The 72,089-nt window shown below is 39.6% G+C and overlaps 3 protein-coding genes across 4 annotated transcripts; 2 read left to right on the top strand and 1 right to left on the bottom strand.

Moving 5' to 3' along the window:
- The first annotated feature begins 1,813 nt into the window (after positions 1-1,813).
- LOC137257897 (olfactory receptor 51E2-like) lies at positions 1,814-10,901 on the top strand. 2 transcript variants are annotated; one of them, XM_067795398.1, is made up of 2 exons: positions 1,814-1,929; positions 9,401-10,901. In XM_067795398.1, the coding sequence occupies exon 2, from the start codon at positions 9,421-9,423 to the stop codon at positions 10,573-10,575; it is 1,155 nt and encodes a 384-aa protein (XP_067651499.1). In that variant the 5' UTR covers positions 1,814-1,929; positions 9,401-9,420; the 3' UTR covers positions 10,576-10,901. The 2 variants fall into 2 exon arrangements, with proteins under 2 accessions (XP_067651499.1, XP_067651500.1); XM_067795399.1 differs by lacking the exon at positions 1,814-1,929 and adding an exon at positions 4,299-4,335 and having other exon boundaries at positions 9,401-10,895.
- A 6,834-nt stretch (positions 10,902-17,735) lies between these two features.
- Positions 17,736-23,673, top strand: LOC137257665 (neuropeptide S receptor-like). Its single transcript, XM_067795025.1, has 3 exons — positions 17,736-18,117; positions 19,709-19,836; positions 21,976-23,673. The coding sequence occupies exon 3, from the start codon at positions 21,994-21,996 to the stop codon at positions 23,038-23,040; it is 1,047 nt and encodes a 348-aa protein (XP_067651126.1). The 5' UTR covers positions 17,736-18,117; positions 19,709-19,836; positions 21,976-21,993; the 3' UTR covers positions 23,041-23,673.
- A 517-nt stretch (positions 23,674-24,190) lies between these two features.
- Positions 24,191-38,618, bottom strand: LOC137258535 (probable methyltransferase-like protein 24). The gene is made up of 5 exons (XM_067796244.1): positions 38,507-38,618; positions 28,761-28,877; positions 27,806-27,877; positions 27,041-27,212; positions 24,191-24,975 (listed from the first exon to the last, which is right to left on the bottom strand). The coding sequence occupies exons 2-5, from the start codon at positions 28,859-28,861 to the stop codon at positions 24,682-24,684; spliced, it is 639 nt and encodes a 212-aa protein (XP_067652345.1). The 5' UTR covers positions 28,862-28,877; positions 38,507-38,618; the 3' UTR covers positions 24,191-24,681.
- Positions 38,619-72,089: the final 33,471 nt, after the last annotated feature.

Here is a 72,089-nt window from a genome sequence, read left to right as displayed (position 1 = left end):
TCACGGATGTGCATGTCGCTTAATATTTTTTATGCAGGGAGCATGTCGATACATATTGCTTTATCAGAAGACCTTATGTTAATTCATGTATATATATATATTTTTTAATATAAATCATTCATGGCTAAAGATTCATTGTATTGATATCTTATGTCTTTTATGAGGTAAATAGTTTAACAGTGTAACAGGAACAAGTGACTGAGATTTGCAACAGTCGTTTAACGCCACATTTTGTTAATTAATAAGTCGAGGCGCCCTTGTGCCCATTACGACATATACCACGGAAAGTCTCATTGAAATCGCGTGAATCCGGCTGTATTTCCACGGGGTTGTCTTTATGAACTTATAGATTCTCCCTTTGGAGACATTCAGCATTGTAACACTACGAACCCTGCGTGAGCTTGCGTTGTGATCCTGAAACATAAAACGATGCGTACGCCCATTTTGATGCGTATGTTGATGCGTATATACCACTACATGTGCCTCTAAAATATTGCCACGTCCGTGAATAACGTGTAATGGTTTTCTGTCGGTCACAGTGACTCCCTCACTCACTCAGAGTTTCTAGGACTTCCGTCCTTCCCCACAACGATGCTCATGACACATTGGGTATTCTCTTTAGGCAAGTGAGTTTGTCCAAATTGTCTCTGTTCACCCAGAAGAAAATGGGTACCCGGCGGGATAAGTCATGTAACCACTAAACTTCTAGGGTTAACCCTAGGCAGCTAGGGTTAATCGGGATAATAATAATCAGATTGTCTGGGCGCTCAGAGCATGCATTGTGATGAAAACTAATGATCTTGATCTTGACTCATCACCAAGGAGACCCGTTTTGGTTCGGGTCCCGATTTGGGAACATCGTATGAACTTTGGTCTTCTCAGAAGATATGTTACCGAGGACTTTCAAAACCGGCTTAAAATGAGGAAACCCAGCAAATTGTTTGTGTGAGTCTGAGTGGCCTTGGCAATGTACCAGATTTATGAATACGATAGTCACTTTTGTTTCTATATCTGTCACAAAACCGACATTTCTTTTCCCTATCTCCATCAACAATCTTGTGCAGGGTTTCCCTTAACTGAAATCAGAAATACTGGTTGAAGACCCATCCAGCAGGAGTTGGCTGAATGGTTGGCTGGTCGGTTTGTTGTTTTATGCAACACTGAGCAATATTTGAGCTACACGGCGGCGGTCTGAAAAACAATCGAATCTGGACCAGACTATCCAGTGATCAACCATTCCACAAGAGGGGGTGAGTTATGAATAAACTTATCAGCTCAGATTATTGTAACTGTTGAGAGACACCGGATATAATCTTACTAGCTAACAATCTTAGATAGGTCGGATGGGGAGTCGAAGATCAAATCCTTGTTCTACTAGGAAGATACAACTCTGCAGAAAACAGCTATTCCTTTAGACTGACCATGGCAATGATCCATCCCAAAAAAACCACAAAAAACCAACAAAACAACAACAACAACAACAACAACAAAAAAATACAAAAGTGCATTTAGGGTCAAAGTCAAGCATACCACGATAAATGATGCTGTGTTAGGTTGTGCGGGGAAAAAGAGCATTCACCCATCTATCTTATCTGTGGACAAATCAGATTCATGAGTTGTCGCTTGTAATCATTTAATGGTTTCGGAAAATTTATATATAAAAAAGTAATCAAAGAAAGAAAAATAAGGCAAGTTGACAGCAGTTATACATAAACGAATAAAAGTCAACATCGCATCAGGTCGTGTCTAGGGAACAAAGGGAGCTTGTGGAGGAAGATATTTAAATGGATTGGTCACCTCTACCAGGAACTTTGTTATCTAAACTACACATACATCCGCTCAGAAAGCCACATCAGCATGATCCGGTTTTCACGAGCCATTGTCCCGCATAAGAGATATCTACGTTCCCGACTTCAGGTCGTCTTTACAGTAAGTATATATCTATACTAAGTTTCCGATGTTGTATTTGCACGTTGTTAGAGTTGTAATCTTATCGCTAACGCTGCAATACTCATTATACCGCATAGAAAGTTGAAAATGTACATACCATCTTGTGGGTTAGTAATACATTCGCGTTGCAATGCATGAAATTAGCTCCGTCAGCGTGGCTGTGTTTGACAGCTGATTGACGAAGAAATAATTTGTTGATTTTTTAGGTCTATATACTATATATGTGTGTAAATATATCAATTAGTTTGTTTATTCAGCATGTGTGGCCTCATGCAGATGATACGGCAGCAGGTTGGAACTTGAATTTACAAAATTTGACTTCTCAGACGTAGCGCATGATAAAAAACATAAGTTATAGCGTAAAGATAACGTTTGTATCATTCGATGCGATTTAGTTGATGAAAATAGATTTTATGTTATGTGATGAACAGCCAGGCTGTAGGTATTCAGATCTTAGGCTTTCTATCAGCCGGACATGTCATTACAAAATGAAATCTCCCATCATATGTAACTAAACACTTAACGCAGTTCTTATTACTTTATATTGTCGCCCAAGCTCAACTTGCAATCAGGCCATACCAATACTCAATTTTGTCATGTCGCAACGATATTAGAAACGGTCACCATGCCTTAAATACAATTAAATTAAATTTAAATGAAGAATAAGTGTCATATATACTGCTACAATAAAACTAAATTTCCATTCCTGAGTTAAGATATCAGTAACGCGGTGCTTAAATTCTGCCTTAATATACATGGGTCAGGCACAAATACATTCGTGTGTGTGTGCGTGCGTGCGTGTGTGTGTGTTTGTGTGTGTGCGACTGCGTGTATGCATGAGAGAACATGGAGAGGAAACTCTTTTCTCTTTAAGTTAAATTAAATGTCAAGAAAACTCTTTTCAATGAAAGTCATTGTGTGTTCAATGGAACTCTTGTTGGAACTTGTCAATTTCAGTGAATTCTCGGTCCCATAAAATGTTTTCTGCTACACTAAACATCATACCTGATGAATGTATCCCTAAGTCCTCTGCTGTCCCTCACATATGGAAACCACAGGTACGGGGATATTTTACGGTGTTGGGTATGTACATCCTTACACACATTTGCAAGAAGTGAAGTTCCTTGGGTAAGTATATCTTTGTAATATGCATCATACTAAATCATGTAAATCTTTACTTCTGTTTCTTACATACACCAGACTGTATGCCAGCATGTAGATCGGTGGTTTCTAAGAACCAGACGAAATAACTACTGATCATGTGTTCGGTGAGTTTGCAAACGCAGGATTTTGAAATTCAAGGATAGTTATGGTCACATCCAGATTAGCATTTGGAACAATTATAGCATCACGCAATGAAGAAGAATTTCCCACAGACGTCCAAACACTTATAAACATGTATACAATGGTTTCTAACCACGATTCTGTAAGTGCTTCAACAGTTGTGTGTTGTCAGTTCCTGCAGCAGTAGCTTGAGGATGTCTAAGAGCTTCATGAAGGCCAGGAGTAGAAAACGTTTCACTCTAATCTTCCACAGCAGAGAACGTAGGGGTGTATTCATCAACTATGATGTTTAGTTCGCCGAACTGGCAGGGGACTTGACTTGCCTCTGGAAGTGGACTTACTTTCAGATCTTCAACTCTTCAAGTAATGTGAATATTTCAACCACTAAACAATTTATTCACTTCATTCATAAACTGCACGGTTCTATCCTCAACAATAGGAGAGTTATGCTTTAATGGAGTACCCGTCCAACAAATGGGACGACATGCGTAAATGGGTTGACAGAAACCAATAGTACTCAGATAACCGACAGGCAGCCCTTGTTTATCAGGAAGGTAATACATCATAGGTAGTACAAACTCAACCCGTGGAGTTACTGTGCAAGTATGTGGTAGTTTAGAGGTTTAGGAAGTCATATGAGCCTCTGCAGGGCGGTAGGGGTAGCCTAGTGGTTACAGCGTTCGCTCGTCACGCGGGAGACCGGGGTTCGATTCGCCACATAGGTACAATGTTTGAAGCCCATTTCTGGTTTCCACCGACGTGATATTGCTGGAATATTGCGAGAAGAGATGCAAAACCATACTCAATCTTTGCATTGGTTTATAGAGTGGGGTATTATCCCTATACATTATATGATTGCATTTATACAGGCTTGAAAATGACAGTAAAGAAACGATTTATAAAACTGAATTCTCTGCCTCTCTTGACACCAATGCAGGGGTGTAGCTACCATTATGAAAACAGGAAGAAACTTGAGCGTGCACATGATTGTTGCTCAAAGTTTTGGGTCATGCCGTCAATACTATTGAAGCTTTGCAACATGTCGGGCTTACACGGAAAAATGGCTTGCTACGCTCCTGCAATGTGACAGAGAAGATTCGGGTAAAAATCATAGCAAATATGTTGCCCTTTCCTCCGAAATGTAATGCTTACACTCTAAGCATTAAGTTGTGTAAACAATCCGTATGTACTGTTATACTTTGACAAGCCTTTTGTGTGGTAGTTTCTCCTTTTATCCCTGTTGTACGTGGACGTGAGGTATCGAGCGAACATTTCTACGCGTTATAATATAACATTGTTATTAATTTCAGCCCAAATAATTACGTTGTTGCGAGGAAGAAATACTTACTCGCATTCACAGGTTTAATTTCAATTCTTTTTCGGTGTTGCAGCTTTTGCAGATAATGTCATGCTTGCATAGAACATATCAGCAGGCAGGCCGCGGCTTTAAACAATATTTAATCACTCCAGCTGGAGCAAATATTGCTAATTGCTGTTATAATCATGCGGCAGATAGAGTAAACAGTATTTCCAGCAATTCGTAGTATGGAGTAAACAGTACTTCCAGCAATTCGTAGTATGGAGTAAACAGTATATCCAGCAATTCGTAATATAGAGTAAACAGTATATCCAGCAATTCGTAGTATGGAGTAAACAGTATATCCAGCAATTCGTAATATAGAGTAAACAGTATTTCCAGCAATTCGTAATATAGAGTAAACAGTATTTCCAGCAATTCGTAAATTTTACAAGGTCAATAATATTAAATCCGTGTAAACTGAAATGATTCACTCCATGTATTTGGTGTAAACTCACTTCCGAATCATTGTCAGTGTGTCATCGGAGAGCCAGGCTGTAGGAACACGAGCAGGAAAACCTACTTGTGGGTCAGTGAATGCCGTTAGTTTCACTTGTCTGTCGGGACGAAGTGTCATGGAACACAATTTGCACAACAGCGAAACCCCTGAAATCCGGACCTTCTTTGTGCGGACCTCGTTAGTCACAAACCAGTTAAACAAGCGTTGGGCACGTAGAATGGAGGACCTTGTTTGGCAGCTTGAAACTTGAGAGTTTCTTGAACACCAGTCCTGCCCCACAATGAAGCACCATCACCTTAGGCAAGTCAGTTAGTTCAAAATTGTATCTGTTCACACAGCAGAAACAGGCAGCTCAAGTAATCAAACCGAAACATGAGTCTCATTAACCTATCTGACAATGACCTTATTAACCTATCTTTTCAGGCGATCCGAATTTTCTCGTGTGAATGTGAAAACAGACACCACAGACAACGCTGGATACACAGAATTCCAATATCCTGTTTTATAAGAAAATGATATTTACAAAATTTAATGAATTTTAATTTAAACCTTAATAACATCGTATTTCTATATTTTTTTGGCGAGGTTTAGCCAGCATACCTTAACTAGAACATCCTTGTTTGATGAGGTCGTAAAATGATTCACAATACATCTGGCTAAATGGTTATGCCTCATCTTTTTTGCTGTTATTTAGTGAAGTTAAGTTAATGTCTGTTCCGTTAAAGACAGTTAAACTTTTCTAGCGGCTGTACCTCGTTTTAATCTTTCCACAATTTCAAGGTTTCCGTTTGTCCAAGCTCGCTATACGACGTGTTTGCAAGGATTAGAAGGAGCGTAGTGTTGCAACATACACGTGCTTAGATGTATAAGATCATACTGAATTAGTCTTAAAATTCTGGACTGGTTATTGCACGAAGTTGCGCAATAGGGCAGAGCCCAGTCAACAGGAAAAGAGACTATTGTGTAATCAATGTTTTGACTTGTTGAGCTGTGTTAGCACAATGATGGAGTTTAGTGTGATATGAATGCTCTTATTATTAGTTAATGGTTAGATTAGCTTATTAATATTAGTTAAATTCCATATTTTTCACGTTTTTATTGAGAATACTTTACATGTAAACTGTCTGAGAAAGGGAAGTGTGCACTTGCGACTTGGGAAGTTGCTACAGACGTTATCAACATGTTAGAGTCACCGACACGCAGTAAAGTCCAAAATACACACAGAAGCACACATTCGAATAACCGTTTCCACTTGTGTCGATTTTTAAAGCCAACTTCAAGTTTTGATGCATACTTTCGTTTACACCAGTAAACAATTGCAAGTAAACAGATTTGGAGAAAATATGAATTAAGTCTCGCTGAATCTTCCGTACCTTTTGGCACTGAAGCGGTTGGCAAGTCTCAAGTAGATTACATGGCGAATATGCGGGCATGTCATCGTTGCGTGCCAGTTATCAAAGTTTCCGAATAAAGTCTAAGTATTTTTTTACTCAAAAAGAATTGCTAAACACAATTGGCTTCCTCACAGCTTCTATCAATCCACGTTTTGCACTTATTTACTCCAGTTGCGATTCCAAGAGAAATACGTAAGGGGTGAAAGGATCGCCTTGACGACTACCTCGATGTATTTGACAGAATAATTAAGAAAAACTATTCTCCAAAATGCCCGATTCAGGATTAGGTTAATGGATTTTCCCCCATGATTTAAAGAAAGTAGCGCCGCGCGTGTACTTAAACAAATTCAGTACAAGAAATATAATAATTCAAAATGTATACATCTGTGACATTTTAAGTCACTGATAAAGATATCTAACGGTAAGGACTATTGCTAGTCAATTAAACTATGTTTACAACAAACTCTAACTATCATACGCTATTTTGTATAAATATGTATTGATATCATGTACATTACAAATGTAACCATTAACTAATATATGCGTAGGGTCTTAGATTTTCATCAGGTCCGGGGTAGAATAGACCTTCAGCAACCCATGCTTGCCATAAAAGGCGACTATGCTTGTCGTAAGAGGCGACTAACGGGATCGGGTGAACAGGCTCGCTGACTTGGTTGACACATGTCATCGGTTCCTAATTGCGCAGATCGATGCTCATGTGGTTGGTTACTGGATTGTCTGGTCCAGACTCGATTATTTACAGACCCCCGCCATATAGCTGGAATATTGCTGAGTGCGGCATAAAACTAAACGCACTCACTCACTCACTCATTCACGTCTATGCAAGTTTCTATCTTCTTGAAGTACCCGCCCCCAACAATGTGACGACATGCATAATGGGTGAACATTAACCAAGGCACTCAGATATTCCCATCTCACAGACAGAAGCCCGTTTTTATCAGGAAGCTTTATCATATTAGGTAATACAAACTTAACTCGTGGAGCTATGGCAGCATGTGCAAGTATGCGTTAGTTTTGAGATTTAGGAAGTAACATGAGCCTCTGCGGGGCGTTTGAGGTAGCCTAGTAGGTTCCATTGTTTGCGATACTTTCATTTAACAACTGGCCATCAGGGCCTCCTGTTACCTGCAGGCTTTAAAATCTACATGCCCTGATTGAAATCTACAATTCCCATTTGGTTAAAGGCAAACCAATGAAAACAAAACAGACTACATTGTACACAGTTTCAAACCGATTCTACTAAATCATGCTTAGCCTATGGCACACTGTGGAGTCTTCTTTTGTTTGACTGTTGTTGACATCCCTACGCCAAAGCGCACACAGCTGTAACTGTTTTAGAGCTTTATGACATTCAAGGTATAGTCAGCAGGTCGATAGTTTTCTTGGGAGATATATTTAGCTTTAGCAAAATCATCTGAAACAATATTCTAACGAGTGTGATCAGGAATGACATTACAAACTCTACAAAGTATCGTTTCGTTTGATAATCGACCTTGATTCAACTTTCAAAATACGTAAATTCTGAGGCTGAAAAATGACAAATTCTGCAGATGTTCCCCTTGTTTTCCACTGACCAGGATCAAAATTTAATTTCCATGATATGTTCTGCAACTGTGGAATTGCGGAATCCAGGAGCGGATGGCGGAACTCTCCCCTCAAGAAGCCATTGCCACAGGAGCTCTGCCCACCACAATTTTAACAGAGGAGGAGTTTGACCAACTATGTGCACTGTCGTGAATCAAAAACTCTTTTCCCTCAAAATGGGTCCACTTTTCATGAAGCTGAAGGTCACGATGATGGGCAGAGTTCCTTGACGGCAAAGTTGCTGTGGGCAAAGTTCCTGTTGTCAAGGTTCCTGTGGGCAATGTTCTTGTGAGCAAAGTTCCTATGAGTAAGGTTTCTATGAGCAAAGTTCCGTGGGAGCAAAGTTCCTGTTGGACAAAGTTCATTAATGCCTCTTGTTTCCCGCAGAACAGGAGTTAACCCCATTGTCAAGGACTTAGTGCCATCACTGATTTTCAGTGGTCTATGCATACCTTTTCACCTCTGTTTTTGCGAATAGTGGAATCAGTTCCCTCAAATAATAGAAACGTGCCATTTGCTGATGTTCTATATGTTCAGAAAAATGTATTTTTATTTGAAGGTTTATGTGATTGGGGATGTTCACCCTCGAAATCTCACCTTTCCACATCTGATAGTACGTTTAGTTAGTATTTTAAGTGTAAATAATTCTTTAGGGCGGTGGGGTAGCCTTGTGGTTAAAGCGGTCGGTCATAACGCCGAAGGCAAGGCTTTAATTCTCCTCATGGGTACAATGTGTGAAGCCCATTCCTGGTGTCTCCCGTCGTGATATTCTGGAATATTGCTAGAAGAGGCGTACAACCATCTTTCAGCCAAACCTTCAGTGATTTAGGTTAATATTGCTGACTGATGCGAAGCAACCTAATTAAATATGGGTGCTATTTAAGTTGTGTTTGAGCTTGGACTGGAATTGAATAGGATCACTTTGTATCAGCATGATACGTTATGCTCTACAATACTACACATGCACGTGTGTGTTGCTGAAAACAAATGTCAAAGATCCATCAAATGATAAACTGTTGCGTAGTGGATCAGGAGTTTGAATCCTGGTTATTCCTAAACGTAGCTAGGGACTTGTCAGAACCAATTCCGTGCTCACAAACTTCACCAAAGATACAAACTTGAGATTACTTCCTTGATAGGATCACTTGCTTGATAACGATGTTAGTACCTACACCGAAACGTCGCCCTCTTCTCAACAAAGAAGCTGACTATCCATAGAACTTGGTTTTCCGAAGATCTGTGTCATTTTACACATAAAAATGACACACAATGCTGTGACTAAAACAGTGTTCAGTGTTAGCTCTTGAATTAAATGTAAACTGTTGTTTTAATTGTCACTTTGACTTTCAGAATTAAAGGCGCCCGTGGACATGAACTTGATGCAGTCCGAAACCGCCATCAGCAACATGACATCCCCTGAGTCTAACATATCATCAACAACATGGACCAGCGAGAAGCCCGGCTATGCGATCTCGTCTATCAACACGACATTACAGACAGCTGCATCATCGGAATATATGTTTGAAAGACACGGTGCAGAGATAATATTTCTATTATCCATGTTCTTCTTTGCCATATTTGGTAACATCATGGTCATCTACATTTACCACTTCCGGTGGAGGCGTTCGAACTTCAGTCTGTTTATCGAGGTGCTCGCATTTCTGGACCTCATCAACGCAAGCATTACCATCCCATTGTTCCTGGTGATCACATTTGACGAGAGTCGGGACGATTTCGCTCAGCTGTGTCAAGGGGGATCCTTTGTCGCAATTACGACAGCTATGGGATCAGGTGTGATTCTTGTTATCATTGCTTTTGACAGAAATCGTAAGATATGCGAACCTCTGAAGAGAGAAATCAGCCTTAGTCTTACTCGCAAAAGTTGTCTCTTTGCCGTTTGCGTGGGTATCGTATTGGCAATACCATCCATCTTTATATACGGGGAGAAAGACCTGCCTTCTGAGGTTAATGGAGTTAAACTAAATATCACACAGTGCTACTTTACAGAAAGCAGTGGCCCCCTTTTTTGGTCATTTATGTCTATTCTTGGCTTTGTGTTCACGGGAGTCATGTTGGCTTTGGCTGTATTGTACCTGTCGATGTACAGGGCACTGAGGGTGCATCTAGCTCGGCGTGAATCTCTTGGGAGTTCCAGACGCCCGTCCACCACCAGCTGTAAGCCGAACTCCATGAGATCGCAGAAAACTTCGGCGAAAATTTTCTTCGCGGTGACAGTTGCTTTTTTCAGCAGTTACTTCCCTTTCTTCATCGCAGTGACAGTGTTCCTCTTCGGCTACCATGGCAGCGATTTGTCACCTGCCGTGAAGGCTGTCGCAGACATCGCAAAGTTATCTCCCTTAATGAGTAATGTTATCAACCCCATTATCTACAGTGTGTCTTCTCGTCGTTTCCGAAAGGAGTTGGTTGATGTCTTCCGGTGTGCAGCTCTGAAGCGGACGCCATCGCAACGTGCACGACAGAAGGTGCATGTAAAGACACACACGTCATCAACAGGAGATTTGTAAGCAATCAAAACAACTTGTGTGATGTGCTACTTTGACTATAGCTTGGACAACTGCTTCATCCTGGGTCTCATTGCACAAAGCGGTCAGAACGCTTATACCGTCTGTTAGAGTATCTGAGTTACGATCATCGTTGCACTAAGCTGACTTTGTGCAAGAGGGTCCAGATCACCAAATAAACTTTCAGGACAAAGTGGGATGAGCGTCCCTGCAAACAGTCCTCCATTTCCCCATCCCAGAACCTGTGTCTTTGTAAATAGTAATTTTAATAACAGTTCAAAATGAAATGTTGAGGACTGAATAAATAAAATTGATGCTTTTCAGATGGATTTTACCTCAAATTATGTTTTGAACTCAAAGCTTTAACTTGGCTTTCTCACCTGCATTATATAAGGGGCCATTTGGTTGGCCTAAGGGTTGAAACGTTGGCCCACTACACCAAACGCAGTTCTGGTGTCATCGCATCGTGATTTGACTACACTAGCGGGATCGACACGCAATACCAACTCAATTCATTGAAAGGCTACTCACTAATTTAAAATATCTTGTTTCTAAAATGTGACCTGTGGTAAAAGCGTTCGCTCATGACTCTCAAGACAGAGGTTTCATTCCCAAGATGGGTACAACATGTGGAGACCATTTCTAGTATCAAAGCATTTATGAACTATGAAATTCACCGAAGACCTGGGTTCGATTCCCCACGTGGGCACAGTGTGTGAAGCCCATTTCCAGTGTCCCCCGCCGTGATACTGCTTGCATATTGCTAAAAGCGGCGTATACAACTAAACTTCCACCCATCCACTCACACAGACGAGCGTCGTGCACATTTTCGGTTTCTCAGAATGCAGTGTTTCCTAAGCACTTACTGGCGTGGCCTTAACGCCCTGCGCCTATGACATAGCGGATATGGTATGAGAAATGACTTCCGCATTGGGCTTAAATGCTGGGGCTAACTCTTGATACACAATACTGTATTTTGCTTCTGTGAACCTTTGAATGCTCTCAATAAACGACAAATACAAGTGAATCATGTTTGAGGCTGCCTGTATGAACAGCATTTCAGTGAAGTCATCTGAGACCTTTACCGTCATAGATAGAGCCTGGGGATGTTTGAAGGGTATGCTGCCATAAATCTAGACTCTCCTAACTGTTCCATCTGTAACAACGAACACTTGTGGAAAACGTATTTTCCAGTTTGCGGCTTCCACTGTTGTAGTGAGTGAATGAGAGAGTTTAGTTTTGTCCCACACTCAGCAATATTACAGCTATATGGCGGGGGTCTGTAAATAATCGAGCCTGGACCAGACAATCCAGTGATCAACAACATGAGCATCGATCTGTGCATTTGGGAACCGATGACGTGTCAACCAAGTCAGCTAGCCTGACCACACGATCCCGTTAGTCGCCTCATAAGACAAGCATAGTCGCCTTGTATGGCAAGCATGGGTTGCTGAAAGTCTATTCTACCCCGGGTAGACCTTTACGGGTCGCCGAACGTTTAACATTGTCTTTTTGAGTTTTCCACGATTTCCAGGTTTCCGTTTGTCCGAGCTCGCTGTACGAAGGATTAGAAGGAGCGTAGTGTTGCAATATACTCGCGCTTAGATGCATCAAATCATACTGATTAATATTTATGCTTCCAGTTAAATGAATTAGTCTAAATATGCTGGACTGCGCTAAGTGCGCAATAGGATGGAACCCAGTCAACAGGCAACGAGACTGTTGTGTAATCAATGTTTTGACTCGGTCCATTATGTGCATGCGCTTAGAGCATGCTCAGTGTAGTGGGGAGTTCAGCATCTTATAAGTGTCATTATAATTATCTGAAACTTACAATGGATATGAACTCTAAGTCTTACTATGAATCTAAGACCGTCTATATATCAGAATCATGCCTTAAGTGAATGAATGTGTTTGGTTTTACACCACTGTTAGTAACATTAGCAATATCACTGATGAGGACAAGAGAAATGGGCTCCACATATGGGGATTCGAACCCAGATCTTGGCCCTGGCAAGCGAATTCTTTTACCACTAGCCTACCCAAACGCCCCAAATTACGCCACAACCCTGTCACACATCGTAGATTGATAGCTTTTGTTTTGTTTTGGTTGTTATTTAACGCTGCGTGTTTAAGGCAATATTCCAGCTATATGGCGATGTACTGTGAATAATATCAATCGAGTCTTGAACAGACAATCCAGTGATTGACAGCATCAGCATCGATAGTAGGACCAGCCAAATGGTCATTTGCTTTATCGGTGACGAAGCGGGCGTCACTTCCTGGAATTGTCATTGAGTAGATAAATAATCTGTGGATAATTTCAGCAACTGGACCAACGAAAAGACGCACAACCCGCTCTCCAACCAATTCTCCACTCGTCATCGGTTTTCATTTGCCCAGATCGGTGCTCATGTTGTTGATCACTGGTATGTCTGGTCCAGACTCGTGGGGTGGCGTAGGGATTGGAGGGTAGAGAGAGAAGGGTGCACCAGAAATGGGCTTCACGCATTGTATCCATGTGGGGAATTGAAGCCGGAACTGATGCCTAACTCAGCGATACCTCACATTGACGAGTCCCACTGGACAACGTAAGACATTACAAGAACCTCACATGGCACTGAAATTTACAAAACTAGTAAATCGCCCTCGTACAGGAGCCAAACAGTCAAACAAATGTACGTCAGGTCGGTAACAGGCGGAAGCGCTTCCCGGGAGAAAGGAAGGGCGAAGCAGAGATAGGGGCGTGCCCTATTGACTGAACTGTGCTTTGTTTTGGACCAATAAGGTTCACTCCCAAAGGCAGGCTACAGGCTTCCCAAAAGTGAAAAGCAAACGTAAATATCTTGCTGTGACAATACAACATCTCCAACACGGACAGACTGCGGACAGTTTGTAAAAACAAATTTCAGTACATATTAAGCCTAGTACATATTCATATCTTTTTCTAAACAACGATTAAAAGGTAACTGTATAATATCTTAGGTGAAGGAAGTGTACGGACAAGGGTTCTAGTATACATCCACAAAATAATGATTTAATAAAAACATGCCTTCCGAGTGTTCATTCTGCTATACAGGTAAGTAAAGCATGTGTGGTATATGCCATTAATAGGTGGTGCATGTCATTAACAAGCAAATATGTCATTCATGGCTGTGTTAATCATCAATGTGCGAAACATGCGTTAATGGGCAGTACATTTCATTAGCAAGCAGTGCATGTTATTAATGTGTCGTATATATCATCAACGTGTACATGTGATATACTGTATCAACAAGGACTATATTCATTAAAATGTGGTATATATCATTAATGTGCGAAACATGTCATTAATTATCAGTATACTTAATTAACAAGCAGTGTATGTTATTAATGAGTGAGTGAGTGAGTTTAGTTTTACGCCGCACTCAGCAATATTACAGCTATATGGCGGCGGTCTGTAAATAATCGAGTCTGGACCAGACAATCCAGTGATCAACAACATGAGCATCGATCTGCGCAATTGGGAACCGATGACATGTGTCAACCAAGTCAGCGAGCCTGACCACCCGATCCCGTCAGTCGCCTCTTACGACAAGCTGAGTCGCCTTTTATGGCAAGCATAGGTTGCTGAAGGCCTATTCTACCCCGGGACCTTCACGGGTCTGTTATTAATGTGTCATATATATCATCAATGTGCGAATATGCCCTTAACGTGAGATATACTGCAATAATAATGACTATATGTCATTAAAATGCGGTATGTGTTATTAATGTGCGAAATATGTCATTAATGTGTAGAATACATCATTAACAAGAAGTATATATCCTCTAATTGATAATGTGCCATTATAGCTAATGAGCGAAATAGGAAATTCGTGGTATCATGATCTAATACATTAAATTTTAATGATCTAATAGAACAAATGTTATTTAAAGTACATCTTTGTAAATTGCTGTTGGTGTCATCTGTATATGTATTGGTCTGAGTTCAAACATGCTGAATAAACAGACTGAAATTTAATTGCGTGGTATACTTCATTAACAGACGCATATATCATTAATATGCGAAATATCTCATTAACGGGGGGTGTATGTCATTACCGCGTGGTATTCGTCATGAGCGTCACTGCGTCATTGCGTCACTGTGTCACTCATAACTCGAACTGCCATGAGGTGAAAACAATCAAGTATTGAACGTAAAGGGTAATAGGGGTAGGACATCCGAGCGTGCTGTTCACTACAGCTCGACGTCGTTGACTGGAACTAAGCGTGCAATTTGTACTGCATGGGACCTGGCGTTTTCAGTTGAGATAAGATACCACATACACCAGCTCATGAACACATGTACGCACACAAAAATATATTATCTACCCCATCTTACGCCTTCGACGGAGAACACACCAAAATGGGCTTATTCATTGTTTCCAACTCGAAACCGGGTCTTCGGTTCAACGTTCGAACACTTTAATCACCACACTACCCCACCGAACCTATCACATTATGACTGTTGATCAGATGAGGGTGTACGGGTGAATTTATATTTGGTTCGTCTATGTACATATGTTTTATTGACGTGAGGGGAAGATATTCATATATCAAAGGGTAATTGCTATAATGTGTTCAATGATCTGCCGTCGTTTGAAAAATACCTCCTATTAAATGTACACGTCTCTCGGCCCACCGTGTCATTTCGGACATGGAACCACTATTTACCAATACATACTGACCGCTGGAAAGATATACTAATAATAAACAGAAATTGTTATCTTTGTAGACGAATTCCAATATCTTAGACTATTTAAAAGTTGTTGTTTTTTAACATAAGATTTCATTTCATATATCCCTGGTTACAGTCCGTGGCCGAATCTCGCAAAAACTTTTTACTTTAAATGATTATTCACTTCTTAAGAATATTTCAAGATTTATACTATCAATAACTTTATGAAAAGATAAACACACTAATATATTCACTGTTACCAAGTGATCATACCAATCTATCATTTATGTAATAACTCTTTTTGTACTGTTCCTGTACCACCAATGGTGGTTTGTCGGATTAAGTATTGAACTAATATGAATTGACAGCATCAACGTAACTACATCAAGTACTGAGGTAAAGGAAGGACTTTCATCACTGATCTAGGTCAAACATTGATGATATCCCGTTATGATATCCTGCCAGAAGCCACGTGCAAATAAGATCCGTGCAGTCAACAGGATGCACCACGTGACACATATAGACAACAATGAAAGTTCACAAAACATTAGGTTTCCAAGAAGATATACGTGTGTATGTTTTGATTTTTGAGAATACCATTCCAAAATTGATGACAGTATTTTTCATTCGGGTAAATGTATTACACACACATTTTAACTAATGGTTTGATGATTAAAGTATCTTCGTAAAGAGAGACACTCTAATAAAGTCATACAGATAGCAAAACTAATAGCTCGAAAGCTGACATCAATGCCAGAAATAGACTGACACTAGAAAAGAAAGTACACACATTGTGTGTGGGGATCATTTTCCACAAATGACAGACATAATTATATAGTGAAGTGTCCCACACATTGTCTTAGTCACGTGATGCAGTTAACATTGTAAATTGCGAATTTGTTAGACGCGCACTTTAAAGGGGCCCAAGATCGTGCATGTTTTAGACTGCTGGTAAATGTTACAATGTCTTTGGATGATTCTAAAAAGGTAAAAACAAAGGAAATTGGGCAAATTGTATGGGTAAACAGTTGGATATAAGCATGTAGCTTATTGATACCTTCCAGGGTTTCCTAATTCTTTTGAGCTAAAACACCGTTACACTTGAGGAGGAATAAACCGGAATGGTATCGGAATGAAAATTCCTGGAGATTCCTGGAAATTCAAAATGCATTCTAAACCTACTTAGTGCATTCCGAACACATATTCCATGTTCAAAACTTTCGAGGTATATTCGAAAAAACGTTTATTTTGACATTATCTCCCGGATGAATGTTGGAAATATATTTTCCTAGCTGATTCTCCTCGATTCCTGTCAGTTCGATATAAGTGTAAGCTAAGAAGACTTAGGTTTCTAATATACCATCTCAGAATTGGTTTATAGCCTGTGCACGGAATGAAAAGTGATGTCACAGATTTGCTGAAATTCCAACATGGATGGGTAACCAGCAAATATACATTCCAAGTATTGGGCAGTAACGACAACGTTAAACAATTCAATAATTTCGATTAAAACAGGATGTTTAAAGTCATGATCTACGGAATTGGGATACGTAGTTTGTGGCCTCTTACAACAAACACGGATACTGAAGGCCAATTTAAGTCTGTTCGTTGTGTTGTGTCTAAGTGAAATTTCATGCAATTTCCAACGCAAAGGACGAAACTCCGATGGAAGTCGTCACAAGTAACCCTGATACCCTTATAGTTGCCTTGGGACACGAGACTGAAGCTGTGAAGAAGGGGTTCAAATAGCTGCGCTGACAGACAAGAAATAGATACTTGAATATTCGCAGAAAACTTAGCATGAATAATTAAAGGACAGAATAAATGACGTGCACGTGGGGAAGAATGCGCTGGTTTTGGACTTCTGCAGCTGGTGAAGGGAAAGAAAGGATCGGATATCGATCGCAGTGTTGTACGTAACCTTGTTGATGACACACGTGAAATCGACAACCCTTCAACCACCTGTAAACTTGTCAGTCAGGTGATCCGCGACGGCCTGAAATTGACAGATGTCTGTGCAACACATTCCATCAGAAAGTCCCCCAGTTGTAAGAACAATCTCAGTGATACACCTGTAATTACCAATTCTTCCCATAAACAGCATCATAAGAGTAAGTGTGGCCCTGATTTTATGAAGGCCGCGGAAGCATTAGAGTCTATTAATGATACGATTGTGAAGACCGAAACCGGTTTGTCTACCCAGAATGATGTAAACGGCGCATAGGGAGATTGTGTGTCTTGTATGTACACCGAACTTGACAAGAAAGCTGGGTTTGTAAGCAATAGGAAGGAGGGTAATAGGAACAATTCGTTTCATAAACCTGACTGATGTGAGGAGCTCCAGAACAGAAGAGGTTGCAGGATAAAGGAATTTGGAAGGCTATTGTGAAATACGCGCCGGGAGTGAAAAGCTTGGTCATATCCCATGGGAGGTAACTCGTCATGGTACTTCTCTTACCGAAAGGAATATTGTTTGGGACGTATGGAATGAGGATCATCAGTCATTGTACAATCTCGATAGATTGATAATGATGGTTTATGTGAGATTTCAGAGTTTGTTGCTTGCAGTGAAGCTGGTTCCGGGGGAACGATACTTCTACCCTGAGTGTTCCTATATCGCGTGACGAAGTTACCCTGGGTATCAATCGTGCCAAGTGTGGCAATGCTGTTGGTTTTGACTTATACCCGCAGAATGACTTACGAATGATGCTATAGTGAGAGGCTTTTCTCAACATTTTCAATTTTTCTTTTGAAAACATGTGTAACCGGATATTTTACAACTATGGGAACTGCCACGTCAGCGAGCAGAGCACTGGGTATAATTAGTAAGTTTAATGCAGTTTGAGGTAAGTCCTTTGATGTTTATAACTCTTTGTATAATAGCTTTGTGCAACCTATTTTACCTTATGGTTCAGGTATTTGGGGGACCAAAGAATTCAGGTGCATTAACATCGTTTCAAACAGGGATGTACGTTTCTTTCTTGGTGTTGGAAATAAGACTGCAAATCTTGCAGTTAGGGGTGAAATGGAGAAGCTCTCTTGTATTTCAAAACAACAAATAGAAATAGTCCAATTTTGGAGAAAGTTAAATATGGTTGAACCATCAAGATTCACCTTACGTTAGTTCAGTCTCAGACCCCTCTGAGCGAAATTTCTTGCAAAATTGCAAAAATCTCGAAAACTGAGCGCTATGTTTATGCGCAAAAACTACTTTAATAATGTAACAATTTCAACAAATTAATATCCGTGACTATTGTGCTCATACGTCTCTTATGTGATATATTTTAATTATGTTTTGGTGTAATAACTGGTACGCAGCGATACTGATCGCTAGCCAGTAGCGTTACAAGGGCGTGTTCCTATGTTCCAAACTCACTGATGTTACGCATTGTGTATAAGCGAGTTAAGCTACCCATCTGCAGTATTCCAGCCATATCGTGACTAAAGTGAGTAACGTTAGTTTTACGCCGCACTAAGCAGTATTCCAGATATTTTGCGGCTCTCTGCAAATAATCGACTGTGGACCACCAGGCAGTCTAGTGATCAACAAGATGAGCATCCATCTACGCTGGGATACGATGACATGTGATAACCAGGTCAGCGATCCCGTTAATCACGTCTTATGACAAGCATTGGTAACCGAAGATCATTTCTAACTCCGATCTTCACGGGTTAAAACAAGTTATAAGTCGCAATAAATAAATTTGAATGATTAAAACCGGTCAACGAAGGACAGTAAAACAAACTAGATCAAGGTATACAAATATAGACATAACAGTAGTAAAAAAATCTAAAAATTGTTTGATGATAATAGACAATCCAAAATAAACACAGGCCATTGATTGCTAACAATCAAAGGTGGGTTATATGAACTGATAGACTTTAAGTACATTTGCATCCTGAGTGAGTGAGTGAGTGAGTTTGGTTTTACGCCGCTTTTAGCAATATTCCAGCGATATCACGGCTGGGGACACCAGAAAATGGGCCTCACACATTGTACCCATGTGGGGAATCGAACTCGGGTCATCGGCGTGAAGAGCGAACGCTTTAACCACTACGCTACCTCACCGCCCCGCATTTGCTTCCTGTGTGGATCGTAAATGGATCTACAATTTAGACAAATCTAGCCATTAGTTGAAAGAACATACATTCTACGATAAAAAAAGTAGTAGGATTAAACATACTTTGAATGTGTATTGACTTATCTTCTCTGTAGGACAATGAACCCCATTACAGCAAAATTGACCCCTTGAAAAGATATAAGATGACGTTAGATTGTGATCATTGAACACACCCTTCACTTCCATGTAGCTGTTTGTATGCGTGTGTACTTCATCTATATGACAGCAGTATTGACATGAAGTGTCAATCTTCCCCAGACAGTACGTATAGAATCAGTTAAAACGTTAAGTGGAAACATCCCTCCATCTGCTGAAGGAATCCGGTCCAGTGGCAATCCACGTTGCACGATCTTGACATAAACATCCAAAGACGTCAGACACTGTTGGAGACTATATACTGCGATATCAGCTACGACTCCGCAATATCTCTCGTCTCATCTGCAGGTAGGATAAACATATTGTTATTGTAAAACTTTTGTTAGTGTGTGAATGCTTTGGATCACTAATAATCGGAAAGTTGCATTGTGTTTGTTATTTAATGTAATTCTGAGGAAAATGCCAGATATGATCAGACAATCCAGTGATTGATGTTACGAGTGAGTGAATTAACTTTAACGCCGCTTTCCATATACCAGCGGGGGTACCAGAAATTGGCTTCACACTGTGTACCCATGCTGGGAATCGAACCCGGGTCCTCGGCTTGACGCTTTAACCGCTGGGCTACCCCCACCACCCCTTATGTTAAGAAGTACTTGGGGATATCATGACTCGCAAAAATGTCAGTCACAAGACAAGATTACGGAATGATGTATACTATCAAAAAAAAAAAATGAATTGAATGTTGACTATTCAATCCATTCAGACGCCGACAGCTCGATTCATTCAGAAGCCATCTACGTCTAGCATATATATTGGACTTGCTCCTTATCCAGAACCCACGCAATGACTGTATACACATTACATGCATGTATTTCACATTCGAATATAGTTATAATAGTATAAAGACGAGTGAATGATTAAAATCTCTTAGAGGAAAAACTAATTCAGGTCTCAAAAAGTGTTTTTAGTTTAGATAACTATTGGAATATATTTCACAAAACTCCGTCAAGATGACATATACATGTACAAAAATGTTTGGAATCATATCTGGCCAAATGTAACAGCAGAACCATTTCATTTTTAAATGAAATATTAAAGTTACAGATATATGAAACTATATCATGACAGGGACCATAAAGTTGCCTCTGCTTTTGATCTAATTTAAAATTATCCTCATTTTTTTATTTGTTCATAAATAATTGCCATGGTCTTTTAAATTTACTACAAGGGCCTACGTCATGAATCTTCTGGCTTGAGATCAAACTAACATAAATATCGGGATATACTTCAAATGAGTGTGAGTGTGAGTGTGAGTGTGAGTGTGAGTGTGTATAGTTTTACGCCGCACTCAGCAATATCACAGTTATATGGCGGCGGTCTGTAAATAATCGAGTCTGGACCAGACAATCCAGTGATCAACAACATGAGCATCGATCTGCGCAACTGGCAACCGATGACATGTGTCAACCAAGTCAGCGAGCCTGACCACCCGATCCCGTTAGTCGCCTCTTACGACAAGCATAATCGCCCTTTATGGCAAGCATAGGTTGCTGAAGGCCTATTCTACCACGGGACCTTCACGGGTCTCTTCAAATGTTGCATAGTCCAGCATATATTATTATGAATATATGTTCATCGATCACAAATCAACATTCGTGGAGATCAGTTGGGATTCCGATCCCAGTCAACCACTAAGGCGACTTATGTATCAGGCAGACTTATGTATACTCAGCTGCACACATCGAACCTGATGACATTAATTGGTGAAGCGTAAGGTCTACGTTAGGTGTCCTTATGGGCTTGATCGTACTCTCTGGCTTCTGTCGTGGATCATTGATAATGTACTTTATCACTGGATTGTCTGGTGCAATGTGTGAATGAGTGTTTATAGTTTTACGCCACATTTTAGCAACGTTCCAGCAATATCACAGCGGCGTGCACCGAAAATAGGCTTTACCCGTTGCAGCCACGTGGGGAATCAAACTCGGGTCTTCGACGTGAAGAGTGAATGCTTTAACCACTTGACTACCACCGCTCCTTGTCTGGTGCAATATCGAATATGCATGTTACAATGAATTGCATCAAATAGCTGTCATATTGTTCAATACGGCTTTAACACGCCCTTGTAACAAGACTGGCTAGCAAACAGTAATAGCTGCGTGACAGTTATCACCAACATCTGGCTGTAGTCTATCGCTTTTGTGATGTGTCAATGTGTGAAATACTAAGGAAGTATAATTCAAGCTGTCTGTGGAAGAGGTTCTGACAGATCTTGGCGATAACTTGTAAGACGCGATACCTGGGCCCTTATTCTCGAAACGTTCGTAGCCCTAAGAATTCTTAACTTTGATCGTAGCCAATGTGTTCAATATGGGCTTAAGAAGTTCGTAAGGCTATTCTTTCGAGAATAGCTAGCCTGGTTGCTAGCCAGTAGTTCTTAATAGAACAAATATATAACTCAACGTGTGCTTCTTTCCATTGCAGAGCAGTGCAGGCCAAAATATGCTACCAAACGCAACCACTGACCACGTAGCCATAAATAGCGCTTCTTATATATGGAAATGGCACGGTGCAGAGGTCATATTTCTTTGTCTCATGTTAGTCTTCGCAATCCTTGGCAACATGCTCGTCATCTACATTTACCACTTCCGGTGGCGTCGTTCCAACTTCAGTCTGTTCATTGAGGTCCTTGCCGTCCTGGATCTGACTAATGCCAGCATCACCATCCCACTCTTCCTTGTCATCACACTGAACGACCGTCATCCAAAGTTCGCAGCCTTATGTCAAACCAGTTCCTTCGTCGCTATAACTACAGTTATAGCTTCTGCCGTTGTGCTGGTCGTTATTGCTTTTGACCGAAACAGGAACATCTGCAATCCTTTGAAGAAGAAGATCAGTGTGAAGGCAGCTCGGATATATTGTTTTCTGGCTGTATGTCTTGGCATTGTTGTCTCCATTCCCGGGATATTTGTGAACGGAAGGAGGGAGCTTATGTTCGAAGACAACGGAATGCGGATAAACATTACTCAGTGTTATTTCACGGAGGAGTTTGACGGGACGGCATTGTTCTGGGTTTTCATGAGCATCCTGAGCATGGTGTTTCTTGCTGTAATGGTCATCTTGGCTGTCCTGTACGTGTCTATATACCGTGCATTGAAGATACACACAGCCAGACGACCTTCAACAACAATATGCGAAAAAAAGAATAGAATGTTTCGGTCTCATAAGACATCAGCGAAAATATTTTTTGCTGTAACGGTTGCGTTTTTCTGCAGCTACTTTCCGTATTTCATCGCAGTCATAGTGTTTTTGTTTGACGGGCAATTGAACGTGTTATCTCCAGGCGTGAAAGCTGTAGCGGACATTGCCAAGTTGTCTCCTTTGATGAGTAATGCTGTTAACCCTCTCATATATAGTGTGTCGTCCAAGCGATTCCGGAAGGAAGTGTTCGACGTCTTCCGGTGCAGAGCTTTCAAACAGACACGTTCGGAGCGCGATCGAACGATGGTACAGGGCACGGCGTCCTCCACCGCTGACGCTGACACATAGACTCAACGACGTCCTAAATAAGTATTAAACATGTACGTCCATGACTCTATATGCACATTTACCACATATTGTTTTTGTGTCATATTACCTTTATATTACCTTTTGTAAAGATATTATATTCATACACGTGTGCCAATGTATGTTCTGTTCATGTACCAGATCACGACCGAGTTCGGTCCCCAACTTGGGTACAATGTGTGAAGCCCATTTCTGATGTCCCCTCAGTGACATTGCTGGAATACTGTTAAAACCGGCGTAAAACTGAACTCACTCACTCACACATGTACCAGTGGGGCGGTGGGGTAGCCTAATGGTTAAAGGGTCCGCTGGTCATGCTGAAGACCCGGGTTCGATTCCTCACATGGGTACAATGCGTGAAGCCCATCTCGTGTGTCCCGCGCAATGACTTTGCTGGAAGTTTGTTAAAGGCGCCTTAAAACAGTATTCATTCACTCATGCTGTATAACACATATGCAGCGGCGCCCTAATAGTTAACCCAATGTCACAGCAAGGGAATACAATAAGGTCGAGTAATGGGTAGTTCGAATGAAGTGGAGTATCGGCATTATTTCTCCACTCAAGCTTATACAGTATGTTGTAAAATGAATATTTAATAAAAATATGATTCATGAACTGTTGGATTTGGTTGCTATTTGTGATTATGTTATCACACTTGATTCCGGTTTTAATGTGTCCCTAATTCGTTGACTGATGTTACTAATAGTAGAAACTCACGTTTACAATTTGGAATACAGTTCAAGTATTCAATCCTCTGCAAAGAATGTTGATGAACGAATTTCTTTGCGAAATAGTTGGGACAATGTAGGCCCGTCCGGCCGTTCTAGACAGTCTGCATTTCTGACTGACAGTCTAAATTTAAAGATAGCCAGCCCGATGGTCTGGTAAACATTTTAGATCTTCTATACATTAAAGTAAATTCAACATATCTTGGTGTCTAGTTTGGTTAAATCCATTTTGTGCTGGTAGCATGTTTGGTGCCAGCCCTTATTTCTGGCTGGTTTTCTTACGTATTTCATACACAGACAGAGATGGGAGTGCAGTTAAGATCCCTAACGGATGATCTTGTTCCTTCAAACGTATTTGCAGTGATTGCAATGTTCAAGAATCATACCAGGGAAACAAATATTCGAACCGTTGTTATCCGTTTTATTTCTAAGAAAAATTAATAGTTGAATTTCCCTCCTGACAGACCGTGTCACATACGTTGCTACACCTACATACAAATTCTACATCAGAAAAGAATATTGCTTTTCATCTTTAAATAGTATAATATAGATACACACAGACAGACACAGAGAGAGAGACAGAGAGACAGAGAGACAGAGATATGACTAAACTTCTAAGAATCATTTACAAGCTGGAAAATGTATATACGTGGTATGTTTGGCAAGTACAAACGCACGCAAGCACGCGCACACACAGACACATCCAGATATATCCACAGGAAACTTTACGAGACAAGACCGACAAAGGATTATCACACAGCCTCGCTAGAGTGAGGAATATATTCTTTGATATATACCTACCTACATACACTCTTCAACTTTCGAGGCCAACATGGTCGAACAAACAAACAAACCGTAATGTATCTTGTGACTTCTTGCATTCAACGTGTATGGGTTATTTCCCTTTATACGCCGTGTTGACGTAATCGACGTCAGCTTGCAAAAGCACATTATTTTTATGTACAAAGTTGTGATGGAAATCTACCCTGAAAATGGAGAATCCTTGGTTCTTCAGACTGATATAGGTTTTGTACAACCCAACATATTTATCCGTTTTGGGGTAGTCCAAGAATAGGTGCCATTCTATCAGCAGCTGTCTGACACTTGAGAGCACACCCGACGCAACTAAATCCTTCGCTGATGGCCACTCGCTTGTTTCCACGTCAATCTTGAGAACATCGATTGTTTTCTGAAGATAAACACCATACAAAGTCTTTGAAGTGGCTGAATTTAAACTTAACATCGGCTGTAAATCAACCATACCGTGTCTGCAAAATATACACCTATAACAAATACATGTAGCGTTGTTTCGCTCTCCTCTGTGCCATGGCAGTAGCGTGCTAAAAGGACGCTATTTAGTTTAATTGCAGCGGAGGGCTAATATTCGAGTGTCTCTAGATTGGGGGATAACAATTAAACAGTATTTTTTCACAAGTGGTCAGCGTAATATAATGGAATCACACGTTTCTTTGCGAACAGATGGAAAACACGATGGAAAACACGGTACTATTCATACCCTAATCATGTTTGCTTGCATGATTATTTTTACCGTTCAGGGCACCATACATTGGTTTTAAATACTAGTGTGTACGAGTCAGAATTAAAGACGGGCATATTATTACGCGTTCTCGTCCTTCAGTAAATATCTATACTAAACAAAAAATGGTAAAGACCACACCAGTTATCAATATTACAAAATTTAATAGTTCAAATGACGACACACGTGATACTTAAATTTTGAATATCGGGGTAGTCCTTAACTTTCCCTGTTGAGTATAGATTACGTAACCTTTTGTTACAGCTAGATAACTGTAATTGATTTCGTTGCTAAAATCAAAAATGACATCTGCTCAAAGATGGCAGGTTACTGATATGCGGGATGCTGTCGTGTCGTTGGGGGCCATACTGTTTGTCAGTCAGCCTTTTGGCCAGATAAAACAAACAAACACCAAAATAACAACTTTAAGGACCGTAAGCGTTCAAGTCAACCACGATTCCTACGGAGGACGCAAACCTGGAATCACAAGGGGACACCCGCTCATGTCAAAATTGTATCCGAAATCTTCTAAAATATAGGAACCTTCTAAAATTTAGGAAACAGATCAGACCTCCGATTATCACCAAATCAGCACGGCTAACTTTGTGTCAAGTTCGGAGTCACTGGGATTTGACGTCATGGGGAAGGGTTAATCTATCCGACAAAAGTCGATTTCATATGTGCATAACTCATGGCTGAGCTCGAGTTTAGTCCTCGGGTGCATAACGGAATATCGTGGAGCTAGTGTCCTTTGACTGGGGCCTTGACCACTGACGGACTGCCACGTGATTGTAAACTTGGCTTATTGACAATCAGACAAAATCTGAATAGACATCGGTACATCACATGCATCCTTGACTAGAGTGTTGTACCACACTTAAAGACCTCAGAATACACAGCAAGTTTTCATCGTGCACGTACCTTCGGAGATTGTTTATATCAAGAGGCGTTGTACAGCAACTCTGTCTACCCGCCAGAAGAGTCTTTGTCCTTACAACACTTGTTTTGACATTTGGCATCTCAAAATCATGATACATAGGAACAAGCTGTACATCAAGAAGTAGACGCGAGGACCTCAAACGATCACAGCTACCAGAGATAAAAAATGAGTCATTGTTTTGTCGATTGCTTTTCTGAATGAACTCATTTTTAAAAATCTTTTTTGCAGTAATATTTGCTATTATATTTTTCATTGAGGGTAATTTTATCCAGATAGCGAGGTTAGACGTGGATAAATTCCTTTACTATGGTTAATGATATCATTTTGATATGAAAATAAATACGGACTGTTGAGATACGCTTTTTTTATGAGCAAATATCGGCGCTTTACACATGTCTAATTTAACAATAGTACATTTATAATTACCACTATGAAATAAGTTTATTTAAGCTGCAAATCCAGAATAATGAAATTCAGTGTATAAACTGGGTGACTTGAGTAAGATAAAATACAAGATCATTTGGATGAGGAGCATCCCCAGCGATACCGATATTACCTCGAGTTGGAATATTTCTTTATGAGAAAAAGATGGAAACTTCAAACATCAAAGCCATAAATACACGCTGTTAATACCCTCCATCTAGTTCCATGAGGGAAAATGACCCCTAAAGATTCCAAAAGGAAACAGCGAGTTTCTTCTACTTCTTGGGTAGGTACACATAATTATTTACATTCACAAATCCATTCGAAAACGGATAAAAAGTCTTTTGTACTTACATTTGCATGTCCAAGCAGTTTCTTGATAGACTCGACGCGTCTCATTTTCCATATTTGTCTGTTGTGCACGTAAACATCCTTTCTCGCCATAAAGTTGTCGTTGTCGGTGTCTCCGATGCCGAGGTTGTGGAAATGGATGTTCTTGCTTCTGTTAAAGTCTTGTTTTCCTATACTGAGAGAGGGCGTTAATATAATGCATTCATACTGACGATATTTCTCATGTATAATACATTTAGTATAAGTGATGTCTCTCTCAGCTCATACGATAATAAGTTGTACGATACTAGTTGTGAAAAACGCAGAAATACCGTTATCAATTGTTTTAGAGAAATCTTTGTGACCAGATGAGAAAGTTAAGAGGAGAAACAAGAAGGTCAAGTAGTATTTAAAGAACAGGTAGTATTCAAAGAATAGTCAAGAACTGTTAAAATATATTTTGTTTATTTCTTTTTCGTTTAACGCTTCACTGTATATATTTCATCTATGTGGCGTCAGTCTGTAAATACTCGACTCGGAACAAGACAATCTAGTGATCAACATAATGAGCATAAGTATATGAAATTGGGATAAAGTTACATGCGAGTAGTAAAAGTAAATATATAAAAGCAGTTCTGGATTTGTCTCTCTTTTTGGGGTGTGGGGTGTGTGGTGGTGGTGGGTGGGTTGGGGGGAGTGTTTTTCATAAAAATGGCAAGCACAAGGAGAGGATCATTAGTCATTGGTTTCTGTGTGTTTGTTGACGTATTGCCCACAAAAGATTCATACCTTGGATCAAAACTGTGGACCTCACATCCGAGTTTCCCCATTGCATCGTCGAAGGACCAGTCATTATTGATTCTGTCAAAGACAAATGTTGGCTATTTATGTCATACAAAACGAACTACAGAACTTGCATTTCAGAAAGTCAGATGCACATGTCTTTTTTCACGAACGGATGATTTCAATATCTTTTAGACAAAATATATAAGATGTTTAGTAAGACATACTGGACAAAATTTTTAGGGATATTTGCAAATTTTGAAGTAATGAATAATGATGTATTTATTCACTGACACACTGATAAAATACCATAAATTTGTTAATATCCTTAACTTATTTTGTCCAGTATTTTAAGTGCCACTATTCTTCGGGGCATAAAACAAACACGTCAACTGACGGATTTCAGTCGCCTCTGAGAATCAAACAAACATCTCCGAGAATCAATCCAAAATATCACACCCGAGACTGTATTTTGTACGTAGGGAAACGTATCTGTTTCTTTTGTTGTTTAGGGCCGCGCTCAGCAATATTACAGCTATATTGTGGCATGTTAATATTCTAGGCTGTATCACACAATCCGGTGATCAAAATCATGAGCTATGATCTGATACCATGACAAGCATGGGTTGATGAAGACCAATATTAACACGGATCGTTATGGTTACATCAGACACGGTGAGTGAGTTAGTTTAGTTTTACGCCGCACACAGCAATATTCCAAGTATATGTCGGCGGTCTGTAAGTAATCGAGTCTGGACCAGACAATCCAGTGATCAACAACATGATCATCGATCTGCGGAATTTGGGAACAGATGACATGTTTCTACAAAGTCAGCGAACCTGACCACCCGAACCCTTTAGTCGCCTCTTACGATAAGGATGGGTTGTTGAAGACCAATTGTACCCTGATCTTCGCGGGTATATCAGACAGAAAAAGTGCTACATGAAAAGGTATACATACCCGAAGGAGTACACTAAACAAGGTGGTTTGATCGCATACGGCTTGTCCATACACACATGCCAGTTTCCCATGGCAACAATTTTCTTGCAGCTGAATTCCATCGGTTTCTGCCACTCCCTGGAACATTATAATAGCAACTGTTGCCATAAAATTGATGATGAACAGTTGACCATCTGATCCCACGCCAAAAAAGTGTCCCCGTAAGCAAAGAGGTTAGCAGTCAGTGTCACATACCAAAGTAACCACAACAGAAGAATAGTTTGTTTTGCAAAACTTTATTCCTCCCCTTAAGATATAAGTAACCCCAATACCTATACTAAACTAATTCTACAGGTGCAAATACAACTAACTAATCTAATTACCTAACCTAGCTACATATACAGTTCTGTCTACCACTTATATTGCTAAAGTTCTAATAATACTACTACTACTACTAACTACACTAAAATCCTAATACCCTCACTAATATAGATAATGATTACATATAATCCCAATCAGAAACTAAACAATTGAACTAAATAACAATAAAGGAATTAGCCACTCAGAGAGAACACTTTCTCTTTACAATGTAATCAGAATGTCAGTGCACTTTGGTTCCACTTGGTGACGTCATGGTATTTGTGTGGTATCCCTCACACCCAGGCGATGGTTTCCCTCACGGAGTTTAAGGGGCCTGTGTAATGGTTGATGGCTGTGCCATCCACATCTCACATTACTAGGAGATACATGCTCCTTGTACAACAGGGAAGACTCTTGTCTGTCTCCTTACAGGCGGAGATAATACCCCTCTCCTTACTTTAAGGATAACCGGCCAGTTCCGGGACACTACAATACAATATAAGTAACTACAGTTACTCAGTAAGACATGTGTCAATGTCTTATACTTTATGCATGTACTTTACTCCGATTTACATATTTGAAAGTGGAACAGTTTTTGTGGAACGATAACATTCAAATTTTGAATGGCTTTGTGGCTATATAGTGTTACAATATGCACATATATCTAGAAATACTACATCAGTAAAACAATTTCTTGCTACATCTACTCAATCAATAAATACAAAAGTAATAATGATAATAAAAACTTACGCCAGCCAGCGTGAGATGCAATCCCATACAAAAGTTGAACCCATACAGGTGAACACAGTGGTGATTCTGGCTGACTGTGCAGATTACTACCCTTCCTCACTATTTATATTGACCTCCCATACCCAAGCTACTCAACACCTCTCTATTGTTTACAAATTAACACCCCAGCTCTCTGGCCATACCTGGTCACGCTTCCCTGAACATAACCCTGTTCCCATAGTATTACCGAACATAATCTAACAACAACTCCCAACAATATATAACACACTCTAACAATACCATACTACATCTATTTACAGTACCATAAACTAATTATATAAACGAAATCATCTGTGATCTTGACAGTCAGCAGTCTAATAAGGTCTGTTTGTTGGTAAACGCCACATTCAGCAAAATTAAAGCTATATGATGTAGGGAGATAAATAATCGAGTCCGGACCAGACAATCCAGGGACTGAAACGAAGAGCATAGATTTAGGTGATAAACGTTCTTTGTTTGGAAAATAGATGAATGTTTGACCGAAATGACAGTCTCAAAATTCCATTTGAAACCGAACGCAGAGCCCACGAATAATTGAGTCTGGACCTGACAATCCAGAGACTGAAACGAAGAGCATAGATTTAGGAGATAAGCCTGCTGTGTGTGGAATTTAGATGAATGTTAGACCGAATTGACAGTCTCTGAATTTCAAATGAGGTTTCAAATGACTGATTGACATGAAACAAATAGATCGTTGATCAAGTAATCAAATGTTTCTTAGCGTCTTGCTGTGACTTTTGTATTAACAAGGATGCATTTTCACAAGGTTTTTTTTTATTTATAAGTTAGATATTGTTTATATGTTTTGGGAACTGTACATTGTAATTGAGTTTGAATTTTTTTGTATTAAAAGGTAATATGATCGTGAGGTTCCTTAATAGCTTTGGAGGAAATATCATATTTACGTACTTTCCGAGTACTTTTCCATCACGTCCGTTGTGTTGACATGAGCCGTCATGTTGGTGGTTAAGTTAAAGTAGTGCGGCGGTGAAGCGGTCATGAAATCAGACGCAGTTTCAATTCAAATTGAAAGTGTTTCATTTTATAGAGTGTCCAATCACATTCGAGTATTTCATGTAGTCATGGTAGCCCACGCGATCCCGTTATAATTGTCATTTGCTACGACACACTTGGGCTGCTGCAATCCTGGAACTTGCATGTTGAAACACTGCATAACATACTTCCAGTCAAAGTGAGTGAGTATGGTTTTACGCCACTTTTAGCAATATTCCAGCAATGTAATGACGAGGCACTCCAGATATTGGCTTCTTACATTGTATCCATGTCGGGAGTCGAACAATCTGAGGCGTGGCGGGCGAACGTTCCGTCAACAGAAAACACAAGAGGCATGGTATTCAGACTAATTGTGGAAGTATTTTATATATAAATGCTCAGCCCCACATTGTAGGCAAATGTATCAGCCATAAAACGCCCAAATCTCTTGGGGATCGAACCCATACCTTTCGATCAGACGTCGGATGTCAAGCCTTCTTGTTCATGTGATTTTCATTGTGACAGTGAGGAACGGAATGGTAATTGCGGTCCAAGGGAAGCTACTCTGCGGAAATATACATACGTACTTTTTTTCGGGAACACTCACCTCTATCTTCGTTTACCAGTCCGCCATTTCACTATATCGTGTCTAAAAACACAGGACTACATGGGTATTACGTCACTATTTAATTTAATGAATAATAAGATCATGTAAATACGATATCGACTGTAAGTCTCTAAGGGTCATTAAGCTAAACAATAACGTCCTATTCTTGAAAGCGGACGTAAAATATCGCCACCCCCACAACAACATAATTTAGAAGCGCACGTAAAATAACGCAAACGCATGATACATAAGCACATTTTGGTTTAGTTTATTTGTTGTTGAAGGCCGTCCTCAGCAATCTACAGCCCTCTGTATAAAGTCGAGACTAAACATGACAATCCAGTGGTTAACACTATGAGCATCGACCACCCGTTTGTCGCCTCTCACAAGTTCAGGTTGTTGGTCACACACCATTCAAACTGCAACTATCAAATCAAACAGAAGTTGTAACAAATGTTACTTTGTTTTCCTACGTGGAATCTGGGGCCATATTTAGTGTTAAGTACATCCTTGTTGGAATATTGCGTCAATTCGTTCTTTACAAACACCTCCTTAACCTACAGAGACGAATGACCGACATACACGTCGTAGCGTCGGCTTATGGACCCAGGAACTCCATATTCGTTGTTTTAACTGAATTTTGTATAATTCGCAAACGTCAGTACCAGAAACAAGGAAAAAGTATATAATCTTGATGTGCACGTTTAACAGACGATAACCCGTCGAAGCAATGACACGTGGGTCACTATTATTTTTTTTTATTCGGATAAGGATGGATGACTTTATGGATGAAGAACTTCTATATTCGGATGATGCGACGTCTCGATCCAGATTCTTGTACCGTTGTCACGAAATGTATATTCCACGATACAAAACTGTTGCACATTATGGATACTGCTTGGAAAAAAATCACTTGTACTGCATTGCAGGTGATAAGTTGAACACCTTTTAAGTAAAGTTCACTATGAGCGCAGCCCGCATTCCCATCGTGTAACTGCAATATGCTTAAATTGTCATGCCTTGGAAACATGATAAATTATTCACAACTTACGTGACACGCTGGGGGTGTTCACAGATGTTAAAAAAAGGTATTTAGTTTGTCCTCTGTTTGTCACCATGACAACGCCTCAGTGGCAGACATACACAGGTCCTCGTGTCATTGCCAGGATGAAGATGTTTTTTGTAAAAAATATAAAAATTTTGAGATGATAGAAGGACCATAAGGAGGCATAAAGTTGGTGTGATCAAAGCAAGCCGTCTCTTGCTATCGTCCGCCATTTGTGTCAAGATCCTTTAGTTGAAGGTCAAAATCGGTTTCAATCGACTTGTAGAAATAATAATAATAAAGAACTGGCAGGTGTCATGAGTGGTGATTGATAGGCCAATCACCCATGACTATGTTTAGATGAAGTTTTAATCGATTGCATGCGATGGTAGCGTCGCGATCGGCATAGCAGGCGGGTGGGGTACACCGAAGTGTCCAGCCTTGTCTGGATATATTGTACTGTGTAGCGTTTCAACTCTTGGGTCATCTCAAACTGTTTATATATATATATATATATTTTTTAAAATCTTTAATTCTCGCAATGACACGAGGGCCTGAGCAGGCATATTGGCACTAGGGCAGTAGGGTAACGCGGGTTCGATTCTCCACATGGGTGCAATGTGTGAAGCTCATTTCTGGCGTCGATCGTCGTGATATATTGCTAGAGTATTGCTAAAAGCGTTGTAAAAGTAAACCAGTTATCGCGGGAGGTTTTGTTCGAGTGCTTGCAGAAATAAGATCATAAATATGAAGTCCAAATCTTTTTCGAAATTTCCATTACAATCCTGAATCATTTAAAATGCCATGTTTTTATCTATTGCAGTTTAGAGGTACTTTTTAAAATAGTCCATTTTCTGGTGTCCCTCCGTTGTGATATTGCGGGAATATTGCTAAAAGCGGCGTAAAACTAAACTCACTCACTCATTACGTTTTAAACTAAGTAGATCAGAACCTATGCTTCCAAAACAAGCAAGCCATATTTTGTTTGTTTATTGTTTTCATTATTTCTTTTGCGTGAAATACGCAGGTCTAAGCATAAAGGACTTTGGAAGCAAGTACAAAAAGCATTACGCCGAAGCTGGTCTGCATAGATGCATGCTTAGAGTTCGGTGACAAAGCCTCATGCTTCAGAGGCTAATTTCACTAACCTGGCCCCGATTTCTCGAAACAAACTTGGAAGTTTTTACTCAATTTCAAACTGAGTTTGACAATTTGAAACTGCGTTATTTTTAACTCAATTGCATTTTTAAAATAGAAAATGCTCAAACTGCTTAAGCAGTATATTCACAAAACTCAAACTGGCTATTGTTTTGTGTTTAAAGTCAATTTCAATACATTCTGGGAAATGTATTTTCTCAAATTTGAGTAAAAACTCGAACTTACGTCAAACCTCAGACCTAAGTTTGTTTCGAGAAATTGTGGCCAGGTATGCATGTCTCACTTAGTCATTTAACAAGACCCTTGGGGTTACACTCTGGGTAAGTGAGACTGAACCGACGTTCGATATAACCACAAATGATATGACCAGGGATAAGTCTGCGATTTTACTTCGACACAAGCGTACGTTCACATCAAAGGTCGACACATCAGTGTTTGCATCTGCGGATTGTCAGCATTAACATATCCGGCGTGTAGTTCGGCTCTGTGCGTGGACTATTCATAAGTCTCATTCCGCCTGACCTTACACAATGCTTCTCTCGATTTATAATGGGTACTATGTGTGACAAGCATTTCTAGTGTCCCTCGCTGCGGTTTTTCTGGAATTGTGATAAAAGCAGCGTAAAAACTCACTCGTTTCATGACGAGTCACGAGCCAATGAACATTTTGTATTTGTCACTCTTAGCAAGGAATGTAGTCAGTTCCATGATTTTTATTTTAGGTGCATATGTACTAAGGTGACCTACTTGAAAACGTAGCTTTCAGAAGTCTGCTTCTGTATCAAAATCGACTTCTTTAAGGATAAGCTACATAAATAAAAATTATAATGACAGTTAGTCCCCCAAGGTTGTAGTGAACACACTATCTACCCGTAAAACTATACTCACTCCTTCCAATATATTAGTGCCACCACTGTTTTGTCTTTGTCCATTCGCGACCAATGCAGTTTCGGGGCATTGTCTATCATCCCATGGCCTTGGCGGTTAATTTCCCTGCCTACATAATTTTAAGATATAGGGCTTTAAATTTTAAATTCTCCAAACAAGGACACTCCGCACGGACAGATCCAGAGAAAGTGGGGTGTGGGGTGTGTGTGTGTGGGTGGGGGGTGGGTGGGGTGGGGTGGGGGTGGGGGTGTGTGGGTTGGGGTGTGTGTGGGGTGTGTGTGTGGGTGTGTGTGTGTGTGTGGAGTGGAGGTGAGTGCCTGAGTGGGGGGAAGGGAGGGGGAGTTTGGGGGGAGAGAAAGAATGAGAACATTAACACGAACATGACTAAAGACCATGCTAATGCACTGATCACTGGTTTGTCTGTTCTAGACGCAATTATTTACATACTGTCGCCACTAAAAATTTAAAATTTAAAAAAATATATATAATTTAAAATATTTAGTATGTAAAAGACCATAGTCATAGCAGTGATGACGTTGCCACGCATTTCCATTTTCCAGTTCAACCCATCACCATATATTTAGGCCTTCTTCGTGAATCGCATGCAATGAAATTAGAGAATCTTTAATCTCATGTAAAAGAGAACGCATTACCGTGACCATATAAGGCCCGAATTACCACGTCAGCTAATCATAATTTGAATACGCAGTTAAACTCACTTTAATTTCACTGTCTAGGTGCTGACTGTATGTTTTAATTTCTGTTTTAATATGTACACGTGGAACTTAATTTAGTACCCCCTAATATATTTCATCTTACTGGTGTAGTGATCAATGCTGCTGCTGCTGCTGCAAATGTTGTTGTTGTTGTTGTTGTTGTTGTTGTTGATGATGATGATGATGATGATATACATACTTTAAGGTATCTTCCCATAAGACAGACCTCCCATAAAATGGACCGCTTAAAATAACACATAGGAATTGTGACATTCCAGTCATACCCACAGCGTGGAGACTGATGTGTCAAAATCATGCTCAAAAATTCTGTATCATATGCATGTGTCCACCATTGGCGTTCATGCAGGCTTGGCAACGTCGACGAATAGCTGGTCTCATCCGTGTACCGCAAGTCTGGAATCGATTCAGGTGAATCAGTCCAGTGTGGTTGTTTTGCTGCTAACCGTAACGTCACGCCTGGATGACCGACCCCGGACAAATCTCGCGTGTTGAAATCATGTTGAAAACGTTTCCATAGAGATGACATCGTGTTTCGATGGACACCAAAATGTCGGGCCTCTTCACTTTGGACTATTCTCCAGTATACCCACGTAGCGGAGACGGTGATTCTTTGTTAGCCGTCGCATGACGTACGTGCAGTTGACGTTGAGATCGATTTTCCACAACGTTGAGTGGCTAGAGAATAATATCCCGTTCTTCAATAACAACCCTCTCTTCCATATTCAATATCGATGTATGAACAAACCGTGACGAAGTTCACTGTGCACGCGAGGTACGTGACATGAAGGTGTTTGCTTCAAGTTGATAAAAAGTTAATTTTATTACTTTCAAGTAATTTGTATTTTATCCTTATCCTTTGCCACGTGCCATGTGTTTTGATCTGCGCAATAGAGTGTTATTTTCAGCGCGCTATTTCATAATGGTCCCGGGGTAGATTAGGCCTTCTGCAACCCATGCTTGCCATAAAATTCGACTCTGCTTGTCGTAAGAGGCGACTAACGGGATCGGGTGGTCAGGCTGGCTGACTTGGTTGACATATGACATCGGTCCCCAATTGCGCAGATCGATGCTCATGTTGTTGATCACTGGATTGTCTGGTCCAGACTCGATTATTTACAGACCGACGCAATGTAGCTGGAATATTGCTGAGTGCGTCGTAGAACTAAACTCACTCACCCATTTCATAATATCAATACGCCCATGGCTGAGGGGCAGGATCCAAAATGTATGTACATGTGTGAGGACCTTGTGTATCTGTGAGGCATTTTTCCTACAACACTGGTTCCCATTACAGATTGAAAACGATAAAGTACGAAACTGATACATGAGTCCACATTGTTGGCACAATCGAAGGGGCAGTTGTCGGGGGGCAGTTGAATGGGGGCAGTTGTCCGGGGAGCAGGTAGCCTAGACCCATCTTAGTACAATAGTGTCATTGTTTCCTTTAGTGCTATCATACCCAGGGTGTACGATTCAGGCAACCACGGTATCATGCTATGTGTCAAAGGATGTTACCAGCCACATGCTATACACATTCATAAAGAAGTAAATGCAATATTTGCTGTGTTTGACAAAAGTATGTTTTCCACTGTAAACGACAGAATATGGACATGTAACCAGAAAGATCACACTGGTATCCTTCACATATCTATTCAAATGATGGTATTGATATTCTTTTCATTGAATGAGTGAGTGAATGAGCTTAATTGTACACCGCACCCATCGAGTCTGGACCAGAGAATCTACTGATCAACAGCACGAGCATCGACCTGCGCAAATGCGAAATATTCATTGTGATATTTGTCGATGATATGATGTTTATCTCAGTCAGTAATTGGTCTAAAGACGCAAATCAATGCTTTAGAAACCTACTGCAATAAATAGGCCTTAAATGTTAACCTTGACAAAACTAAAATTATTTATTATCATTAATATTTTTTTTAAAAAAGGGATATAAAATCAGGACTGGGAGGACTGGGGGCTAGGGAAATGGTGCCAAAATGGACACATATTATATCAACTACGCTTGAAGTTGTTACCTCCTACGGGTATTTTCGCGAATCATTTGATGGAACTCCAAGTTGGCCCAAAAGCATAGAAAGTTTTTGTGCCTGATATAAAATGCCCTTGTGGCTTTAAAAACGTTTACGTGTCATATGATACTCTAGATCTACTTCACAATATTCCACTATAAGATACCAGTTATACTATTTCACAAAAAAGAAAAGCCTTTAAGTTATCACACTTTCGTTCCGTTTATGATTTAAGATGTTGTAAGGTCACCTGCATAAGAAATATTCAGTTTGCAAATACTGTTAATTGAATGTGTTGGAAAATGAATACCATGTTTACTAATTTATGATTACTATAGACACATCAGATAAAAAATATAATGTATACCCAATTATTTTACGAACCTATCGTCAAAACATAGTTTTCCCCTCTATTATCAACCACTAACCGTATAATGATTGAAAATTTTGCTTTGTTTACCTGCTATGCTATTTTGAAGAGAAGTCCACTCTGATGTTGAACTTTGCATGTACTTGTTCAATGGACCTGTTCTGAATAACGACAGATTCACCGACTAACCTTCGGCTGGACAAGTAGTTTGGAATATGACGTGCCATGGTCAAGACAGTTAATTCCCCTCATCAGTTACAGATGCCTGTGAGGACGTGACTGCCATTAGGACATTCATCAAAAATAACACTGTGGGAAAGACCTTGAATGAATTAATCAGTGTGCCTTTGTAGTCTTTTGTTTAGAAAATGAAAACTATTACTTGGATTGCTCTGAAACGTCGGGGTGGGTAGGTGTGTTTGGTGGTGGCGGTGGCGGTGGTATGGTAGTGTGTGTGTGTGTGTGTGTGTGTGCGTGTGTGTGTGTGTGTGTGTGTGTGTGTGTGTTAGAGAGAGAGAGAGAGGGGGTCGCTGTTTCTCCTTATCGTTTTCTCATGCAAGCATCTGTTTTGATGCTTCAAGTTATCTTGAATTATCACAAATTCTATCAAACCAAGAAACCGCGCTGAGTCTACGTGCAATTAACACGCTGACCTTATAATGTCTGTCAAGCCAAAATGCTACGTTGACCGATGCTCATGATGTCAATCACTCTCAAGTCTGGTCCAGGCATGAATATTTGCAGACTGCCGTCATATACATGGGAGCAAACAAACAAACAAACTTACCAGCGAAAGAGAGCCGACGCTTGCCACCATTTTGTCAACTTGATATAATCTTCACGTTGATTTGGTCCAGATACAGATTTTGGTGGAGATATAGGTTGCGGTTTTGGATTCCCAGTTACTGAAAAGTATGGTTGAACAAGCATTACCGACATAACCATTTTCATATTCGTTTATAACATGCAAAACTGGCGGCTACATCTTTTGAGTGATTTGTATAATTCCATGATTACATATTCCTTAAGACAGTGAATGAGTGAGTAAGTTTAGTTTTACGCCGCACGCGGCATTATTCCACCTACATGTTGGTGGTCTGTAAATAATCAGACTAGATCATCCATTGATCAAGAGCATGACCATCGGTCTAGGCCACTGGGATACGATGATATGAGTAAGCGAAATCAGTCTGACCACCCGATCCAGTTAGCTGCCGCTTACAATAAGCATGGGTTACTGAAGATCAGTGCTCACCCGGATCTTCATGAGTCTGTCAGTGCTCCAGATGATTTCAAGCAACTGTGTATTTACTCCCATGTGTGTGTATGTATGAGTAATTGCATGTTTGAGGAGTAACTAGCATTTTATGTATTCCCACTAGTTAAGAATTGAGTACTTTTACACAGAGTTTCTTATCCTAAATGGGTACTTAACTTTTCAAAATATGTAAGTGTAAAATTTAATGCATCTGAGTGGACAAAACGTTTTAGTAATTGTCACATTGCCATTTCTAAATACTCGACATAGAAGTCACGTGACTTGTAGAGTAAACCCCGGACAGTGGCTACGGTTATAATACTATTTATATATATAGGCATCGCCATCTATTAGCTAATGATGTCGTAGAGTTTCGGAGAGAGAGAGAAAGAGAGAGAGAGAGGAGAGAGAGAGAGAGAGAGAGAGAGAGAGAGAGAGAGAGAGAGAGAGAGAGAATATTCAACGTCACATCAGCAATATCTCAGCTATACACAGAGACGCTTTACTTATGATAATGTGACAGGAAGGCAAATACAGGTTCATGTCGTGTAAACATTTAGAAGTTCCTATAGATGACCAAGATCTTTTATGGATAAATCGTCTTCAGTCTTTGCAGACAACGTGACCGGGTCATTTAAGATCAGGTGAACTGTCAGCTGATATTATGACGTCGACCATATGACGTCATAATGCATATGACATCATAACCACATGGAAGAGTACAGTACAAGTGCAGTTGATAACTGTTGCTAAGTCTTATATAACGACGATGAATTTATGCTAGATCGGAAATGACTCCCGAAACACTGTGTGTAAAAGATTAAAGAAGATTTATCCATAAAAAACGTTCTTGGTCAAATACAGAAAGTCAGTACACTCAAACCCTCTCTGAAATTGGAAATACAATGGTCTGACGTTTAAAATAACATCTTGAATAGATCTAGGCGGTGTGTAGTTTTAGTAGACGGAGAATCTGTAACGCTCAATGCATCATTTGCACGAGTTAGCGTAACCCAATGAGAAAATACCCTGTCACTCAATGGCCTCAGCGACTTGTTTGTTTGGTCAAGTTATTAAATGGAGACATAAACTTAAACACTTAATTTTGTAATATTACAGTTTTCGGCCTTGGTCGCGCATCCCAGGGCCTCCTCCGATTCTCGTCCCACAAGTGCTCTATCGGATTTAAGTCTGCATTGAGGACAGGCCATTGAACAGTTTGTATGCCATGTTTGATGTCTGTAGTTGCTCTAGCAGTATGGGCACGCGCATTGACGTGGTTTCCATGACGACCAAAATGTGGTACGACGAAGGGTCCCAGCGCTGATCGTCGGAAAAAGAATACAGTTCGGCACTCCCGGTGACGCCTATTCCGATGATGGGTGCCCCAATGGAGACGAGCACGATGTCGAACAATGAGGATCGAACCCCGACATCTGACGTTTCTCTGCCTCAAACGTCTCAGAACTGTGTCTGCGCTGATTTGTCTCTGTGGATTACCAATGGTTGCCCGTGCAGTTTCCGTAGCCCTAGCGAAATGGTTTTGCAGGTGATGACGGACATCCTGCCGATTTTGCCTCAACGTTGTCGGTCGGCTGAGAGGACGGTCGGCTGTGGTTCCAGTGGCGTGGACTCGTTGCTGTAGGCGGTATATTATTCGAATGTGAACAGAAAAATGATTTGCAACACGTCTTTCAGTCTGGAGAGCATTCAGTCTTCCTAATGGTTGGTCCCTCTGTTCCCGTGATAATCGTGGCATGTCGCTATTGTGGAACAATGAATGGTCCGGTGCATGTTCGGTGACTCTTGACACGAATAACACTTTGGGATGTTTTTGTGCATTGTTATTTTCATGAAATAAACTTAAAACCCTCGTCCCATCATTACTTTAGTGACTGTGTTTTGACATGTCTTTTTTCGTATCAAACACAGAATCTGAAACCAAATTTTCTTAAAACTAGCTACGAACCAGGTCTAGCTAACATATAAAACGTGAAACAATAATTAAAATTAAAATTGAACAGATCTGGCAAAATGTTTGGTAGGGTGACTTTCTTTTGCGGTTCAGTATATTATGGATGAGGTTCATGAGAGGCTTTAAGAATTTGGTATTCAAGTAAAAGGCGTGGTGGTACTGACAGAAGTAAAGGAGTGGTAGTGGCATAAGCGATTTCTTTTTTAATTCAACTGAAATTTTCTGATGATGATGATAATGAGAGTACTCACAAGGAGCAATACTCCACACCATAAAGGGGAATGCTCATAGAGAGCACACAAACAGGACAACATTATTATTCCGGATACCTCAAATCCTCTGTTAGACGGTTACAATTACATGACATACCATGTCATGAGTCACATTTACCAGTTGCCGGCTCATAATGAACCGTTTGCAGAACCACCTTGACTATCACAATCTTGCCGGCTCATGATGAACCGCCTGCAGAGCCAACCTTTGGTATCACAATCTTGCCGGCTCATGATGAACCGTTTGCAGAGCCAACCTTTGGTATCACAAACTTGCCGGCTCATGATGAACTGTTTGCAGAACCACCTTGACTATCACAATCTTGCCGTCTCATAATGAACCGCCTGCAGAACCACCTTGACTATCACAATCTTGTCGGCTCATAATGAACCGCCTGCAGAGCCAACCTGTTCTATCTCAAAGTATCCTATCGCACAGTGACCCGTTAGCAGAGCGAACCGTGCTATCACTTTGTTTCTGCCAAATCAAGCGGGAACAATGACAAAAAATAACATGTACTAACACAATGACATGTATATCAATGTCTGCGGTTGTCTTGGCGGGTCTGCCTGGGAACGGCCACAAATAGTCGTGTGTCAATTCCTTTTGCATTGATTATTTATTAACGTTTAAAGTTCATCAATATAAAGGTATATACAGTCCATGGTCAAGGCACTTGAGTGTTCCCTTGACGATGTCTTTGTTTTGACATTGCTTTAAATAGGTGAACTTGGTGGGGTTATTGAACTCGTGCAGCCGGTTAAGCGCAACGAGGCACGACACAGACTCATCCTCTGAAAATGGTTCATAAAAAATTGATACAACAAGAGATGTGACTATTTCCAGTCGTGCACTAATTGTAGCCTGCCATTCACGCCATCAGTCTTTACATTCTTTACTTGTCAGTTGGTAATGCAACTCGTCACAAGTTGACTAATTCTAAGTTGGAATTTTACATCACAATGCGAATATTTTAATATTGCAACCACAATGCGAAAGAGAATCGATTAATTTCGTCCAAGTCCAACCTGTTTAAACCGTCACCCCGCGGGACCGAAATAAAAAGCCGTTGAGACAGGTTGCCGACTTCGACAGTGACGATCATTTTCCAACATGGCTGACATTGACGCTCGTCAATTTCTTTATCTGTATAATCCCTTTGAACTTTGCAAGTGTGCAACAAATCAAAATAATGTTGATGACAGATGCATTCGATTAAGGGACCTGGATTTGCCTCCAAATGCTCATGCTGGTTTAGACCGTGTTGATTTAAACTAAAACTTTGCTGGATCGGACCGGAAAGTCGTACCGGATTGGACAATGTTTTAATGATCATAACATCGTTGTAAACTGGCAGGACCAAAAATTTATTCTGGTTATGGCGGATTAGAAATGTACCAGTGTTGGCAGGTTTCATATATATGTTTGCCATAAAATGTAGGCAAAACAGTAAGTATCACAGTTAGATGAAACAAACCATTTCAGTTTACATATTCTACTCAGAACATACAAAGCATCCTGGTTAAATACCATGCTGAATATAATGTCATGTGCATGACAGAACGGAGTTCCTACCTGTATAATACCCTGGTTATAATGCCAAACTGGATATAATGCCATATGCCAATGTTTTTTTTAACAAAAAGTAATTTTACCCTGGTTGTAATTCCAATTTCACTGGCTGCATGTAGTATGCATACAAAAATCAGTTAATTGACATGTTTCAAATTAACTGACCAAACTCATTCATGCCAGATCATCCAGTCATTCAAGTCTTATCACACGAGACATCAGCTCAGTCGCCTTGTTGATTGCATAGGACCTTGAAATGTCATAGCTGGTTATAATGCCACCCTGGATGTAACGCCATATTTTCTCCTGGAACTGGTGGCAAAAACCAACGTATAGTACGCCAACAGAACATTTAATCCTGTTGAAACACGTGCTACAGACAAACAACACTGACGTGTATCCAACAACGTACCTCACTCAAATTAGGACCGATGTTACAACAGGACGTGAATTCAAATGCTGTATTTTTAGTATTGGATAGAATGGTATGTTTGGACTAAATTCTCTGAAAATGACCTTGGACCATGAGCAGACATAATGGACCTTTTGATACTGGTTGCAAAGGGAAATGCCAACAGAGTGCAGATAGCTATTTTCTTTAAATAACTAATTGTATTCCTAAAGTGCCACAATGGGCACAATAAAACTAATGCTTCGCAGATGGCAACATTATCAGCTTTCAAAAGGCACCATACATCATGTGCTATGTATCTAAGCATTGCGTGTATTTGCATACACTGATACGACAAGTAGGACATTAGTGTTTTTGTTTCTATCTTTCATCATTCTATTTAAACTAGGGGCGTTACTACCATCATGTAAAAGCCCGTTCTTGCTTAAAGTTAATGCTAAAACGGTTGGGCAAGCCCTCATTTCTATATACATTTAAAATTTTGCAACCAACATTTATATCGGGGTTTAGATGAAGAATATAGCTTGCGTGCAGTTTCTAGATTGTCAGGGAGACCGATCTATTGATTGTTATATAAGATCAATAATTATATTAAAAAATCAATCAACTATACCTGTCTGAGGAAACACATCGGCGATGTTGCTCCATGAAATTTCGGGCTTTTGTGAAAAATAGAAAAGTATTAGCATAAGTAGTAAAGCACAACAGACAGCTACCCAGTAGGTCATCCGCATCATGGTGGTCGTCAGTGACTCGCTGGTTGTCGACTTGTAAATATGCGCATGCGTGAACAGGAATCCATGGTCGGATAGGCGGTTTCTTCATTCATTCAATCAATGATAGCCTAGTCTGGGGTGTCCTTTTCAAAGGACTTGCAAACATTGCGCAGGCTTTTGTGTTAAATTATGTCTACTATCAGTGAGGCCAGGGGAGGAAAGAATAACAAAAACCTAAATCTGGATGATAAAGGCGCATGACCCATAGCTCTCTATAGGGTAACCAAGAGAGAGCAAGCGTTTTAACTGCATTAGCAATAACAATTAAACCTCCGATGGATCACCGCCGAGAGGACCAAAAGATACTGTTAGCATGATATATGCCACGTAACCCAGCCGGGTTCACCTCCAAAAGGTTTGCGAGGATAGGCATCAGCAAAGCAAAACCACCCAAAAATCCGCCACCAAATTTACACCTTTAAATTTGCCCCCACCATTAAACAAACCTTACCGAGTCGGGATCTCGTAGAAAGAATTCAAGAGAATTGATGAATATGTCCCAACCAATATCTGAGACGTGAGTGCCGTCCTGGAAATACAGATCCGGATCCTTATAGCAGATCTCATGTGGTATGGTCTTAAAACACATAGCAGCCACCCCAGCACGCAGTGCCCTGTTAACCCTTTTCCTGTTTTTTTTCTATAGCTACCCACGTGTTGGCTCCGGGACACTTCCCGTGTTACAAGCCGGTAGTCCCCAGACTGCGCCCTGGGCGTGGTGTATCGTTTATTCTTTCATTCATTCACATATATTTCTCGCTCTTAATTCTTATTTAGATCCATTCATTCATTGTACAATTCGGACTGATACAATAAACTGGCTGAAGTACTGTTAAACACAACCGATGTTGCGCTGAGAACGAGCCAAGTCACTGTGTGCGTTGGAGCATGACGAGGCACACGTTAATTAGTACAAATGGTAAAGAAAGCAAGTGACCTGTCCCTGTTGTAGAGTATCCCTGCTCTAACTCATTTTCAAATGTTTGGGGGTTTTTTTGTTCAGTGTCCGTATTCTTTCTTTGTTGTGGGCCTTCATTACTTGAGAACCTAAAGAGATAATCACGTGTGATGCATTTGGATGGCTGGTTCCACCTCAGTGCAGCGCTAACTGAAACATGAAGCAATTCAGACAAAGACTTACTTTTCAGGCGACCCGACTTCTCTTGTGTGAAATTGAAAAGAGACACTACAAACAACTACGGTTACACGAAATTTCAAGTCTTAGTTTCATAAGAAAACGGTAGTTACAAATGAAAAATAATTACTTTATTTTTTTTTAAAAATTGTATTTCTATAATTTATGACGTGGTTTAGGCAGCATGACCTTACCTAAGACGTAATAGACTGTCCCTGTTTTTAAGTAAGGATTCACGATTCATCGGGATGACTGGTTCCACCTGTTATGTGTTCTTTGCGCTCATTAAAGAACCACTGATCCGGAGTGATTAATGTTAAAAGAATATTTTTTGTTTAAGTGTCAGAGGGGGGAAAGAGCCAGATTATACATCTGATGCTGAAAATGGGTAGGGCGTGAGAAATTATTTATCTTAATAATACAGACTGAAGTTTCCTCCTCTTATATAAACCTGAAGTGTTCTTCTCACTGTATATCAGGCCACCTCTCGTTTTCCCAAAATAACCTCATTTGAGGTTTTTGTTTTGCAGGGACAGGTGTCACCTTTCCCTAGAAAGCACAGGTGTTACTTTTCGCTTGAAAGACCTCTTCCCTGGTTTTACTTTTCGTAAGTAACGCCTCTTCCCTGGTTTTACTTTTCTTTAGTAACACCTCTTCCCAGGTTTTTCTTTCTACAATCATCTGCTCTATATAAGCATCAACATTCAAATTATATGTGAGTGTTTGAAATCAATGGACAAAAATATCGTTCAAGAATATCCTCAAAGTGCAAATGTTTTCCCTAGCCACATTGGAACAACAACTCTCTGACTAATGGACAGACGTCTAGCGCACGGCCACTGGGCCGATGAAAGACACCGGGGTCGAATTATTTATTTATAGTTACTGTTATGTTATTGTTATGTAGCTTCATTAATCGATCATATACATTGTAATTACCCATTATTGATGGTATATAAGTTAGAGAAAACACTTCTCCTCGGTTTTGGTAGACAATGTAAAACCATGGGGGTCTGGAAGTCCCTCCCCCTCTGGCTTTACATGGTCTACCAAAACCTCGGAGGCGTGTTTTCTCCTATACACATAAACCTGACGCGTGCTTCTCACTATATATTAGGTCATCTCTTGTTTTCCCAGAATAACCGCATTTGAGGTTTTTGTTTTGGATGGACAAGTTTTACTTTTCGCTAGAAAGACCCCTTCCCAGGTTTTACTTTTCGTTAGTAAGACCGCTTTCCGGGTTTTACCTTTCCTAACGTTATATGAACATCAACATTCAAATGATACATGAGTGTTTGAAATCAACTGAAAATATCGTCCTAGATTAAGTCCAAAGTACAGTTGTTCTTCCTAGCGGGAATGGAACTACAAACTTCAGCCTCGTAGCTAGACTCTCTACCACAGGGTCACCGGTGGCGGGGTTAGATTATCTACTTAAATTACTGTCGTTAAATTGATTTTACGTGCGCTTCAATTATTGCCATGTAGCTTCATTAAATAACCATCTACACTGTAATTATCCATCACTGACGGTATATATGTTACAGTAAACGTTTCTCCTCGGTGTTTGTTGACAATGTAAAACATGCATGAAACTACATGTAATACAGTGTTCTTTGGAAATTTTGCTGCAGGCCTTGGTATCAGTTAGGGAAGCCAACTGAAGCAATTCGTAGCGTAAATCGAAATAAAATTCACACCCAGTCAAGAAGTGTATCTCATCTTCAACGCGATGGCTCTGACAAAACTTTCATGCACCCAGATGGAGCGGGGTCTGAGGACGCTAATAGCTCCCTCCAAAGGGAGGGACCTTCAACGTAATTTGGACAGAGTACTACTGTGCCGCCGATCTGAAACGGCGCGGGCTTAAAACGATGTATATAAACCTGTCTATATAAAAGCCTACGTGTTCTCAGTTGATTTCCATTAATATGACCTGTGTAGCCAGTTTACTTTCAGTTAGGCGAAAGCCATTTAATGAATAATTAAATAAATCCAATGATGGATACTGTAACGAGATAAAACTTTCGAGAATGGCATTTTCCCACGATTTCTGAAAATTGACAAGTTTCCGCTTTTCGTTACAATCCTAGAACTAGACATAGAGTTTAATTTTCTTTAAAATCGAAAGATTTCTATTTTTTGTTTGGTAACCTCTGATAACCACCCCATTTCTCCACGAACTGTCAGCTGTGGGGTTTGTTCGCTAACGCCAAGAAGAAAACGCCACGCCCTGTTTGATCAGCATTCATGCAACTGAATTCACAAGCGCTCGTGTCAGTGCGAAGTTTAGATTTTTGTTTAAGATATAAAAAAATTGAGATGACCCCGATCTTTTTCACTGTGAAGCGTTTCAAGTTTGGGGGGTCATCTAAAAATTTTATATTTTCAACAAAAAAATCTTTAATCCTCGCAATGACGCGAGGACCTGTGGTTGAATTCCGGATTTCAGAGGATAATGGAACCATAAGATAAAATCGGTTGCACCAGATTCTCATAGAGAGAATTATATACCTCATATGGCATTCCACCAAATCCTTTGAATTTGCTAATTTTGACACCAAGGCTCTACTCGCCGATATACAATTTCCTTATCAGTATAATTAAACTTTAGTCTAAGTAAACTTAGTCCCAGTGCTTTTCGTTACACTCCACCGTTGAGACTCTTATAAATTTTTAATCGAAGTTCAAAAGATTCACTAATTTCACCCTAACAGTTTTGCTGGGAAGTAAACTCAAGTACAAAATATTGCACTTTTGATTTGCGAATGACACCCTTATAATTTTGTTTGTTTTATTTCACAATCAGCAATGTATATTATATATGCCATGAATAAGTTATAACTGTTTTTTTTAATTATGTTTGATTTTTAGTTACACGTGATCTTTAAAAAAAGATAATGCAGTTAGCCAATCAGTGAACGTATTGACGGTTAATCCTTTGAAGGAAGGGCGTTGTTTTAAAACAGGTACTATACAACAGGGTGTGTTCAGTTTAGATACTACATAAATACTACCCTTTGACAAATCCGTTTCTCAAGATTAATTAATCATTCAGCATGTTGTCGGTTAATGTCTTGATTGTTGTTTGTTTTTCTACCTCAGTTGATAATTCCTCTTGCTGTACTTCCATGCGCATATTAAACAGGCATGGTTTTCAGTAAGTGACATGTACAGCTGGGCGATGGTTGCTCGAGCTGGTTAAAGCGTCAGGCTAGTCATCCAGCGAGACTGAGGTGACGGGATCGAGTCCACCTGTGACCGGGTGTAAAAACCTTGGAGTCAACTTTGTGTGCAGACTCGTTCAGTGTTGTCACAACTCCTAGTGTACAGTAAACAACTCTGTGAACTTAAAAGAACCCACGAATCCGTTGGTATATGACCAGATGGTGGCCACATGAATACGTGCATACACCTAGTTGCGGGTACAGCAACGTGTTGTAAACTTGACCAAGTACTGCCCAGTCCAACCAGCTGTGAATTGGGTACCTCTTTAGGATGAGAGTGCCACAAGAAACCTCGGTGCGCCTAGTGGCAGCAAGAGTTGTATACTCCCGAGGGAGTTGAGATTGATAATACGATGTGACGTTGAAACTGATATCCAATGATCGAGGGAACCATACGTATCTTTGAGCAAGCAGTAGATGCATGGATATGTACGCTATATAAATAACCTGTTATAACAGCTGACTTTAGGTAAGTAGTATCAGGGAGTATCCCTCTGTGGTATGTGGGAACGTCACGTAGAATTAACCTTTCTTTACCTCTGCATTGTGTATTTTTACACACTTGTGCGTTCTGGTTGACTTGTTCTCTACTCAAAACTCAGTGACCAGTTCGTGAATCAGGGATAAAGCCTACCAGGAAAATACAGACACAAGATAAACAATGATTATAATTTATGTCGCTGGATGGAGTTCATGCTGTCGGATCGTGGTTAATATTAATAAGACAAAAGTTGTATATTACCGTCCTTGTTCTGTTAAACGCTCACAGTTAGTATTTTCATTGGGGGTCATTAGTTTCTGTTTTGCTGACAAATACTTCGCTCTGTGGCTACACGAGAATATTAAAATCTTAAATTCACTGCAAATTTTCTCTGGATAAATGGTTCCTTTTGGGTCCACTCTATGTTGGCATTTAGGAGATAAACATCGTGTGTTGGTCAATTCCGGGTGTTATCGAGTATTTGAAGCACGAGGATTCATTGGGAACCGACGACGTTAGCAACAATAAATTGAACTTTTCAATACTTAGAAAAACCTGTTTCCCTCTGTTTCAAATGGAATGTTCTGGAGGGCGTTCCCATATATGGAAACTGGGGTCATTTGTCAGGTCGTGGCTCATCTAATACTTGTCAAGCAGTAAAATGCTTCTACTAACTTAGACAGCTTTGCCAAAATTATAAAATAAAAAGTGTTAACTTTCTTTTCCTCATGTATTTATTTGCTACATAACCGACGCATCTCTGCTCCGATTTGCACAGACGTAAACCTCATACAGCTGTAGTTAACTTCACATATTTAAATTCACAGTTGAATTTACCCGATCACATATAAAAACTCCCATAAATGCCAAAACACTCATTTTAGGTTTAGTATTTTGAAAATGGAACGTCCTAGGTCCCACACTCGTTCACTTATACCCGTTCACTTGTAACAAAGTAAAGGGATTCACAAAGTTGACAAACACCCCCATCTTGTTTTTGACCAAATCCGGGTTGGGACAGTATGGTATACACAGCTGGGATTCATTCAGAATTAAATCCATATATATTTCAACATCGGATCACTGTTAATTTGACCGAGTAACTTTGGACTAGTGCATGCTCAATACGCTGGTATTTTTCCCTCGATCACTGGATGCCAATCACAGCAGCACATCGTATTTCAATCTCAACTCCCTGGGAAGTATACAACTCTTGCTGCCACTAGGCGCACCGAGTTTATTGAGGCTGTCTCATCCTAACGAGGTACCCATTCACAGCTGGTTGAACTGGGACACATAGTCACAGTAATGTATTTATGTGGCCACCATCTGGTCATACACCAACGGATTCGTGGGTTCTTTTAAGTTCACAGGGTTGGGTACTGTACACTTGGGACACACTTGCTCACATTCGCCAGCAATTCGACGCTTAATAGATGATTGCATTGCATCAATAAAGACATCATACTGAGTCTGTCGCTGGATCGTTGAATTGTGGATGTGTTCAGAAATACTGAGAAAAGATTAATATCCTCACCAGTCGAAGTGAACCCTGCACCCCCACTCTCCTCAGGATCCGCTTATGGATGCGTGGTGGTGGTTGGTTACATGTAGCGGTTAAAACGTTCCAAACAACGGAATATTTATCCAGTAAGCACGACTTCTTGTGAGCGCGTAGGACGAGCTCTATCTAAGGCACCATGCTAGCGAGCTCGAGTTGCCGGGATCGAGTCCACCGTGACCGGATGTAAAAACGCCAATGCAGACTCTTTCAGTGTTGTCACAACCCCTAGTGTACAGTACACAACCCTGTTCACCTAAAAGAACCCACGAATCCGTTGGTAGATGGTGGCCACATGAATACGTGCAAACACCTAGTTGCTGGTACATCAACGTGCAGCAAACGTGGACTGCTGTCACTATGTGTTCCAGTCCACTCAGCTGTGAATGGATACTTCGTAAAGATGGTAAAGCCACATTAACTCGGTGCGCCCAGTAGCCTCCAGAATTGTATGATTCCCAGGGACTTTGATAACTCAGCCGCTTGAGACTGACAACCATTGATCGAGGCGGAAACAAAGCTCCTTTTTGCTTGTGATCTGGATATTGGCGCTATATAAATATATGTAACTAAACTAAACTGTATAACTAAACTATACAAAACTTCCTCGACAGCGATGCAAATCACATTTTCTTGTACGACATTTGCCATGGCAGTCTGAGTTCGTAAATCGTCACTTTGACAGACACTCATGGCACACGTCAATACGGCACGCTCGCTGCATTGGCCACAAGCAGATTCACTGTGCAGTTCCATAACTTCGTTTAAAAGTGGATGTGCACAAGTCATCATACTCATATAATCAGAAGTCTGAAGGTACGAAAGAGAATTAGAAAATGTCGTAAGCTGGTTTTGTTACATGTACACTGACATTTACTCCGCAATGTAAGGTCTGGAGGCTCACATAACACTCAACTGAGACATACAAACACAGCACGATTACTCGACGAAAACACAATCTAAATAATCGAATCACCAGTCACAGTCCTATATAACTCAGGGGAACCAACAGATGATCTGCTCGGGGATCATGCATGAAATTGCTAAAAATATGGTGCATGTCAACAGCTGTGTTGGGTTTAGATTTTTCTTTAGAATTCGGGAATTCATACTGATTTGTATATTTTATTGAACTCGTGACAGTAATCTCTTCGGAGTTACGAATCTGTTCTACAATACATCACTTCATGTGTAAACAGTGCCTTTAAGCGGTATGGAATACCTTAGGAAAAATGAGTACAGAACAGTGGCCTGAAGTAAGTGGTAATTCTTACTCAAGTGAGTCGAAACTTTTGATGGGAAGTATAAGTCTGGATGGCAGTTGCCTTGTTCCACTGACAGCTGAGCTGGTTGTGACGTCACCATAGCGAACCAGTACAGAATCAGTGTCATAAGTCACGTACCTTCACCTGTCCTTTCAAATAACCAAACAGTTGGGGTGCCAGCTATTCCATGTGGGTCCAGGGCAAAGAAAAACAACAGTAGTAGGCAGAATAAGAATAACATTTGTCGTTTGACGTTACACGCAGTCTCGTTCATCATGGTATTGACAGGAGCGATGTGCGCAGGACCGGCGCACTGGTCCGACCAATTGTTCAAGTCGTACAGGAAATACATAATGTATACATGTACATGAACATTGAAGTGTTAAATCTACCCCTATCTACAAAAACACGTCACAATTTAATTCTGGACTCACAAAAGTCCAGAAACTCTCAGCACTGTGGCCACTCTCTCACAAGGGATTTCGCAAAATTAAACAGGCAGCTGTTATGTATATGTGCTAAGGATGAAAAAATGAAAAAAATTTTTTTCGAAAACTCAAAATTTAAACTCGCTCGCCCATGGGCACGCCCATGGGCGAACAGTGGCCAATGGGCGAAAGTGTTTAATTTCATCCAGAATAAATGTTTTGGAGGTTGTAAATGAATGAAAAAATGTTAATAAGTATCATGACACAAATTTCAGCTTGTTGTGACTTGACTCTGCTAACTGACAGCGATTTTAAAAAATCTCGCCCATGGGTGAAAAACATATTGGCCCATGGACGAGAATAATTTATTTCATTGAAACTACATGTTTTTTTCCAGGCTTTGCAGTTTCTCAATAAATGAACGTGCATTTATTATTGTCTTGACACGAAATTAAGCTTAGTTTGACTTAATTCGGCTAATTAAGAGTGATTTTTCAAAAAGTCTCGCCCATGGGCGAAAACCATTTGGCCCATGGGTGAGAATATTTACTTTTACTCAAAATACACCTTTTCCCATGTTTTGGAGGTTGTGAATGGATGAAAGTATGTTCATAAGTATCATGTCACAAAATTCAACTCATTTTGAATTAATTCCGTTAATTTAGAGCTATTTAACACAAATATTTCCTTTTACCCCAAACACATCTTTTCCAATATTTGGAGGATGTAAATGAATGAAAGTACATTTATGAGTATCATGACAGAAATTTCTACTCATTTTGACTTAATTCCTCTAAATGAGAGCAATTTTGAAAACTCTCGCCCATGGGAGAAAGACAGTTTGGCCCATGGGCGAGAATATTTGCCTTCACTCAAAATACATCTTTTCCTGTGGTTTGGAGGTTGTAAATGAATTAGGATATATTTGTAAGTATCATGGCACAAACTCCAACTCATTATGACTTAATTCTGCTAATTGAGACCGATTTTCAAAAAACATTGGGCCCATATGCGAAAATATTTCCTTTTCACTCCAAATACATCTTTTCTAATGTTTTGGAGGATGTAAATGAATGAAAGTGCCATTATGAGTATCATGACACAAAATTCAACTGATTTTGACTTACTTTTGCGAGTTCAGGAAGATTTTTAAAAATATGCCAGAATAATTACTTTTACTCAAAATACATCGTTTCCTGTGTTTTGGAGGTTGTAAATGAATGAGGATATATTTGTAAGTATCATGGCACAAAATTCAACTCATTTTGACTTAATTCTGCTAATTTGTAACAAGTACAAGAATCTGGACTTCCACTTAAATTTTCATAATTTTTTTTATTGTCTTGGGGGTTGTAAATTTATAAATGAAAGTGTGTTTATAAGTATCATGACCACAAAAATGAAATCATTCCGGTCTTAATTCGACTAATCTCCCTCGTGGACGAAAATATTTTCGTTTGCTCGTTTTCTTTATTTTGCAAACATGTGGTTTTAAAATAGATGAAATTCTAATGACAATTCAGTTTAATTTCGTGAGTTTAGTTTTATGTCGCACTCAGTAATATCCCAGGAATATGGCGGCGGTTTCTAGATAATCGAGTTTGGATCAGACAATCCAGTGATCAACAGCATGAGCATCTACCTGCACAATTGGGAACTGATGACATGTGTCAGCAAAAGTCAGCGAGCCTGACCACCCCATCCCGTTAGTCACCTCTTACGACACGCATAGTCGCCTTTTATGGCAAGCATGGGTTGTTGAAGCCCTCCTCTACTCCAGATCTTCACGGGTCCCGAACACAGAGCTTTACTTCCAGCAACATATACAGTACACTTAGAATGCTAAGCCTTGAGATTCTTTTGAATTTAGGTATTCTATAAATATAACAAAATTCAACCTATATCTATGAAGTTAAAGTTATTTGTGAAAGCCCTAATCAAGAGTGACCAAACTCCAGTGACTATGCTGGGACACATTAATAAACGGTGTTGTGAGATCTTTAAACTGTATTGAATATGTCTTGTCAATTCCACTGACATTCGCCAAATGTACCTACCTAGTAGTTTTAAGTGTACCTACCCAGTTTAGCATGTTTCGTTTTAATAGTGTGGTCTCCATTTGTAGTAATTCCCGTTTGCCAGTCCCGGCTTTTCTTCGTCCGAGGTTTTATGGGGTATTCTCCTATTTGTCAGACCAGACATTATCTACAACAGGGGTAGGTCACTCGCTTGTTTTCTTTACCATTTGTACTAATTAGTATGCGCCTCCTCATGCTCCAATGCACAGTGACCTGATTCGTCTCCATCGCAACTTAGGCTGCGTTTAACAGTACTTCAGCCAGTTTACTGTATCAGTCGAAATCTTACAATGAATGAATGAAAGAATGAATAACAAGAAGTATATGTGAATGAATGAAAGAAATGATAAAAGAAAGAAATACATATGTGAATTAATGAGAAAGATATAATAAAAGAAAGAAGTACATATGTGAATGAATGAAAGAATAAAAACATGCTAAAGAACGCAAAACTATCGTTAGATCACATGTGTTAACATCAGCTTGTTATTGTCTCCCTGGTCAGGCGTAACAATTGTCAGACAGGTTAAAACAACAAACTGTCTGGTTGACTGCACAGCTGCCTGTTGACGTTGTATACCCACATCACCTACTTTTCCTGCGTAACCTTCATCTACATCACCACCCTTAATATATTGAGCAGAGAGCACAGAAGGCCCTATAGCTGTAACCACTGAACCGTGGCGTCTCTCTGCTCCCAAGTTCCCAAGTAGGGGTGTCCTTTTCTACCTATTCCATTAATCTTTAAAACATCTAACAAGCTCAACGCATGCATTTTTTTTACTCAAATGTGATGTTATACATATCATAAGAGTATTTTTTGTGTATTATTCAGTTGATAAATTATTATTTCATGATACATATGTGTACAATATTTTGCTTCGATTCTGTAACTACCCACATTATGACATTGAGACCATTCTGATTTATCGAGTAAAATACGATTGTATAGTTTTGAGTTTGAATCTTGGCATATTTTACCTGTTTGCCACTTTTGCACTCTGCCCTTTTAAAGGGGGCGTGCATATTTTGGTGGTTTTTAGTATTCCATCTATTCATTTGGATTTATTAATTTATTTGTTTTTGTTTTGTTTTGTTTTGTTTTTTACTGCTAGTGGGCCTGTTAGTCTGCTTTGATAACTGTAAATTTATTCTGACGTTTGACGAGCGGAACATGAAGTGTTGTTATCATGTATGTTATGTAATTATATTATTGGTATGGAGCGGCATTGATATGTATGTTTATGCTTGACAATCCAGTCCCGATTACTTGAGGAGATTAGTTTAAACTATAGATTACCGTATCCATACTATTAATGTGTAATCATTATATCGGGATATGAGGAATACGTAATGTAATCAAGATTGACTTTGCGTTTACTTTTCTATTTTTTAAATAAATTTTCACTATTTTTGGTACACTCGAAAAGATTTACTTTGGCTTTCGTGATTGTGGACTCTAAGTATTTTAGAAATTATGTTGTTGATCTGCAGTCTTTCAAAATTCATTTTCACGAGATACATTCTCCCTTTTTACCAGTTCTCAAAATGAACATATAGCTGTTTACACAAAGGTATCTTACCGTAAAATAAGTAGGACATAGCATAGCAGCGCATTTGCCATAACTGAAGTTGTTAAAATGATCCTGTAAACTGTCATTTTCAACATTCACCTTGCAAGCAATTTTATCAAGAAACTAAATAACTCATTACTAATGGAAGGAGTGAACTGAAAGCCATTTTATTAACTGATTGTCACTGATTGAACTCGCTAACATCGATTCACTTACATTCTGGTACACGTGTCTTATTTCGTTTCCTGAGGACACACATTTTACTTTTTTTTACAGAAAATCCGTGTCTAATCCCATAAAACAACACCGTTGTCACTACACCAAACGATTTTGACCTCGACCTAAAACAAAGGTTTAACTTACAGGACTACCTGTAAGATATCCCTTTCTTGATAACGAGTTTAACAGCTACGCCGAAATGCTGCTTACCTTATAAGAAGTTGTATATCCATAGAACTTTCGTGTTTTTTTCCAAATGATCATGACCTGAACAGATATTACTTTGTCAAAGACTTCATGAGTGATTTTCAAGTTCTAATCCACACATTGATTTCCACTTTTTCATCATTTTGACTTTTATCTCAGTTTGTTGAGTATCTCAGCATAACTCGCAAAGACAATGGAAACAGAGCGGAACGATGACGCTTTCTGTTTCTTCCGCGTTCACTTACGTAATTTCCGCAAAGCGCCTACGACAATTTGCACCGAAAGTCATGTCTCGTCCGCTGGTTTGTTTATTGGAGTAAAACAGCTGCCGCTTTCAAGTGTATTTTACTTGTCATATACAAAATTCATCCATGGATCACATTAGGTCATTAGGGGACACCAGCTTTGAAATGAACAGGTGTTCGTGAGTGTATATGGATGAAAAAGACTGATTGCGCAAGACGCGCAGCCAAATATCTCACATTCAAAGGAAATCTCGAATTGATTGTTTTACAAGGCGTCGAGCTGACCAGTTGGTTTTGGTGTTGTGTATAAACCTCCTTTGCAAGAACTTTGTGAAGCATACCTGCTTTGTCCTTATGCAAGACCTGCACATATTAGTGTTTGAAAGACATTGACATTTATGTGCATGTGCTCTGGAAAACCTTGTCCGGCACGATATTCCTTCCAATTACGTTATTGTGTGCATGCTGCATTTCAATTTTGGAAATGTGCTTAAAACATATTTTGATTCTCAAAGAACGTGGTTCGTTTAGCAAGTGAAATATTGCTTTGATTAACACTTCACCAGTACTATACAATATTACAGAATACACAAAACCGGATACACAAACACGACAAATTATAGCATTCTGATTAGGGATATATGGGGCTATAGGAGTCCCTTTTTATCCACCGAGACAAGTCCTACACGCCCTAGTGGGGTGTGGATTCGGGGGAGGGGGTAACGGAGGAGATGACCACTACACACGTACTCCATACGCTATCATGGTCTTCCTTACTGCTTGAAGATCGACCTTTTCTCACTGTGGTCTATGATGACTTCGGCGAACGGAAAAGAACTTATTCACTGTGAAAACCAGAAAATAGTTGAATCCGTCCACGATTTTATCATAAAACACAAAGCTTGATTTTTAATTTTTTAGCAGGAAACTAATTAACTTGTCAAAAACCTACTCACAAATGTTCTGTGTTTCTACAAAGAGCTAGTCAGACACAACAAACCATAACTCTATTTTTCATGTTTACTTATATGATAGTTGCATTTTATGTAATGATATGCATGCATATGTTATTATATGATAGTTCATATGGATGACGACACATGCTTCATTTATATTTTGTATTATATGCTGTATGGGTGAGGTACTGTAAAGCTTGTTCACCAGTCCCAATCAGAGTTCCAAAACACACAAATATACAACAACATGGAGATGTGTGGAGAAAATAGAGACATATGGAGAACAGCAATGTCATAACTGAACAGAAATCATTCCCTCTATTGGAGAAGGCCGTGTGGGATTAGTTAAACAAAGAAATCTAGTCGACCATGTCTCCTCATCCTCTTACTCCTTAAACAAACGACTTGCCTGGGCTGTCTAAAATTGAATTGAAATTTTTGTAAATTCGATGTTTCGGGTATTACGTGAGGAGATAATCAGGTGTCAACACTATGGCGTTCCACGTTCCGCACATGAAGGAAAACCAAATACGTTATAAAGTACAGTAATGTGGTCACTATGAGCGAGGCAGACGGTCTGATGAGCACAGCGCATTACGGAAATCTCTTGTCTTTGGAGCTGCTCGTTGAGACGCTGAAGCCTTCTGTCAAGTTCTTCTTTATTGTGGCCACTGTGTCACAATATGCTGTTTACAATGCTCACAGACCCTCGATTCACGATGACGCCAACTTTCTCGACAACTGTTCGTGCGACGACTATCTTTCAGGAATTGGTTCCACAGCTCATTCTTTCACCGATGTCTTTGTGTATGTGTTTTAGCTCGTTAATTAGCGTAGAGACGAGTCTTCTGCTATTCTCGGGCACAAGTTCTCCAAGGCAGTCGACGCTCCGGGTGTCATTAGAACAGTGTTGAGCACTGTCACACTCCACTGCTTTTCGACAGTCCTGTTGTGTATTTGATAAAACAATCGACAATCCGGGTGTGAACCAAAAGAGGATACCACCATTCTCATCGGTGGATGAAATGGGATGAAGAAAACCCACATACTCTTCATCACATTGCTACACCGTATTTACCATAACGAATGTTTAAATATCACTTTATGTAAATAGAGCATCAAAACAAGCTGGAACCATGTATTATATTAAGATGGTACTAACTATACTCGATTCGAACCACTGCTTTACAGTTCACTGACTGCCGTGGATGAAGGCTTTTCCCACGTGGCGGGGTAAAACTTAATGATCTATTCTCCCTCGCAAGGCCACGTGAACCAATCAGAAATGGACATTCTTAAATGGGGTAGGAGAAATGTGCCCTGTACGTTCTTATGAACCTTGATCTTTCAGGTACATTTCATCAGTTGTGTACAAATACTGGTCTAGAATAATGTTTCAAACACGTTAATACGTATTGATGCAGGGGCTCATTATATATGTTCTTGTTTACGTCCCGCTCGTCAAACGTCCGAATAAATTTACAGGTACCAAAGCAGACTCACTCGCTAGGCCACTAGCAGTAAAAAAAACCAAACAAAGCAAAAACAGATAAATCAATTAACTTAAACAAATAGATGGAATACTAAAAACCACCTAAATATTAGCATGCATGCATCATTTAAAAAGATAGAGCGCTAAAGTGGCAAGATTCAAACTCAAAACTATTCAATCGTATTTTACTCGATAAATCAAAATGGTCTCAATGTCATAATGTGGGTAGTTACAGAATCAAAGCAAAATATTTTACATGTTTATGTACGATTTATTTAGCAAAGCCAGAAAAATCCCCGACAAACACGGCCGCTTCTCCTCAATATGTGGTTTTCTGAGAGTGAGGGTACTCCCTACAAGGCTCACTCCCATTAGTTAACAAGGCGTCCTCCCATTTTATGTATTTTTAACTCGATAGGTACGGAAAATTAATTAGGCGATGTGGGTATGTCATGACTGGTTGATTTCTCAGGATTAGGTGAATTGAGTATGGTAGAGTCGATATACTATGATCATATGGGATTTAGCAACCATGTTGGAGTGAAGGAATGACAAAACTGTGATAGATTAATCAGTGTCTTTTTTAAGCACAGTATGAAAATGGTAATGGTAAATTAACACAAAATGCCCTAAACCTGTCCAGCTTGTGATATATATATATATATATACACACACACACACACACACACACACACACACACACACACACACACACATACATACATACATACATATATATATATATATATATTTATCAACTGAAGTTATCAACTGAATAATACATAAAAATACTCTTATGATTATGTATAACATCACATTTTAATAAAAAGATGCATGCGTTGAGCTTGTTAGATGTTTTAAGATTAATGGAAGAGGTAGAGAAGGACACCCCCACTTGGGAACTTGGGAGCAGAGAGACGCCACGGTTCAGTGGTTACAGCTATAGGGCCTTCTGTGCTCTCTGCTCAATATATTAAGGGTGGTGATGTAGATGAAGGTTACGCAGGAAAAGTAGGTGATGTGGGTATACTACGTCAACAGGCAGCTGTGCAGTCAACCAGATAGTTTGTTGTTTTAACCTGTCTGACAATTGTTACGCCTGACCAGGGAGACAATAACAAGCTGATGTTAACACATGTGATCTAAAAATAGTTTTGCGTTCTTTTGGAAGGGATGGCCGTGGTGTATCATTTATTCTTTCATTCATTCACATATGTACTTCTTTCTTTTATTATATCTTTCTCATTCATTCACATATGTACTTCTTTCTTTTATCATTTCTTTCATTCATTCACATATACTTCTTGTTATTCATTCGTTCATTCATTCATTCATTCATTCATTCATTCATTCATTCATTCATTGTAAGATTTCGACTGATACAGTAAACTGGCTGAAGTACTGTTAAACGCAGCCTAAGTTGCGATGGAGACGAATCATGTCACTATGCATTGGAGCATGAGGAGGCGCATACTAATTAGTACAAATGGTAAAGAAAACAAGCGAGTGACCTACCCCTGTTGTAGATAATTTCTGGTCTGACAAATAGGAGAATACCCCATAAAACCTCGGACGAAGAAAAGCCGGGACTGGCAAACGGGAATTACTACAAATGGAGACCACACTATTAAAACGAAACATGCTAAACTGGGTAGGTACACTTAAAACTACTAGGTAGGTACATTTGGCGAATGTCAGTGGAATTGACAAGACATATTTCAATACAGTTTAAAGATCTCACAACACCGTTTATTAATGTGTCCCAGCATAGTCACTGGAGTTTGGTCACTCTTGATTAGGGCTTTCACAAATAACTTCAACTTCATAGATATAGGCTGAATACCTAAATTCAAAAGAATCTCAAGGCTTAGTATTCTAAGTGTACTGTATATGTTGCTGGAAGTAAAGAGCTTCAACAGCCCATGCTTGCCATAAAAGGCGACTGTGCGTGTCGTAAAAGGCGACTAACGGGATGGGGTGGTCAGGCTCGCTGACTTGGTTGACACATGTCATCAGTTCCCAATTGTGCAGGTCGATGCTCATGCTGTTGGTCACTGGATTGTCTGATCCAAACTCGATTATCTAGAAACCGCCGCCATATTCCTGGGATATTACTGAGTGCGACATAAAACTAAACTCACGAAATTAAACTGAATTGTCATTAGAATTTCATCTATTTTAAAACCACATGTTTGCAAAATAAAGAAAACGAGCAAACGAAAATATTTTCGTCCACGAGGGAGATTAGTCGAATTAAGACCGGAATGATTTCATTTTTGTGGTCATGATATTTATAAACACACTTTCATTCATATATTTACAACCCCCAAGACAATGAAAAAACTATGAAAATTTAAGTGGAAGTCCAGATTCTTGTACTTGTTACAAATTAGCAGAATTAAGTCGAAATGAGTTGAATTTTGTGCCATGATACTTACAAATATATCCTCATTCATTTACAACCTCCAAAACACAGGAAACGATGTATTTTGAGTAAAAGTAATTATTCTGGCATATTTTTAAAAATCTTCCTGAACTCGCAAAAGTAAGTCAAAATCAGTTGAATTTTGTGTCATGATACTCATAATGGCACTTTCATTCATTTACATCCTCCAAAACATTAGAAAAGATGTATTTGGAGTGAAAAGGAAATATTTTCGCACATGGGCCCAATGTTTTTTGAAAATCGGTCTCAATTAGCAGAATTAAGTCATAATGAGTTGGAGTTTGTGCCATGATACTTACAAATATATCCTAATTCATTTACAACCTCCAAACCACAGGAAAAGATGTATTTTGAGTGAAGGCAAATATTCTCGCCCATGGGCCAAACTGTCTTTCTCCCATGGGCGAGAGTTTTCAAAATTGCTCTCATTTAGAGGAATTAAGTCAAAATGAGTAGAAATTTCTGTCATGATACTCATAAATGTACTTTCATTCATTTACATCCTCCAAATATTGGAAAAGATGTGTTTGGGGTAAAAGGAAATATTTGTGTTAAATAGCTCTAAATTAACGGAATTAATTCAAAATGAGTTGAATTTTGTGACATGATACTTATGAACATACTTTCATCCATTCACAACCTCCAAAACATGGGAAAAGGTGTATTTTGAGTAAAAGTAAATATTCTCACCCATGGGCCAAATGGTTTTCGCCCATGGGCGAGACTTTTTGAAAAATCACTCTTAATTAGCCGAATTAAGTCAAACTAAGCTTAAATTTCGTGTCAAGACAATAATAAATGCACGTTCATTTATTGAGAAACTGCAAAGCCTGGAAAAAAACATGTAGTTTCAATGAAATTAATTATTCTCGTCCATGGGCCAATATGTTTTTCACCCATGGGCGAGATTTTTTAAAATCGCTGTCAGTTAGCAGAGTCAAGTCACAACAAGCTGAAATTTGTGTCATGATACTTATTAACATTTTTTCATTCATTTACAACCTCCAAAACATTTATTCTGGATGAAATTAAACACTTTCGCCCATGGGCCTGCCCATGGGCCTACCCATTGGCCACTGTTCGCCCATGGGCGTGCCCATGGGCGAGCGAGTTTAAATTTTGAGTTTTCGAAAAAAAATTTTTTCATTTTTTCATCCTTAGCACATATACATAACAGCTGCCTGTTTAATTTTGCGAAATCCCTTGTGAGAGAGTGGCCACAGTGCTGAGAGTTTCTAGACTTTTGTGAGTCCAGAATTAAATTGTGACGTGTTCAAAGCATTTTGAATTAAGCTGTGTTACAGACATCACGTAATGTAAGAGACGGTAAAAAATGAAATTTAGAAAACAACTTTTTGTTTATTGCTTCCAGTGCTTTTGGTCATGTCCTTGTTTGGTGAGGGCATAAACAACCGTGGGGGTAGCGCCCACAGCTAGTCAGTAACAATGGTTATGTACTGGACACTGCATACTGAAAGACAGTGATAATGTATACCAAGAGTGAGTGAGTGAGCGAGTATTTGGCGTCGCATCGGCGACATTTCAGGCACATCGAGACGAGAACAATGTATATATGAATATATATATATAACTCAGTATATTTAGAAAGTAAAAGAAGGAGAAGTATCACAGTTGTTAAACTTAAAACTACTTGGCTATCATAAAGGGTATCAGAAGAAACAGCACTATATGAAAGCGGGCAACTAGAGTATCATAGATATGTAATTAAAGCCAACATGTAGTCAGAAAAAAGACAGACTACAATGCAATATACAAACGGGCTATAGATCACCAACAACTGGAGGCTGGTCATCACATTAGGGACCGTGGGGACTTACAGTACTTTTGCTACCTTCATGGACCCAAGTTGGATTTATATCAAGCTCTGCGCCGCTGGCGACTGTAGTCATATTGAGCTAGCATTGAATGAAAATGGTTGTTACTTTAGAGGAACATAGATCATTTACTATAGCAACCAGTCTAATTAAACCTAGGTTCAGTATTATCCGCTTCACAGCTTATTCTGAGGCTAACAAACTCTAGTAGAAGGCTGTATTAACTAACCGTTTCAATCGACCAATCAGAACGCAGCTTACCATCTCGTGAAATTTGAAATTCGCTCATACCTTCAGAACTTTTATCTCGAAACAGTTTGTACCCGATTACTGTACGTGATGCACGTTGAGCACGACACAGCAGTGAGTAAATAGTCGCTGAAAAGAGCGTTCTTGTCAATATTTGGGTATGTCATCTTGTCGGAAATATTAGCTAATGGTAACCATGTGATCAGGAAACCCTAAGCGTGTATATAGCAGGAAAGATGTGGATTACCGTTTGTTGAGTGATTAGTGCCAGTGACCAGGAAATTTTGTAAGTACGCCGAACCCTGAACAGGAGCTGTTATCTGATTGGTTTAATCCGTTTGACCGTCTTGCATTTGATTGGACGGTCACTGGTAGGTCAAAGAGTACCTGGTGCGAGCTTCTACTAGGGTTTGTTAGACTCAGTGTAGGAGGCACTATCCAGAGTTCTATACAGCGAGCCAGCATAGTTTCTCTGCCACAGGCCAGAAAGATGTGACGATTCCTCACATCTTACACAGTCCATTTAATACTATGTATACAATTTCTTAACTTCTTTATTTTTGATGAGTCTACACATCAAATTAAACATCGTTATTGAAATGGTTTAGATTCACTGAGAAACTATCCTAAAACGTGTAACACTATTTGCGCAGTGATCCTTTGTTTACATGGGTTATACGGCTCCACGTGCTGTCATCGAAGCCTAATGGGGAGCAAAGGATGAAGCCGGTTTGAAAAATACATATGCATTGTCATAAACCCTACTGACGGAGTTGCAGAACATTTTCATAACAGTGTAAAACAATACAAAAACCTCGTCGTATCGCTTCCGTTATGCCCGTCTCGGACGAAGAAAAGCCGGGACTGGCAAACGGGAATTACTACAAATGGAGACCACACTATTAAAACGAAACATGCTAAACTGGGTAGGTACACTTAAAACTACTAGGTAGGTACATTTGGCGAATGTCAGTGGAATTGACAAGACATATTTCAATACAGTTTAAAGATCTCACAACACCGTTTATTAATGTGTCCCAGCATAGTCACTGGAGTTTGGTCACTCTTGATTAGGGCTTTCACAAATAACTTCAACTTCATAGATATAGGCTGAATACCTAAATTCAAAAGAATCTCAAGGCTTAGTATTCTAAGTGTACTGTATATGTTGCTGGAAGTAAAGAGCTTCAACAGCCCATGCTTGCCATAAAAAGCGACTGTGCGTGTCGTAAAAGGCGACTAACGGGATGGGGTGGTCAGGCTCGCTGACTTGGTTGACACATGTCATCAGTTCCCAATTGTGCAGGTCGATGCTCATGCTGTTGGTCACTGGATTGTCTGATCCAAACTCGATTATCTAGAAACCGCCGCCATATTCCTGGGATATTACTGAGTGCGACATAAAACTAAACTCACGAAATTAAACTGAATTGTCATTAGAATTTCATCTATTTTAAAACCACATGTTTGCAAAATAAAGAAAACGAGCAAACGAAAATATTTTCGTCCACGAGGGAGATTAGTCGAATTAAGACCGGAATGATTTCATTTTTGTGGTCATGATATTTATAAACACACTTTCATTCATATATTTACAACCCCCAAGACAATGAAAAAACTATGAAAATTTAAGTGGAAGTCCAGATTCTTGTACTTGTTACAAATTAGCAGAATTAAGTCGAAATGAGTTGAATTTTGTGCCATGATACTTACAAATATATCCTCATTCATTTACAACCTCCAAAACACAGGAAACGATGTATTTTGAGTAAAAGTAATTATTCTGGCATATTTTTGAAAATCTTCCTGAACTCGCAAAAGTAAGTCAAAATCAGTTGAATTTTGTGTCATGATACTCATAATGGCACTTTCATTCATTTACATCCTCCAAAACATTAGAAAAGATGTATTTGGAGTGAAAAGGAAATATTTTCGCACATGGGCCCAATGTTTTTTGAAAATCGGTCTCAATTAGCAGAATTAAGTCATAATGAGTTGGAGTTTGTGCCATGATACTTACAAATATATCCTAATTCATTTACAACCTCCAAACCACAGGAAAAGATGTATTTTGAGTGAAGGCAAATATTCTCGCCCATGGGCCAAACTGTCTTTCTCCCATGGGCGAGAGTTTTCAAAATTGCTCTCATTTAGAGGAATTAAGTCAAAATGAGTAGAAATTTCTGTCATGATACTCATAAATGTACTTTCATTCATTTACATCCTCCAAATATTGGAAAAGATGTGTTTGGGGTAAAAGGAAATATTTGTGTTAAATAGCTCTAAATTAACGGAATTAATTCAAAATGAGTTGAATTTTGTGACATGATACTTATGAACATACTTTCATCCATTCACAACCTCCAAAACATGGGAAAAGGTGTATTTTGAGTAAAAGTAAATATTCTCACCCATGGGCCAAATGGTTTTCGCCCATGGGCGAGACTTTTTGAAAAATCACTCTTAATTAGCCGAATTAAGTCAAACTAAGCTTAAATTTCGTGTCAAGACAATAATAAATGCACGTTCATTTATTGAGAAACTGCAAAGCCTGGAAAAAAACATGTAGTTTCAATGAAATTAATTATTCTCGTCCATGGGCCAATATGTTTTTCACCCATGGGCGAGATTTTTTAAAATCGCTGTCAGTTAGCAGAGTCAAGTCACAACAAGCTGAAATTTGTGTCATGATACTTATTAACATTTTTTCATTCATTTACAACCTCCAAAACATTTATTCTGGATGAAATTAAACACTTTCGCCCATGGGCCTGCCCATGGGCCTACCCATTGGCCACTGTTCGCCCATGGGCGTGCCCATGGGCGAGCGAGTTTAAATTTTGAGTTTTCGAAAAAAAAATTTTTCATTTTTTCATCCTTAGCACATATACATAACAGCTGCCTGTTTAATTTTGCGAAATCCCTTGTGAGAGAGTGGCCACAGTGCTGAGAGTTTCTAGACTTTTGTGAGTCCAGAATTAAATTGTGACGTGTTCAAAGCATTTTGAATTAAGCTGTGTTACAGACATCACGTAATGTAAGAGACGGTAAAAAATGAAATTTAGAAAACAACTTTTTGTTTATTGCTTCCAGTGCTTTTGGTCATGTCCTTGTTTGGTGAGGGCATAAACAACCGTGGGGGTAGCGCCCACAGCTAGTCAGTAACAATGGTTATGTACTGGACACTGCATACTGAAAGACAGTGATAATGTATACCAAGAGTGAGTGAGTGAGCGAGTATTTGGCGTCGCATCGGCGACATTTCAGGCACATCGAGACGAGAACAATGTATATATGAATATATATATATAACTCAGTATATTTAGAAAGTAAAAGAAGGAGAAGTATCACAGTTGTTAAACTTAAAACTACTTGGCTATCATAAAGGGTATCAGAAGAAACAGCACTATATGAAAGCGGGCAACTAGAGTATCATAGATATGTAATTAAAGCCAACATGTAGTCAGAAAAAAGACAGACTACAATGCAATATACAAACGGGCTATAGATCACCAACAACTGGAGGCTGGTCATCACATTAGGGACCGTGGGGACTTACAGTACTTTTGCTACCTTCATGGACCCAAGTTGGATTTATATCAAGCTCTGCGCCGCTGGCGACTGTAGTCATATTGAGCTAGCATTGAATGAAAATGGTTGTTACTTTAGAGGAACATAGATCATTTACTATAGCAACCAGTCTAATTAAACCTAGGTTCAGTATTATCCGCTTCACAGCTTATTCTGAGGCTAACAAACTCTAGTAGAAGGCTGTATTAACTAACCGTTTCAATCGACCAATCAGAACGCAGCTTACCATCTCGTGAAATTTGAAATTCGCTCATACCTTCAGAACTTTTATCTCGAAACAGTTTGTACCCGATTACTGTACGTGATGCACGTTGAGCACGACACAGCAGTGAGTAAATAGTCGCTGAAAAGAGCGTTCTTGTCAATATTTGGGTATGTCATCTTGTCGGAAATATTAGCTAATGGTAACCATGTGATCAGGAAACCCTAAGCGTGTATATAGCAGGAAAGATGTGGATTACCGTTTGTTGAGTGATTAGTGCCAGTGACCAGGAAATTTTGTAAGTACGCCGAACCCTGAACAGGAGCTGTTATCTGATTGGTTTAATCCGTTTGACCGTCTTGCATTTGATTGGACGGTCACTGGTAGGTCAAAGAGTACCTGGTGCGAGCTTCTACTAGGGTTTGTTAGACTCAGTGTAGGAGGCACTATCCAGAGTTCTATACAGCGAGCCAGCATAGTTTCTCTGCCACAGGCCAGAAAGATGTGACGATTCCTCACATCTTACACAGTCCATTTAATACTATGTATACAATTTCTTAACTTCTTTATTTTTGATGAGTCTACACATCAAATTAAACATCGTTATTGAAATGGTTTAGATTCACTGAGAAACTATCCTAAAACGTGTAACACTATTTGCGCAGTGATCCTTTGTTTACATGGGTGATACGGCTCCACGTGCTGTCATCGAAGCCTAATGGGGAGCAAAGGATGAAGCCGGTTTGAAAAATAAATATGTATTGTCATAAACCCTACTGACGCAGTTGCAGAACATTTTCATAACAGTGTAAAACAATACAAAAACCTCGTCGTATCGCTTCCGTTATGCCCGTCTCAGCTTATTTATGAATATGCGCATTTGTTTACAAACAAAAGAAAAGTCCGGTCACGTGATATGCAAATTAGCCTGTGGCAGTGATGTTATGCTAAGTCATCGCTGCGCCGGAGTGTGTGTAGGAGTGTAACGAATACTACTGAGCCTGAGGTTGCGTAGAGAGTATACCAACATACTTCATTCACGGACAATCCAACTGGTTCAGTCATGTTGTTAAACTTATAATTTCAGATCAGTCGTTTAACTACTCCATAACATCTCCCCACTGAAGCTAGTTTCCATGAAAGTATGATATCTTATTGTAATATTTCTTTACTGGAAGGTACATTAGGAGTACAGCGATGTAACATTTAATATCAAATTTGAAACATTTAATATCAATAATGATTTACCTAAAAGTAGTAAAATCAGCACTGGAACCTTTCCCTCAAATAATTTACATGTATACGATTTTGTCCATCATGTCCCTCCCGAATCTGAGATGAATTTCATTATTTTTCAACGTAATATACTCATTGCCTCCAGAAACGTGTGCTAAAAATGATGAATAACTATTATTTTGTAAACAATAATATCAATTATGAAATACCATGCTGTTAGCCAGAACTCTGCACAGTCGCTGACGACGTTGTGTTATTAATGGCTGTCTGCTGTAGAGATCGTGAAGATCCGAGTTCAAAATTGATCTTCAGCAACCCGTGCTTGTCGTAAAAGGCGAGTAATGGGATCTGGTGGTCAGACTCTCTGACTTGGTTGACTCACGTCATCGTATCCCAATTGTGTAGATTCATGCTCATGCTGCTGATCACTGGATTGTTTGGTCTAGGCTCGTTTATTTACAGATGCCACCGTCCAGCTGGAACATTGCTGAGTGCGACGTTAAACAACAAACAACAAACAACAAACAACAAACAACAATTGTCAGTAAGGTCTGTAAGCCGTAAAGCGGAGATGTGAAGTAGCTACCCTAGGTCAGCTTCACCTTTACTGCCTGGCTCGGTGTGTGACGAAACATCAAATTCCCTAGAGAAGTCTGTATCATACCCAGGTACCGTGTGCGTCCTTTGGGCGTCAGCCGTGCCATTTCAGTTGTATTACCCGTTGGTACATGGATGGTGTCCATATGAATACCTACAGTCAATTAATTGCTTGTACAGCGAAGTGCAGTGATCTAGGACAAAGCACTGTAACTATCTGTATCAGTCCACCAAATTGTGAAGGGGTACCTTGTAAAGATGAGAAAGCCGCAATACCACTGTGCGCCTTAAAAGTTGTATGTTCCCCGTGGAGTTGAGAATGATAATACGATGTGCCGTTGAAAATGACATCTAATGATCGTGGGTAAAACTACAAGCACCTTTAGCATGCGCAAGTTACTTGGATATGTGCGCTATATGAATATCCTATAGTAGTAGTAGCAGCAGCAGCAGCAGCAGCAGCAGCAGTAGTAGTAGTAGTAGTAGTAGTAGTAGTATGTAGCTGATAAGCCATTTGTGAAGCCGGTGCATTTATTTTGAGGTTACTACATATATTCGTGGGAAAACACAGGCATCATAATTTCACTTAATTGAATATTTAGGAAAGCCAGCGTTTGCAATTACGGGCGTTTATCCCAACAATCAGTCGTCACGTATTTTAAATTTCCTGTTATCATTATATATTCTTTAAAATAGGATGTATTATTTACTTGGCCAGTTTACGCTGGAAATGTAAACACCGACCCTCATTTGTGTCATCATCATTGGTATCAGTAGTAGAAGCTGTAGCATTCCGCCACAGACATGACGCACTTCCGGATAACTTGGATAAGTCATGTGCAGTCGTCACTGGGTTGGAACTTGAAATCTCCACACAGCTCTTCCACAGCCAACGTATTAACAGCAGGGATATATATATGTATGTTCAAAGGTTTACTCCCACGGACGACTATGTGAAGGGTGCTGCAAGGAGTAGTGATCCTGCATATGTGTTAACAGTTTAATAGAAGTGCACAACGGCTTGTCACGGAATAGATACAACGAGAACAGTCATCCAACCAACTAGGAACAATCATTATTAGGATGAGGGGTAAGAATGTTTTCAATAGTTTTAAGTGGCCCTCATAGAGTCATTTAATGTTACACTGAGGTCATTTTGATCTTAATGTCAAATATACAACACGTGGACACAACTAATACCGCTCGATGATTCTGCTTTGGAGTCTCTTTTGACTACAATCCCGATTGTTCCTTTCAGCTATGCGTTGCCCGAGTATTGTTCAGAGTGAAAATTTCATTATTTGTTGTAAATAATGTAATCTACGTTCAAATCTGCAAAGATGCATTTGGTTTTGAGTGAGTTAGGTTTACTCTACCTTTGGCAATATCCCAGCAATATCACATCAGAAATGAGATTTTACGCCTGTAGAGAAACGAAAGGTGACGAGCTTAAGCTAATCAGTCCCGCGAAGACATCGCAAGGAATCTGTTTCTAACTGAATATTTGGAATAGGCACCAGCGACTATAAAACCGCTCTTTCACTCTTGCAAAATGTGTAACACAAACACATAACGAAAAAGTAATTATTTCTGTAGTGAGTGAGTTTAGTTTTTAACAGCACTCAGCAATATTCATGCAATCTGGGGGATGTCTGTAAATAATCGAGACCAGACAATCAAGTGATTAACAGCATGAGCAGTGATCTGCGCATTTGGAAACAGATGACATGAGTCAACCATGTCAGCCAGTTTGACCACCCGGTCCCGTTTGTCGCCTCTTACGACAAGCAAAGGTGACTGAAGATATTCCTGGAACTGCAGACTATTCTTGTCACAATTCGAACTCAAAGGCATTAGATTTCCATCCTGGCATTCAAACTCACACCGGAGCTAGAGTCATGCTTACCCACCGCGACTTCTGGGGGACAGGATATAGATTCAGTCACAATGCTAAAATGCCACATTAGTACCCTTTTCGACAGTGCTTTTAAAACGAAAAACATCAAGCCCCACCATGTCCAGAAAATTATTTGTATGGGTATCACCTCCCTTATTGCTAGTTTGTGTCAGCTGCTCAATACCGTTCCATTCGTGTAGGGGCGGTGAGGTAGCCTAGTGGGTAAAGCATTCTCTCGTCACATGGAAGTCAATGGTTCGATTTCTGGATCAACCGGAGGCAACGGCAGTAAGACAAGATATAGTCCAGGAGACTCGGGTGACTTTCCTGAAAGGGGAACACGAAACAAATTGCAAAAATTGTTTTGTTTCTAATTCAAACGTCTTAGGAAATCCGAGGCTAACTATCAACATACCTATATTTCTCTTCAAATAAAGTGAACAAGTATTTCATTTTAAGGAAATACATGAGACCGTATATGCTCAAGCATCATATCTAGTGAAAAGTTATACGTTTATCTTTAATATGAAATAAATATGATATTTTTAATTTTCATTGTATTTATATCGTCTTTTTTTGAAAAGAAGATATTGTATAAAAAAGGTCTTCAAGAATAAAAAATGTTGAGAGTTATCACCCTTTCGCAATTTCTAATTTCTTTGGGGATTTAAACGCTTCATAGTGTTTCTTAAATACCTGTACAACACAACTGCAGCACTGTTCACGGAATCACAGAACATACGATCGTTCATCCGACTGTGCTGTCAAAGGACAAATGTATTTTTTCAAAGCCATATAAATTACTGTACGCCTCTGACGCACGCAGTCGTGTCAGTTGTTCATGATACAGGATGCTAATTATCGTTCCTTCAATTCCGCCTGTTGTATTCATACTCTGACATTTCAGGAGGACGAGTCACGACCACATCACTTGATAATGGCATCAGTGGTATTTAAATGTATTAACCCTTGATATGATGGTGGATAGAATAAGTTCTTTTATACAAAACTCTCTAGCAATAATGAATATGCCTTTGTTCCTATCTTCATCCTTATAGTTTGGATTTTGTTGCGTACACTGTGAGACTAATGAGTTGGAAGGTCTACTCCATTTTGGGGATACTGTCAGTACTCAAAAAACAATAAACCTTAACTTCCCCAGCTGTTATCAATTAAAGGCCAA

The sequence above is a fragment of the Haliotis asinina genome, chromosome 12, assembly GCF_037392515.1.
Source record: "Haliotis asinina isolate JCU_RB_2024 chromosome 12, JCU_Hal_asi_v2, whole genome shotgun sequence".
Classification (NCBI taxonomy): domain Eukaryota; kingdom Metazoa; phylum Mollusca; class Gastropoda; order Lepetellida; family Haliotidae; genus Haliotis; species Haliotis asinina.
The sequence above is the reverse complement of the archived record's forward strand: the minus strand, read 5'-3'. Positions and strand labels throughout refer to the sequence as shown.

Coding starts and splice junctions, on each gene's coding strand:
- LOC137257897 (XM_067795398.1), top strand. CDS start 9,421: ATGAACTTGATGCAGTCCGAAACCGCCATCAGCAACATGACATCCCCT.
- LOC137257665 (XM_067795025.1), top strand. CDS start 21,994: ATGCTACCAAACGCAACCACTGACCACGTAGCCATAAATAGCGCTTCT.
- LOC137258535 (XM_067796244.1), bottom strand. CDS start 28,861: ATGGAATTCAGCTGCAAGAAAATTGTTGCCATGGGAAACTGGCATGTG. Junction 27,213..27,805: donor GTCCACAGTTTTGATCCAAG/GTATGAATCTTT, acceptor GCCCTCTCTCAG/TATAGGAAAACAAGACTTTA. Junction 24,976..27,040: donor AACTGCTTGGACATGCAAAT/GTAAGTACAAAA, acceptor GTTTATCTTCAG/AAAACAATCGATGTTCTCAA.